At 46.2% G+C, this 72089-nt stretch overlaps 1 protein-coding gene across 1 annotated transcript; it reads right to left on the reverse strand.

Moving 5' to 3' along the window:
• Positions 1-491: 491 nt before the first annotated feature.
• On the reverse strand, positions 492-31027 carry BDH1 (3-hydroxybutyrate dehydrogenase 1). Its single transcript, XM_015541514.2, has 6 exons — positions 30879-31027; positions 23786-23858; positions 23055-23165; positions 9188-9329; positions 2249-2401; positions 492-1006 (listed from the first exon to the last, which is right to left on the reverse strand). Exons 1-6 carry the CDS (start codon positions 30959-30961, stop codon positions 537-539), a joined length of 1032 nt encoding a protein of 343 aa, XP_015397000.2. The 5' UTR covers positions 30962-31027; the 3' UTR covers positions 492-536.
• Positions 31028-72089: the final 41062 nt, after the last annotated feature.

A 72089-nucleotide genomic window follows, 5' to 3' on the forward strand; every position in this document is an offset into this window, starting at 1 on the left:
AACACAAAACATGAGGCGATTCTACAGCAGTGGCAGGAGCACACAACCCGGATCATTTACAGGCAATAAATGGGTTGCTCGTGTGTCCTCTTTGGGCCACAAATTCAGGTACCAAAGGAAAGAGTATCTGTCCTTTCTACCCATCAGGCTGGTTTAAGAATCAAATGAGATACATTTTTGAACTGATGTTTTGGCTTTAAAATGTGAAGAATTGATAATAAATCTGTTTTTAATATAAACATGTCTTCCCAAACGCTTTGTATGAAATCAGCTCCAGAGAGTTGGATGTACCGTGTTTGCCCTGAGGTTTGGGGGCCCTGCACACCACTCCATACCATGACTGCGAAGGCCCAGACCACTCGTTGTGCGCACAAGTAGGGCTGGGCTGTCCCCTCTGGCTAATGCTAAAATGAGTAGTAGGTCCTCCTGAGACTGTGTGTGGATAATGCACAAGTAGGTAGTCAAGAGCCTCCCTCCCTCCCCCCCCCTCCTTCCCTCCCACCAGGGGTCCCCAACAGAGGCCAGTGGGAAACTCTTCAGTGTATGTAGATCCTGTCGGAGACCGCTCCGGGCAAGTGGGTCATGATCTGCATTCGAAGCCACCAGTAGTAGTCCATGGGGTGGTAGCGAGTGTAGGGCGTGGCAGAGGTCAGAGCATGGGTGACGGCCTTGATGACAGGGGATGTGTCTGTGGAGCCACTGTTACAGTAGGTCTCCATCTTGGCGATCTTCTCATCAAAGTACTTCCTGCCATAGTCCTTGCGCACCACCTCAGGCAGTTCTTCCCACATCTTATTGGCAATGGCCTGGATCCGCTCAGGGCTATAGAGGCTGGTGGCAGCAATGAAGTTGCCAGGCTCCACCACACTGACCTTCACGCCCAGCGGGTACATCTCGTAGCGCAGGCAGTCAGAGAAAGCCTCCACCCCGAACTTGGTGATGCAATATGGGGAGCGGGCTGGGTTGGCCATGCGGCCCAGCATGCTGCTGATGTTGACAATGCGACCTACAGAGGGAGACGGCAAACACCTGCTCAGGAGGCACTGCCTGGTGGGGCAGAGGGCCGAGGGCCCGGCATGTTTCCAGAGGCCTGGCTGCAACTGGCTTCCTGGCCCTGACACCTGTTTTGCTGCCTGTCAGGCTGGGGCCTGGACTTCTGAACCACCCAGGGTCAAGGGGTCTTCTCATTTATAGTCAGCTCAGGCCCACATGTCAGGATGAACCTCCCTGATATTTCCCAGGCAGCTGACTGTGCCAGGCAGGACACGGGAAGAGCAAAGAGCAGGCTGCATACGAGGAAGGCACACAGAATGGGCAAATTTCTATCACCTGCCAGGGCTCCAGCTGCAAGCAGGCAGGGCCAGGGTTCTGCACCTGATTTCAGGGCTAGGCCATGTGGACAGGGTCTCCGGCACCGGAAGAGAGTGGTGACCTCAAGAGGCTTTCCCACAGACCCAGCCTTGGGTAGTGGGATACAGGTGGAGCTGATCCAAGTAAGCCCAAGCAGACCTGGGACCTGCTTGCCCTGGGTGTGCACTCAGCAAGTTAAGGCACAGCCTCATCCTAGACACTGTGGGGAGGGCAACTTTCAGAAAATTCTAAGCTGGAAGTCACTGGAGGGTTGGGGTTTTCTTCTAAAATCCTACAGCTGCTCTCTGGGTTCATCCTATCACTGCCGAAACTTTGGGATAGACCGTATGGATTATGCCCTTTTTTCCATTATTGTTTGCTATCTCGGGAGAAAATCTGAATCAGTCACTTCCTAACCAACTGACACGGTTTGAGTGTTTTGTCTGGTTCCAGATTTCTAATCCTGTTACTATCACTGTATTTTACTTACAACCACAATCATCTTATTTTTTAACTGTGGCACAGTAACTCATAGAACGGATATACCAAAATTTACTTAACCACACCTCTGTTGATAGTTGATGTGCACACTCTGTGCTCTGTGAACAAGGGTGGTTATTTCTCTAGATTAGGTCCCGAGAGTGGGATTATTGCTGTTAATTTTTCAGCCTATGAGACTGCTGACCTCTTAGCGGCCCTTCTTCCTGAGAATCACACATCCCTTTCCATCTGCCTGGCCATGGCACCTCCACTTACCACCATCCACAAGACCTGCACAGCCCCTGAGAGTCAGGTGCTCAGCCTCACCGGGGAACGGATGCTGGATCTGCTGAGACCAAGTTCCATACTAAGCAAAGAAGAAAAGGTGGGGCAAGAGGAAGATCCCTTTCCAACTCACCTTTGGCCCTTCGGATGAGGGGCAGAAAGGATTTTGTCATCCGCACCGTGCCCCAGAGATTCACTTCTGCCACCTCCTTGTAGGTCTCCATGCTGGTGAACTCCACCTCTCCGAAAGTCGAGATGCCCGCGTTGTTGACCAGGCCCCACATGCCTGGACAGGATGGGACAGAACTGCAGTCACCACCTAGCCTTGGCCTCAGACCTCACCCATCAGCCTGCAGCCCATCCCCCTCCCTGCTCCTGTCCCTTTCCCCCCAAACTTGCCACTTCCTATCCAAGGCTCTTGGGACACTTTCTAGACTCACCAAGAATAACAGGAGACCAAGAGGACGAAAGTGCTGGCTGTGACGCTCCCTTAAGTCTAAAAGGTCCAATCATCATCTTGCTTCTACCTGCATTGACTCTCTGGGCCCCACCATGACCCAGCCCTGCCAGGTGCCCTCAGTCCTGAGTCCCACATCAGCTAACTCGTTTCCACTCTGGTCCATGCAGTCACGTCCTCGCACCCTGCACCCCGCACCGAGTATTCATCCCTGCCTCTGCAACTTCACCTGAATTCACCCTCCTGCCGGAAGCCAGGAGAACCACAGGAGTCTTCCAGGTCAAGCCTTCTCTGGAGGTCAAGGGAGGGACCCAGCCTCCAAGGTCACATAGCAGTGAGAGGCTCAGCTAAGGCTTGACCTCAGGCCGAGCCCCAGTCCTACTCCACCCTGAGACCCTTCTGATCATTACTGCATTCTCTGATCTCCCTGCTGGGAACCACGCACTATTTGCTGGTTACCACTGGTAAGCCCCAGTGTATACATACACCTGATCTTTGCAGGTAGAGAACCCCCCTCAGCCTTGTGTGGTCCCAGGTGGAGTACGGAATCGGAGCAAACGTACACTCTGAGTATACTTGGGTTGACTGTTTCCGGCAAGACCAGCTAGGGGAGAGCTGGTTTCTGTAGACTCAGTGAACACTGGTGCTGGAAGGATACTTGGAGCTCTGACAACTACTTTTACAGCCAGGGAAGCAGAGGCCCTGAGGAGAAGGGACTGGCTTCAGGGTGCCCCAGAAGTCAGAGGCAGAGCTGAACTGGGGAAAGTGGCACCGAGGAGGCGGCCTTGACTTGCAGGGCCCTCTGAGTTCTGTTTTTGGGGGGCCAGGGCTGGATGGGCTGGAGCCTCAGGGCAGAGCTGTCCTTCAGGGCCTGTCCTCCTGCTGCCTGTGGGAACCCTGGCCCTGCTTCACTTTCCAAGTTAATCATGGAAATGAGTTTGTGTAAATGACAGAGTGATTGGTCTCTCGCTGCTTTTCTTCCGTGTTACCCAAATTAAAGCTTCAGCTGACCTCTGGTGCCTTCTCCTTCAATTACAGAGAATTAAGGACATTTATTAAGAGACGAAATTGCTGGTTAACAAAGTGCTCATGAAGCTGTCACTCCCACTCCCCACAGCGGCTGAGCGGACGCCTCAGGCTCTCAGGTCTCACCAGTGACCCCGCAGTGACGCAGCCACTACAACCCCCACCCTGCAGACCTCCCCGGGAAGTCTTCACCCCTCTCTTCTTCCCAGGAAGGGCAGGAGGCCTCCCGCCACCTGACAAGGCTGACACTTCACCCTCCACCTTCCAAACCATAAGCCATCACTCCTTGTCCCTTTTTTATGCAACCTCAACCCTTCCCTTGCCCCTGACTCCCTCCCTTCAGCCTTATACCCATTAGATGCTCAATAAATGTTTGTCAGATGAATGCATGTCTACAAATACCATGTCTCAACACTCTAAAGAACCTTCTCTTAACCACGCTACCTCCTCACACCGCTGTCTGCTCTCCTTCCCTCCACGGCCCATTTCTCGGCTCCCCTGGGCTCCAGCCCTGCTGCTGCTCCATGGTGTCTGCGGTGCTACCTGCTGAGGATGTCACCGTCCCCCCTCATCCCTCCCTCCCATCTTCACTCCCCTCAACCTCCCACAGTATGAGCATGACTCATGGTGCCTGACATTCACTCCTCCCTTGGCATTAATGATACCCAAGCATCTCCTCCATCCTCCCTGACACCCTTCTTCTACCTGCCCCCTAAATACAGGTGTCCACCAATGTCCTGTCCTACACCACCTTCTCTCAAATTATACTTGGTGCTCAGGCAGCCTCGTCTTCTTTACGTTCATGGACATTTCCAGCTGCTTTGTGTTTGATTCACACAGGACAGTATCACACTTAAAATGCATACAGGTTTTTTTTTTTTTTTTTCCAACTAAAAACTAATTACATCTGACACTGATATCCAAAAAAGTGTAATTGAACTTGGCCTGTGGAAGCACATTGCTCCTGGATTACAGCTCTGCTGACTTGATAAGCAATAACAGTTTACAGACCTAGGAGCTCTCTGGAGTCCTCAGCCAACATTCCAAACCCACTCACAGTGAACATTCCTGCTGTTTTCCTGTGACAGCCCCGTCACATCACCGCCTCTGCGTCAAGGGTTCCCATGTACCCCTTGCACTCATGGCTCTCTAACCCCGGTCTCCTCCTCCTGATGGGCACTTTCACCTCAATGCCCCCCAGGGCCCCAGCACCCCCGACCCACAGCAACACGTCACTCTCCAGCTGCTCCAGCCCGCACCTCCTCTTTGCTAACAGCCTCACTTTCATCTGGTTCCTCACTTCTCCCCCCATCTATGAGTACTGATCAAGAGTATCAGTTGATATTACTGATCAGTTGATACTATTGATCAAGATCAAAAGGACAGCTGCCAGCCCCTGAATAAGCACTTTGCATGCATTCATTCAGATACTAAGTTGTCCCAGGTCTGGATGAGGCAACTGAGGCTCAGGGAGGTTAAGCACCCTGCTCAATGTCATCCAGCTAACAGGTGGACAGGATAGAAAACACAGCCCTCATGCTCAACTCTGTGCTGCTGTTGGCTTCCTCTGCTGTCACAGAATCGGTGTCTTCTTTCCTCTTTCCACAGCGTTACTCTGGGTCCTGGTGGCCTCCCTCCAGTATCATTGGAGAAGACTCTCCCAGGTCTCCTTGTCACAGCCTCTGTCCTCCACCTCCATCCTGATAGGCCGGTCAGCCACACTGTCCTCTATCAGTCACTTCCCCCTCTGATAATTCCCTTCCACAGGGGGTATGTGAGGCCTCCTTTGCCAGGCTTCTTGTTTTGCCCTCTGGAAGCCTGAGCCACCTACGCTCCTGCCTCATGCTCCACCCCGCCCTGCTGCTCCCTGGCTCTGCTCAGTGCCCCGTCCCTCAGCCGGAGATGAGAGCAGCTTTTGCTGACTTTCTGCCCATGGTGCTGCGGCAGTCAGATCTAGGTGTGAGCACCGGATCACTCACAGGCACTTCTCCCACTTCACAGATGGGCAAGCTGAGGCCCACACAGAGGAACATACAAGCCTAAGGTCACACTTCTAGTAAGAGATGAAGCCCACAATAACTCCAGTCTTCTTACTCCCAGACTGAGGGAGTCCCAGATGGAGGACAGGGTCTTCCCTATCTGTGGCATAATGTCCCCGGTGCTATAACTGTTCCAAATAGGTCCTGCCATGAAGCCACCAACTTACGCTTGGCTGGTGTCGCACCACAAACTCCTCCTGCCAGGTCAAACCCTTACTGGTGCTCAGCACACTACCAAGCATACAGCAGGTACTCAATAAGTATCTATGGACTGTGAGGTTAAGTGATGGTTGCAAGATCGGGCCTGCCGGTTGGCTCACTGACTTAGCCTTTCCCTGGGGTGCAGGTGGGCAGTGCTGGTTACAGGCTCCAGGTGTCCATCCAGTCACTCAATAGTTCTGCTGGTGAGCACAGATGGCTCACCTGCCCTGATCACACAATCCCCTTCATCTCACCCCCCTGAGCCTGGCTCCCGTGGCTTTGACAGATACTGTTCCACGGAGCCAACGTGAAGGGCACCAAACTCCTCATCAAAATGTACGCTCCACTTGTCCCGGTTAGGATCCTGTCTGGGTGGTGAGTTGGAAGCAGCCACCCACTTAGGAACCGCAGGCTGATCTGAAAGCCCCAGAGGGCGCCACCTGGAGCTCAAGGACAGCATTGCCCGAGAAGGGGAGAACTGCAGGGGCTTTACCAGGAAAAAAAACGGCCCTTGGGGTGGGGTTGGGGGCCACAGGGAAGGAAGAGAGGTGGAGGGAGAAGTAGGGAGAGAGAGAGAGACCTGGACAACCACATGTCTGACAGATTTATTACCTTTTTCAGACCGAAAAATCTTCAAATCTTTTTCCAGAAAAGGCAGTATTGGTTAAGTAAGGTCATGGTGTGGTTTATCAGCCCTCATTGAAATGCGTCATGAGGGAAAATGCAGTAGGGAAAAGTTTACGCATCGAGGCGGTACTAGGCTTTGAGCTCAATGTGGCTCCGGGTCTACCCTGCCTTGCCTGTTAAGCTAAACGGCCAGACTAATACAGGGAACCGAAACAGTCCTGCCCTGGTGGCAGGGGACAAAGATCAGGATCCTGGGCAGCCCCCAGCTCTGGTGCAGCCCCACTCTGTGCTCAGGTCTACAGTGATGATTTCTTTCTGTGGGCATTTTAAATCACCACAAACCCTCAGGCTGCAATGAAGTGGCTTTATGGTGCTGAATGCAGCTGTTTTCCTGCCTAATCGCTTATGAAGGCAACATCCTGGCAGTCGGGGAAGGTGGGCATGAGGAGGATTTACCACTGGGGAGGGGTGAGGCAGGCTGTTCCTCTCAAGCTGATAATCATGCCAGTGGGACCCATATCCTGCCTTTTCTCAATGGGACAGGAGCCCTGGCTTTGCCTGCTAATTATTAAACAGATGTTCAGTGAGTTAGGGAATTCACAGGCCTCTCCTCAGAAAGCAGAGAGACCTGGCCATGGTCAGCCTTGGGATGGGGGCAGCACTGAGCTGACAAGGTGACACATCAGCGACAGGCTGGCAGGCCAAGCAACAGCTTCTCCGATAGCCACACAGCACAGGAGTCTCTGAGGCAGCTGCTGGCCGGTGACAGCATCTCCGCCTGCCTGATAAATGCTCAACAGGGCCCAGCACAGGCCCTGGTGCCCTCCCCTCCTCCCTACTAGTGCTTGAAGTCACCATTCAGGAGAGCTGCCCCCACCCCATTCTGTGGAAAAGCAGAGAACTGAATGAGGTTCTCTTTCTGCATGGTCTATCAGGAAACTCAAAGGTAAATGTCTTAGGGGCACCTGGGTGGCTCAGTCGGCTGAGCGTCCGGCTTCGGCTCAGGTCATGATCTCATAGTTCGTGAGTTCGACCCCGCATCAGGCTCTGTGTTGACAGCTCAGAGCCTGGAGCCTGCTTCCGATTCTGTGCCTCCCTCTCTCTCTGCTCCTCCCCCACTCATGCTCTGTCTCTCTCTCTCTCTCAAAAATAAATAAACATAAAAAAAAAACAAAACGGTAAATGTCTTAGATGAAGCAAGTAGCCCAGAATGCAGCACCATCACGGCTGTGTACTTCATGAATGGTGTCTCCTCTCACTTAGGTCCTCCATGAGCCGAACTGGGAGGAGAGCTAAGTCCTTATGTTACAGGAACTTTCTGTACCATGTGACCTTGTTAGCTACTGGCCCTCAAACTTTTTGTTCCTTCAGCTTCCGTGCCCAGTACCCACCTTCTCTGCCAGCTGCCTCTCCCCCTCTCGTCCCCTGACTGCTTATGTTTCCAGGAGTCCCTCTGTATCCGCACCCCCCCCCCCCCGCACCCCAGCCTCACCTCCCGGCCTGGACATCTGGTCTCCACGCGGACATTCCCCCAGGGTGTCCCATGGGCACTCCCCATCCCTCAACTTGCTCCTCCAGTGGGGGGCACCAGGTGACAGGAGAGGCCTCATGCCCCTCCCTCATCCCCACATGCATCCGTCACCAAGTCCAGCCAGGTGTGCCTTCCCGAATCTGATCCCTCCTCATCTGTAACACCCACTGCCCTCGTTCAGCACTCCTGCACTCCCTTTAAATCCACCCTCCACACTGCCGTCACAGTCCCCAGACTGACCAGGTCATTCCCCTCAGAAAATCCCCTTCAGTGGCTCCCACAGGCCTCAAGAGAGTGACCATGCTCCCTTGCCTGGACCCCAGGCCCTGGACGACCTCCCTCTTCAGCCCCATTTCCTGCTCCCGCCTCCACCAGACTTGTCCCCTGGCTCATCCCCTGGCACATGCCGTGTGCTTCTCACCATCGTTCACGCTCTCCCCTCCTCCTGGAATGCCCTCCTGCGCTCTGCCACAATTTGCTTTCAACAACCAGCTCCCCACCCCTCTGAAGACTGGGCTGTGTCCTTCTGTTGTGTGTTGCTCCCTGAGAGGGGATTTGGAAATCATCGGGGCTAGCCCCCCAATAAACTGTGAGGTCCTTGGGGACAGGAACTGTGCCTTGGTCATCTCTGTGTCCCCAGCACTTGGTCTGGCACCAGGCCCAGAGTGGGCATCCAATGAGCACTGTCTGAACGGACCTGAACCAGCACTCATCCATTCATCTCTTCTAGAGGTTTAAAAAAAAAAATTTTTTTTTAGCATCTATTTATCTTTGAGGAAGAGAGAGAGAGAGAGAGACAGAATGCAAGCAGGGGAGGAGCAGAGATAGAGGGAGACATAGGATCTGAAGCAGGCTCCAGGCTCCGAGCTGCCAGCACAGAGCCCGACACAGGGCTCGAACCCACGAACCACGAGATCATGACCTGAGGCGAAGTCGGACACTTAACCAACTGAGCCACCCAGGAGCCCCATTTCTAGAGATTTTTAAACCACCTCTGGCTTTATTTCGCATTGCCTTATTGCATGTGTGTGTTTAATTTAACCCACTGCCTCCCACTGGGCAAGAGGAAGAGCTTAAACAACAGGGAAAGTAGGCTTTTGGCAGGACACAAGTAAATGGGGCGTAGTTTTTAGGAAAGGTGCCCTTGGGACGGCTAGTGCACTACCCCTGCTGCCCCAAGGCGCCCCTTACCTTTCTCAGGGTCCTCCAGGCTCGAGCGGACAATCTCCACCACTTTGTCCACTTCCTCACTTTTGCAGACATTGAGCTGAACAGTTCTTAGTCGATCGCTCTTCAAGCTGTCCAGCTCCTTGACCCCATCATTTCCTTTGTCCTGAGGAGGAGAGAGGAGCTGCTTCAACAACTTCCTTCCTACCCTGCCTCCAGGATGAGGACCAGGGCCAAGGCCCTGCCAAAGCCTGGGCTTACTAACAACTGCAGGAAACGGTCTCTGGAGACCCACTGGGGCTGTTCAACCAGCAGGCGGTTCTATTCAACCCTAGTACTGATGACAAATCAGGCCAAACCAAATGCCCTAGCTCAAGCCCCCAGGAGAAAGACTCACTGGCAGGAGTCTTTCTCTAAGCAAAGGTTGCAGACTCAGTACCTGCCCCGGCCAGGCATGTGGGTATCAGATTAATGGGGAGGGTGGGGACTTAGGAATGAAGAATGTGCCTTCCTCTCAACCCCTGCCAGCTGCTGCCCATGTGGGTATGTATGTAACATAGAGTTGCCAGATGCTCAGATTAGGATTTCCTAATTTTTTAAGTTTATTTTGAGAGAGAGAGTGTGCAAGAGAGGGCATGTGTGCACATGAGGGAGGGGCAGAGAGAGAGGGATGAGAGAATCCCAAGCAGGCTCCTCACTGTCAGTGCACAGCCTGACACAGGGCTCAATCCCACGATCCCATGAACCATGAGATCATGACCTAAGCTGACACCAAGAGTCAGATGCTTAACTGACTGAGCCACCCAGGTGCCCAGGATTTCCTAATTTTTTAAGTGTCGGCAACTTACATTAAAAAAAAAAAAACAAAACGACATAGGCCAAAGCACATCCACAGGCCATATGTGACCAGTGGGCTGCCAGTTTGTCACCTCTGTTCTAAGACAAGGGCCTGTCACCACCAAGATGGTCAGAGGCCAAAGCAGGCTCTAATTCCAGCTCAGTCACTACTCAGGCTCAGGTACTCTGGTGCATCCTTTAACAGGTGCCCAGTTTTTCCAGCTTAGAAATAAGGACACTGCCACCTGTCCTGATTTGCTCAGGTTAACGGAATGAGGAAATCATCTTTATTTAAAGCCTGCTAAACTATAAAGCGCTATGCAAATCCAGGTATTCTTAAACATGAGAAAGCAAACATTTCTTGGGCCTCCATCATGTTCTTAGCCCTGTGCTAAGAACTGGAGACACAAAAATAAATAACTCAGCCCCTGTTGTCAAAGAGGCACCTTGTAAGGAAGGGAGCAGATGCATCAGCAAACAACACAGGCAGTATTTGCTGCATTGAAACCTTGCAAGAGGTGAGAGACTGCACAGAAGGTGGGACAGACAGGGAAGGCCTTTCAAGAACAGTGACAGCTGAGGCCATGAACCAGAGGGGCCCTGGGGATGGGACATCTCAGGCATAGGAAAGTCCTTTTCAGGCAGAGCAGATAAGGAAATGGTTGCACATGCGGCTGGGGAGGTGGGCGGCGGTCTTCTTGGGGGCAGTGGTGAGCTGCTGGAGGGTGTGGATAAAAGCAGGCATCATTTACTGAGTGTTTACCGTGCTCCCCACTGTGCTAAGCACTTGCCGTGCATTTCTCATTAGCCCTCACATCATGAGGCCGGTTGTATTACCATATTTCATCTATTCTATAATCCACATTTTTTCCACCATAGGGATCAGCTACAATGGATGTGAAAGTCAAACACTGTCCATTACAGTTTGATTGACAGTGACTTTCTTAGTGGTGCATGAAACGGTAACGCATCTTATAAGAGGACTACATAGCTGCCAGATGCTGACGTGAGGGAGCTATCCTTACTCCCAGCCAAGGGCTTGCCTGAGCTACAAGCAGTACTGAAGCAAACATCCTCAGCAAGGGCAAGAGTAGGAAGCACAAGGATGTCAGCATATGTCAGCGGTGAAAACTTCTCTACAAATTAGGCTGAGCCTCATTAAGTGGTCTGAACCACGAGGACCCTAACCCCAAGGCTGGACACTCTGCACATGCATGTCAGAGGGACAAAAGAGAGAATGGCGAAGGGACTATGTCAAATGGGGCCAAAGGTGCTGGAGATAATCACTCTGGAGAGAGACTTGGGGAGAACAGGACAGTGAGGGAGCAGACTTGTCCCACGCAGCCCACAAAACAGAAGCAGGGCCAGGAAGAAACTCAGCCCAAAACAAGAAGTGACTTTCACAGTCCACGGATGGTGTAGACTGCCCAGGAGCTCAGACAGTGAGGGTGGAGGTCATGGGGCGGAACGTGGTGCAGAGAAAACCCAGGCAGGAGACAGAAGGCCAGGCTGATCCCCCCCCACCCCCCACTAAGATCTCCTACACCCCGAAACAGTCACCCTCTACAGGGAGCCTCCCCTGAAAGAAGCAACATGTGTAGCCCTTCCTAGACAACACGACAGGTGTTCCATCTACAGGTAGAGCTTCTGCTGCCGTTCCCACAGACGGCTCCACCAGCAAAGAACTCCCTGGGACGACACCATCTTCAGGCCTGGAGGTGGGAGGGGCTGGTGCCCACAGACACCTCTCTCTTCCCCAGACAGCACGCAGGTACCACAAAAACACGTGTCTTGTGTTCATGCAGTCTTCATGTCATGCTTCCTCGAATGCCCCTCAGAGCAGAGCCCAAGTGGTCTGAGTGCCCAAGGGGTGCTGACGCCTACTTCCACCGGGAGAGGCACCCATGGGTCCTGTCTTCTTCCTGGGCTTTGTTAACCCTGCTACCACCTTTCAGCAACTCTCAGACCCCACACCAGACCTCTCCTTGAGCCTCTAGCCAGCATTGAGCCAATGTCCCTGAAATCCCCAGGGGAGACTCCTCATCCATGTCAGGGGGCCCACATGAACTTAGTTTGGTAACAGAGCAGCTAACAGCCTTCCCCCAGAGAAACTGGGGGTTAACCTCACTGCTCACAGCTTTGGGCTCAGCATTCAGGACCCCAGGAGAGAAACCCACCTCCTACCTTCACCTGACAGATGTCCCCAAGAGTTCTCATTACTCTGAGCAGCCTTCACATCCTGCTCCTGACAGCCACGTCAGCAGGGACACCACGACCGTCAGTTTACCTCCAGCTGTTTGGAGCTGTTTCAGCCCAAGGGCTGCAGACCAGGGCAGCTGGTCCTCTTCCAGATCCACCTGTCCTTAGTCCAAGGCCACACTCCCTGGCTCCAGGGTTTTTGTGTCTTCGTCTTCATCTGTCCTGCTGCTCAGGGACAAGCTTTCAGTCCTGCTGTGCTGGTGCCTATGTAACTGGTTTACTAATAAACCCACTTCTTTCACTATCCCTTTATTATTTTTTTAACGTGTATTTATTTTTGAGAGACAGAGAGAGACAGAGCACGAGCAGGGCAGGAGCAGAGACAGAGACACACAGAATCTGAAGCAGGCTCCCGGCTCTGAACTGTCAGCATAGAGCCCAACGCAGGGCTTGAACTCACCAACCGTGGGATCATGACCTGAGCCACAGTCAGACACTTAACCGACTGAGCCACCCAGGTGCCCCTTTCACTATCCCTTTAAATTCATCTGTCAGCTCTCTTTCTACCCCTGGATGAAATCTCAGGCAATTCTTGTAGCGATTCCACACACTCTCAGATAATAGAGCCTCTTTGTTTGACTTAGGGTGCCCAGCCTGGTTTGAAGACCCAAACCCTCAAACTTGTATCCAATTTAAAACCTGCCCTGACCCAGGCCTGAGGGAGTGCAGAAAACCCACGGGATGCAGGTAGGGGTGAAGATTGTCTTTCTCCCTGTTTTCTAGCTCCGCCTCACCTGTGCCTTAATCTCTGACCCTTTCTGGGGTGGGATCCAGGGGCTGGCAAATTAGGGGGCAAGACTGTAGTCTTCAGAGGCTGGTACTCCTGCTGTCTTGCTGTCCATGCCCTGGGACAGCAGGTGCACAAGAGCTGGCCCTCCCTTCTTGGGGTGCTTTTGTGGGTTCTGCAGGGATCCCTCCCCTGGACATCTCCTGTGCCTCTTCTCCCTCAGCCTCGGCTTCAGTGAGGCAGCCCTTTGGCTGGGGCCACATGGGTGCTCCTAGGAGTCTCACTGGATGGGCACCCTTATGATGACTCGGGGGAGCCCTCCCCCTTGTCCACATCAGGTCCAGGCAAGCGTGTCCTTCCGGGCAGAAGGACGACCCTTTCCTGGTACAGCGTTCTTTGCTCTGCCTCCAGATGAGCCACTCTGGCCTCATTATTGGGGCTCTAGACTTCGGTTGGTAAATAATAAGGTACCATTCTGTGGCCTCAGACTCCAGAGCATAAATGGTAAGCTCTCCAGGTAGCTTTTAAGTTTGTTTTTGTTTTTGTTTTTTTAATGTTTATTTTTGAGAGACCGTGAGCGGGGAGGAGTAGAGAGAGGGGGGACAGAGGATCCAAAGCGGGCTCTGTGCCCAGTGTGGGTCTTGAACTCACAAACTATAAGATCATGACCTGAGCCAAAGTTGGACACTCAACTGACTGAGCCACCCAGGCTCCCCGCTTTTTTTAATTTTAATTCCAATTAGTTAACATACAATGTTCTACTAGTTTCAGGTGTATATTACAGTGATTCAACACTTCCATACATCACCTGCTGGTCATCACAAGGGCACTCCTGAATCCCCATCACTTGTCCCCCCACCCCCAGCCCCGCCCCACTCCCTACTCCCCACCCTGGTAACCATCAGTTTGTTCTCCATGGTTAAGAGTCTGTTTTTCCTAGTACTTTTCTTGAAGTCCACCTCATTTTACTGGAGACCAGAAGGAAAATATCACAGCACATTAACAACTCTGTCCAACCTCTCCACCTCTTCCACCTCCACTTATTACCATCTTGAGGCAGGTGACGGACTAATCGTGGCAGGAAGGTTTTACAGACTCTCTAGCACCTCAAGGCAGGAGTGAGGACACTCAGCATGTTAAATGGGAGCAGTTAACGCACATATTAGAAACACTGAAGAGGAGCAAGCCTGGGGCATTGTAATAATCACAGGATGGGTAGCAAGAGCAGCTCGCAAGGGAAATGGAAGAAAAACCAAGAGAGCAGGTGTCCAAAAGGCAAGAAACAATGTGTAACAAACAAGAGTGGTTTGTTAGGTCAAAGCTGCTAATGGGTTGAGTATGATACGATCCGAGAAGTGGCCAATGGATCCAGCAAAATGAGGGCTGCCGGCATCCTTGATAAAAGCTGTTCAGAGGCATCCAGGGGCCTTCCTGGTTCCCTGCCTTCTTTTCCCAGCTGGTCTCCTCTCCCTCCAGGAGGGTTCTGGGCTTCACCTACCTCAAACTACTGACAGTGTCTAAGTATGCAAACTCCATCACAGGAACTCCTGTTTGTCCTTCCAGATGGCAATGAGATGCCACCTTGGCCTATCAAGCCTTCTCCCACTCCCAGAGAGAGGCAATCTGTCCCTTCTCTGATACAAGATCCACCCCCAATTCCATTTTCACCTCACACCACTCCCCCTCCCTCCCTCACTGCAGCCACAGAGGCCTCCTGCTGTTGTCTAATACACACAGGCACACACCCTGCTTGGGCTTTGGCTTGGCCATCCCTTCTTCCCCCTCAAACCTGCAAGCCTTGCTCCCTTACCCCTTACCTCCTTCCAATGTCACTTTCTCGGTAAGGACTTTCTTCCCTCTTTAAACTCAACACCCGCTCTACCAAATTCACCATCCATCTTCTTTCCTGTTTTATTTTTCTCCACAGCTTCAATATCCCATAGAAAAGCAATTTACATTTTTGTCTTCTCTATCTCCCTGTGCATCTCCCCTCCTCCACATAAGCTCCACAAGGGAGCATACCCTCCCTGAATTGGTATATGCTGTATCTCAAAAGGAGAACATTGTTAGCTCATAGTAGGTACTCAATAAATATTTGTCGGGTGAAAGAACAAATAAACAGAGTGGTGGGGCCCAAAGTCTAATCTAGATGGGTTGGAAATAAAATGGGAAGTAAACAGGCGAAAATATCTATTACAAACAACCCTCTGGGGATGCAGAGAAATAAGGTAGTAGCAGACACAGGATATGGGGTTGTGTCAGAGAGAGAGAGTGGGTGTGTGTGTGTATGTGTGTGCATGCACATGCAACCAAATGATTCAGTAGAGAGCGAGGAGTTAATGATGTAGGAGAGGAGAAACATCTCTGGAGCCAAGTCCTTGAGTTGGCCCAGGGACTGAGATAAGAGCATGTGGAGTGTTTGGGCACAGATGTAGTCAGAATCCACCATGTGGCTTAACATCGCAGAAGCAGGCTGGAAGACCGACCTCCTGTTTTCAATTCCTATAGCACTTCATCCCTGGTCTCTGGTGGCCCTGACTGCTTTCTGCTGTGCATAATTAATTCAAACCTCTAGTGACTTCTGTCTCCTCTAGCTTTTGACCAGAAAAGACAGACCATGACATCAAAATAGTCAAGAAGTAGCTCCAACAGACATAATCTGGCAATGACCTTGTCTGGTATTTTGAAGAAAATACCAGTCACTATATCAGAATCACTGCCGTGGGGGTGGACGGAATAAGAGCACCCAGTCCAACCCCCTTATTACAAGTAAGGGGCTCGGGGAGGGGAAGTGCCTAGTCCCGGGCTAGTGGCTGATACGGCACTAGAATCCAAGGTCATGACTCTCTCTCAAAAGCTCCTCTTCAGCACTCAGCAGCTTCTGTCCTGCAATGTGGAGTCAGGGTGCAGCCCCTGGGTCACTGGGTAAGCCACCATAATGGCACAGGTGTTTAAGACATGGAGAAGGAACTTCAAAGGCACAAAACATTCTGTGGCATCACAGCTCCTGCCAGGACCTGTTGAAGCAGGTCCACGTTATGCAGAGAACCCAGCTCCAAATATGCCCCACCCATCATCCCCAAATCCATTCTGAAACAGGTTTTTGCATGCACTATCACAGGGAGTAGGCATTGGTATGGCTTTTGGAGGCAGCAGTTTGGCAGATTTGAATGAAACCTAAAATCTGTACACCTTTTTCTACCCAATATTTTCATATCTAGAAATTTTTCCTAAGAATGACTAATGAAAATCATGCAAAGATATGTGTAAGACGATTCACTGTGGCTTTGATTTTAATAGCAAAAGTCACAAATAATGTGCACACATACGTTTTAGTTATTCTGGGGCAAGAGACTGCAGTAAAAACACTTGCCTTTTTTATATCATCCACTTCTGTCTGGTTTGAATCTATTATAAATATGTATTACTTTCATAATTCAAAAGAAGGAAAAATTAAAAAGACAAATAAACCCTCTCTGATTTGTGCCAGCACCATACTGTCTTGACGATTACAGCTTTGTAATACAGCTTTAAGTCCAGAAACCCTCTCTGATTTCGAAATATGTTCAAACCATGGCCATGCAAATTACTGTATTATTTGTGTTTGTTTATCTTATTGAACATGTACATTGGACAGGTATTGTTTTCACAGTATTAAACCTACTATAAAAAAATGCCTTCTCTGGATTCTTACTGCCTTCAAAATAAAGAAAAATATCTCATCTACTGAGAAGAGGCAGCAAATTATTCTAAATACCCATTCTTCCCTTCTTCTATAGCAGTAGAACTCCTAACTTTAAGCAGGGTACATACTATCTCCGAATATGGACTACATTTCCCAGCCTCCCTAGCAGCTAGGTAAGGCCATGTGACTAAGTTCTGGTCAACAGTGAGCGTGAAGGTTGCTAAATGGCAACTTCTGGGTCACTCATGCCTTTAAATACCAGGGCAGAACTCACAACAGAAGAAATGCAAATTAAAACTGTACTGGGATATATTTCTCACCTATCAGATTGGCAAAAATCAACAGCTTAAAGTACATGGGGTGCCTGGGTGGCTCAGTTGGTTGAGAGTCCAATTCTTGATTTCGGCTGGGGTCATGATCTGATTTGAGCCCCGTGTCGGGCTCTGCACCGACAGTGAGGAGCCTGTTCGGGATCCCTCTCTCTCTGCCCCTCCCTTGCTTGCACTCTCTCTCTCTCTCTCTCAAAATAAATAAAAGAAACTTCAAGTACACTGTTGGTGAAATTGTGTGGAAACAGACCCTCTCATACATTACTGGTGGGAATGTAAAGTTACACGGCCCCTATGATGACAAATGTGGAGATATCTTTAAAAAATGATGACATATTTTATTAACTCTTGACATACGGGTAATCTCATTCCTAAGAATTTACCCTAAGATAAACCCCCAACAAATACAAAAATACACATGCACGAAGTTATTCATTGTGGCATTATTTACAATTGCAAGATATTGAAAAATATTCTAAATGTTCATATATAGGAGATTGGTGGGGTAAACTATGGTCCAACCACACAATGGAGTACTACAATGTTGTTAAAAAAAAAAAAGTTAGGAAGATCTCTGTGAACTCACATGGAGTGATTTCTGGTATATTATAAAGGTTTTTTTTCTAAAAAAAAAAACTCAAAAAGGTCCATGCAGGATACAAACATTTGTGTGGGAAGGGGAAAATGAAAGAATGGGGTGGGAAAGATAGGAGGTAGAAGACTAACACTACTTTGAATGTATTTTTAATATAATTTGATGTTAGAACCTTAATGTTTTACATATTCCAACATTAAATTAACAAGAATGAAAGGAACAAAATACAAATAAATGAATCAAACTGTATTTAAAATAAAATAATGACAAAGAAAATAAAAAATTAATCCAAGTAACATTCATTCATTTTTTTTTTTAATGTTTATTCCTTCTTTGAGAGAGAGAGAGAGAGAGAATGACCAGGGGAGGGGCAGAGAGAGGGAGACACAGAATCCAAAGTAGGTTCCAGGCTCTGAGCTGTCAGCACAGAGCCTGGCATGGGGCTTGAACCCATGAACCACGAGATCATGACCTGAGCCCAAGTTGGATGCTTAACCGGCTGAGCCACCCAGGAGCCCCTCATTCACTCATTTATAATGAAGATCCTAATAGTTCCCATTAGGGCTCTACTGTCATTTAGTTTCCGATTTCTCTGTTGTTGGTCATTCAGGTTATTCCCAAGTTTTTATTATTACAAATAGTACTTCGATTATGGTCTTCATAGATAAATCTTTGGCTATATTTCTTATCATTTCTTTATGACTGTTTTCTTGGATGCTGTCCAAGTAACTTTTTTTTTTCCTGGTCCACGTTAACTTCTAAACACAGTTAATACATAAAAACACTTCAAAGAAATCTTAAGCTCTACTGCAGTAGACCTCCCTTCAAGACAATCTGCTGCAGGAGCAGTTGACTGAAGGTCTCTGGCTGCCTCATCTTCAGATCCACTGTAGCATGAATGCCATGGCCACGGCCATGCTGGCCTGAGCTGCTCTCAGCCAGTGGCCCAGCATGGCAGGAATACTGGGCCATTCCTGGTATACTTTACTTGGAGATGCCTAATCGTCCCAAATGAGACTCTCGGACTGGACCGCAGTCAGAAATTCTGCCTACCTAACCCTCCTTCCTTCCCACTGTTTTTCACAGAATGGCACCACAATCTAAAGGATTTTCCTGCCTTTTCCTGCCCTATTCCCCTTTAGCCATTACAGGCACTTCCCATATCAATCTCTTGCACATCTTATCCTATGGCGGCATCTGCTTCTTGGAGGAACTGAGCTGACACAACTTAGTAGGTTTTTGTTTGTAATGGTATGAATGTAGTATTCTGAAGCAATTGTGTGTGTATTATAGTATTAACCAAATGAGTAAATATATTGATATAGTTGGGGATCAATGTTCAAACTGCAGGAAAAGGAAGACAGAAATATGGGGGGCACCTGGGTGGCTCAGTCAGTTAAGCATCCGACTTTGCTTCAGGTCATGATCTCACGGTTCATGGGTTTGAGCCCTGAGCTGGGCTCTGTGCTGACAGCTCAGAGCCTGGAGCTTGCTTCAGATTCTGTGTCTCCCTCTCTCTCTGCCCCTTCCCTGCTCGTGCTCTCTCTCTCTCAAAAATAGATAAACATTTTTAAAAATTAAAAAAAAAGAAATATGGAATGAGGGAAGCAAAGAAGAATGCTGTAGTGTTGAACTGGAATAGAAGGTCAGTATAACCTCATGAATTATACGTGCATGAATGTGTGTGTGTGCGTGCATGTGTGTGTGTGTGATATTTATAGGAAATGTAGATAGGGGATAGTTATAAATATATACAGTGTGTGCATATGTATGTATATGTGTGTGTGATTATTTATACATCTTCTAGTTCTGTCCACTGAGAGAGACAAAGAGCACAGCTGTTGGTTTCTAAATTCTGTTAAAAGGAATCTGGTAAAAACATTTCTACACAGAGAGATGTATATGAATGTTTATAGCTGCATAATTCATAATGGCCAAAAAATCCAAACATACCACCCAAATATCCATCAACTAGTGAATTAATTTTTTTTAATGTGGTACATCCATACAATAGAATACTATCCAGCAATAAGAAGAAGTAAACTGCTGATACATTCTACAACAAGGAGAACCTCAAAAACATTATGCTGAGTGAAAGAAGCCTGGCATAAAAGCCCATGCACTGTATGATTCCATACATGAGCAGTCCAGAAAGGGCAAATCTAAAGAGACAGAAATCAGTGCTGTCTAGGACTAGAGAAAGGTGTGGGAATTAAGTGAAAATGGACAGGAGGGAAATGTCTAAGTGATGGAAATGTTCTAAAAGTGGATTGTGATGAGGTTGTACAACTTTACAAATCAGGAGAACTGTCCCTGATTACTTTTGCAGCTTCATGTCCCAATGCTTCCCTTCATACGCCCCCAAATTCCACTTGAGGAATTTCAAAGGATCCTCAGTTTCTATCCAGAACTCCCAGTCTCCACCTGGGACAGCATTATTCATTCTCCATAGCCCAGAACAAATGTCACCTCTGCCGTGATGCCAGAATCAATCCCTTCCTTCCATGCAATCTCATGAAACACTCTTTGCACAACCCTGAGAGCCCTCTTTGCTCTAACTCTTCCAGCTGTGTCTGTGCATGGCTGTCCCCTTACCACTGGACAGTGAGCTCCTCAGATGCAGGGACCAGGTCTTATTCCTCTAGAGAACCTATCAAGGTGTCAGGCACATCATTGGCATTTGGCAAATGAATGAATAAATGAATGAATGAACAAAGCCATGAAGAACAAGTGAGAATGAAGTGAATAGAAAAGGTATGGTCTGTTTTAAGCAACAGATGAACCAGTTGTTAGGAAAGCAATTAAAAAACAACTACAAATCTTGGCCCATAGTACTGGTATGAAATATTCAGCTTGAAGGAGGATTCTGGGAAGATGGTAGAGTAGGAAGCACCAGGAATCTCTCCCCGCCCCCCTGCCCCAGACAAGTGTACTGGCAGAATCTGTCTGAAGTAACTATTTTGGAACTCTGGAGTCTGTCAAAGAAATGAAAGGCATCCAAGTTGGAAAGGAAGAAGTAAAATTGTTTTCAGATAACATGGTCTTATACATAGAAAACCCTATAGATTCCCTGAAGAACTTACTGGAACTAAAAAACGAATTTTTTTTTTTAACGTTTATTTATTTTTGAGACAGAGAGAGACAGAGCATGAACGGAGGAGGGTCAGAGAGAGGGAGACACAGAATCTGAAACAGGCTCCAGGCTCTGAGCTGTCAGCCCAGAGCCCGACGCGGGGCTCGAACTCACGGGCTGTGAGATCGTGACCTGAGCCTAAGTCGGCCGCTTAACCAACTGAGCCACCCAGGCGCCCCTAAAAAACGAATTTAGCAAAGTAGCAGGATACAAAGTCAACACACAAAAATCAGTTGCATTTCTGTACACAATGAACGATCTGAAAAGGAAATCACAAAAACAATTCCATTTACAACAGCATCAAAAAGAATAACATATTTAGGAATTAACTTAACCAAGGAGGTGAGAGATTTGGACAACGAAAACTGTGAAACATTTCTGAAAGAAACTAAAGAAGGTATAAATAAATGGAAACGCATCCCACATTCATGGATCAGAAGACTTAATATTGTTAAACTGTAGATACTACCGAAAGCAATCTCCAGATTTAATCCAATACCTGTAAAAATCTTAGTGATGTTTTTTGCAGAAAAACACAACTTAAAATTCACATGAAGTCTCAAGGGACCCCAAAAAGCTAAAACAATCTTGAAAAAGAAGAACAAAACTGGATGATACAGACTTACTGATGTCAAAACTTACTACAAAGCTACATTAGTCAAAACAGTCTAGTACTGGCATAAAGACAGACATATGAAACAACAGAATAGAAGAAAGAGCCCAGAAAGAAATCTTCACGTGTACGGTCAAATGACTTTTGCAAGGGTGCCAAGACCATTCAATGAAAAAAAAAATGGTATTTTCAACAAATGGTGCTGGAAAACTGGAAATGCACATGCAAAAGAAATAAGTTGGATCCTTATCTAATACCATATACAAAAATTAATTCAAAATAGACCAAAGATCTAAATGTAACACCCCCCCCACCAAAGTAAAAGGCTTAGAGAAAAACAAGACAAAACCACCCTAACTTTGGGTTTGGCTATGATTTCTTGGATATGACATCAAAGGCACAGGTAACAGAAGAAAAAATTGGCATAAAAATTTTTTAATCATGTATATTAAGAGACACTACCCATGGAGTAAAAAAACAACTCACAGAATAGGAGACAATATTTGTAAATCATTTATATGATAAGGATTCAATATCTAGAATATGTAAGTCCTAAAATTCAACAGTAACAAAAAATAAATGACCCAGTTTAAAACCGGGTGAAGGACTGGAATAGACATTTCTCCACAGAAGATAATGAATGGCCAATAAACACATGAAAAGAGGCTCATCAGGGAAATGCAAATCGAAACTACAATGAGATATCACCTCACAGGCATTAAGGTGGCCACTATAAAACATCAGCAACAGAAAACAAATATCAGTGAGGCTGTGGAAAAATTGGAACTGTTGTACACCATTGGTGAGAACGTAAAATAGTGTAGCCACTGTGGAAAGCAGTTCATTTAAAATGGAACTTCCTCACTTAACAATAGAACTACCATATGGGGCGCCCGGGTAGCTCTGTCAGTTAAGCATCCAGCTGGGGCTCAGGTCATGATCTCACGGTTCCTGAGGTTGAGCCCCACACCAGGCTGCTTTCAGCACAGAGCCTAGTTCGGATCCTCTGTCTCCCTCTCTCTCTGCCCCTCCCCTGCTCTCTCTCTTTTTCTCTCCCTCATACGTAAATAAACACTTAAAAATAAATAGAACTACCATATGGTCTAGCAATTCTACTTCTGGTATACACGGACAAGAATTGAAAGCAGGGTCTCAAAGAGACATGTGTACACCCATGTTCACAATAGCTAAAACTTGGAAGCAACACAAGTAAGTGTTCAACAGCAGACGAATGGATAAGCGAAATGTGACACATACATACAATGGCATATTATTCAGCCTTAAAAAGGAAAGATATTCTGTAACATGCTACAATACGGACAAACTTTGAGGGCATTATGCCAGGTGAAATAAGCCAGTCGCCAAAAGACAAATACTGTAAAAGTCCACTTATATGAGGTACTTACAGTAGCCAAATTCATAAAGACAGAAATTGTAATGACGATTGCCAGGGGGCGGAGTGGGGAAACGGGGATGGACAGTTATTGTTATTGGGTATAGAGTTTCAGTTTTACAAGATGAAAAGTGTTATGGGGATGGATGGGGGTAATTTCTGTACAACAATGTGAATATATTTAATACCACTGAAGAAGAGTACACTTAAAAGTGGTTAAGACAGTAAATTTTATGCATATTTTACTACAATTTTAAAAACACTACAAAACAATAAGTATGTGTAAAGGACAATGGTGACAAAGATGACCCATCTCTTACCTTCATCAAGCAGCCAGCAAACACAAGGAAGCCTCTTGAATGCAGATGTTTGGCCAACGAGAACCCAAATCCCGAGTCACAGCCTGTGACCAGGACAGCTTTGCTGCCAACCTGTTTTAGAAGGTCATACCCCACATTAGGAACCCAAGATCCTATGAGCATAGTGATCAAGCCTCCTCTGGGCAGTAACGATTAGTGCTTCCTGAGTGAGCCAGTCCTGGCCCTGCCCACCCGCCTCTAGCTTTCTAGAGAAGCACCATAGTATAGTGGGAAATGCTTAGACTCAGAATCAGACCAGGTTCTAACCTTTCTGGCATCAGTTCCCTAATCTATAATCCCCAACACCACCATCCCCATCATTATGGTATATTGATCGTTTCTTACCATACACAAGGCACTGTGCATGCATTTTTCTTATTTAATCCCCATAGTAACTCCATACTGTATGATTATTATACTACGTTGCAAGTGAGGAAATAGATATTTTCTAAATACCCAAGGTAGTTAGTCAGTGGTAGAGCTGGAACTGAAACCAGGAATGAGAGATTCCAGAGTCTAAACTCAACCCCTAACTTGATTTGATGGGGGTAAAGGGGGCAGTTAAGAGAGTGGAAAGTGGTTCCAGATGTCTCAGAAGCACTGAGGCCCTGCTCTGAGGGTGGCCCGGGGCCGGGGGTCGGAAGGGAAGGGCTCTGACCACCTGGCTGGTTTTCAGCTGGGCTGCCACTCACCGGGTTCACCTCATCAGAGTAAGTGCGCAGGCTGACAGGGACAGGGGAGGCGGAGTAAAGCAGCTGCATGCGTCTGCAAGAGAGAAGGAAACCATGAGTAAAGTCTGTGGTCACACCTGGCCCTGTTCCTGGGTACCAGTGAGCACCCCACTGCTCCCCACTCCAAGCCCCTGAGGACAATCTGCTGGTACTAGTGAGGAAGAGGACCTTTTTCCTCTGGGGTTGCAAGGCTGGGACAAAGTAAGCCAGCAGTTTGCAGTGGCCATTCTTGCCACTGTGTAAGGAATGGAATCGTCCTCCAGTGATACAGCTTTGTTAACAAAGCCTTTTGCAAATTCAATGTCTTAACCCTTAGGTTTTACGCTGCTTCCTGATAGCTATTTTTCAATTAAACTTTTGTTTTTGAAATAATTGTAGATTCATATGCAGTTAAAAAATAACACAGAGAGATGTCCTGTAACCCTTTACCCAATTTCCCCCAATGGCAACATTTTGCAAAACTATATAGCACAATATCACAATCAGGATATTGACATACAGTGAAAATACAGAAGATTTCCATCACCACAAGGATCCCTCATGTTACCCTTTTATTGCCACACCCACTTCTCTCCCACCTCATAGCCTCTTTAACCACTAATCTGCTCTCCATCGCTACAATTTTGTCATTTCAAGAATGTTATATAAATGGAGTCACACAGTATATATAACCTTTTAGGATTGCTTTTTTCACTGAACATAATTCTCTGGAGATTCATCCAGATTGTTGCATGTATCAATATTCTTTTTTTACTGCTACATTGTATTTCATGGCATGGGTATACCACAGTTTAACCATTCAACTATTTTTGTTTGTTTTTAAGTAGGCTCCACATCCAACATGGGGCTGGAAATCACCACCCTGAGATCAAGAGTTGCATGCTCTACTGACTGACCCAGCCAAGTGCCCCTAACCATTCAACTATTAAAGGGCATCCAGAATGTTTCCAGTTTGGAGTTATTACAAATAAAGCTGCTATGAACATTCCTGTACAAGTTTTTGTGCAAATCTATTTTTCTCTTGGGTAAATGCCCAGGAGAGCAATTGCTGGGTCATATGGTAGTTGCATGTTTAGTTTTTAAGAAACCTTCACACTGTTTTGCAAAGTGGCTGAAGCCTTCTACGTTACAGCAGCAACGGATGAGTGATCCAGTTTCTCCATATCCTCGCCAGCATTTGGTGGTCTCACCACTTTTATTTTAGCCATACTGATGACTAAAAAAGATAATCTCACCGTTTCTAATTTGCATTTCTCAAATGGCTAATGATGTTGAACATCTTTTCATGTACTTATTTGCCATCTGTATATGTTCTTTGGTAAGATGTCTCTTCATGTCTTTTGTCTATATTCTTTTTTTTAAGATTTTATTTATTTTTTTTATTAAAAATTTTTTAACGTTTATTTTTGAGAGACAGAGAGAGAATACAAGCTGGGGTTGGGGGAGCAGAGAGAGAGAGGGAGACACAGAATCTGAAGCAGGCTCCAGGCTCTGGGCTGTCAGCACAGAGCCCGATACAGGGCTTGAACTCACCAACCGTGAGATCATGACCTGAGCTGAAGTCAGTGCTTGACTGACTGAGCCACCCAGGCACCCCAAGATTTTATTTTTAAGTTACCTCCACACCCAACATGGGGCTTGAACTCACAACCCCGAGATCAAGAGTCGCACGCTCCTCTGATTCAGCCAGCTAACTGCCCCTCACTATTGAGTTTTGAGAGTTTGTTACATGTTTTAGATGCTAGTTCTCTGTCACATATATAGTATGCAAATATTTTCTCCTATCCTGGAAGTTGTCTCTTCATCCTCTTCACAGGCTCTTTCGCAGAGGGAACGTGTTTCATTTTGATGAGGTCTGACATCAATTTTTCCTTTTATGGGCAATGCTTTTGGTGTCAAGTTTCGAACTCTGTCTACCCCAGAACCCAAAGATTTTCTCCTGTTTTTTTTCTAAGAGTGTGATAGTTTTGTGTTTTACATTTTAAGTCCATGATCCATTTTGAGTTAACTTTTGTATACAATGTGAGACTTAGGTCAAAGTGCATTTTTTTTTTTTTTTTTTTTTGGCCTAAGCATGTCCAATTGCTCCAGAACCATTTTTTGAAAATGTTGTCTTTTCTGCATTTCATTGCTTTTGCACCTTTGTCAAATATCAGTTTGGCATATTTGGGTGGGTCTATTTCTGGATTCTCTCTTCTGTTTCATTGAGCTATGTGCTCCCATCTTTTCTTTTTCAAAACTGTTTTTGCTATCCTATTTTCCTTGCCTGTTCGTACAACTTCTAGAACAATCTTATCCTTATCTACAAAAATCTGGCCGGGATTTTTATACAAATTGTGCTAAGCTTGTATATCAATTTGAGGGAAATTGACATTTTTACTTTTTTTGAGTTCTTCGATCCCTGAACATAGTATGGGATTTATTTAGATCGTTGATTTCTTTCATCAGCACTGTATAGTTTCCTGCATACAAAATCCTGTACATGGTTACTGTATTTATGCTTCAGTAGCTCATTTTTTTGAGTTTTTTAAATGGTATTGTTTTAAATTTTGATATCCACAGTTCATTGCTAGGATATAAAAATACACTTTATTTATATTCTTTTATTTTGTGTGCTATCATGATTCCTGAAAGAAACCTATTTTTTCATGATTTATATTTTTGTGTATTACTGAATTCTATTTGCTAATATTTTAAGAATTTTTGCATCTGTATGCATGAGGGATATTGGTCTGTGGTTCTTTTTTTTTTTAATGTTTATTTATTTTGAGAGACACAGGGACGGGGGAGGGGCAGAGAGAGCGGAGAGAGAGAGAATCCCAAGCAGGCTCCGCACTGTCAGTGTGGAGCCCGACGCAGGGCTCGATCTCACACACTCTGAGATCATGACCTCGGCCAAAATCAAGAGTCAGATGCTCAACCAACTGAGCTACCCAGGCATCCCCTCTTTTTCTGTACAGTATTTATCGAGTTTGGAATCAGGGTAATACTACCTTCATAAAGTGCAAAGTGTTTGCCCTGGGTAGGGATTGAGTTCCGGCTCCCTACGAGGTCTCCACTCATATTCCCTGCCTGGGAGGGGTCGGGATGTCTCACTACTGCTCCCCACATGCACGGGAGTGTGGTCTCACTACTGCTGAGAGGTTGGCAAAGTCCTGATTCTCCCTGACTCCCACCCACACAGGCAGGATGCCTGATTACTGCTGGGTGAGAACAAAAGTCCTGGCCCCTCGTTGGCTTTCTCTGACACTACCCCTGATGGAGGGAGTGCAGTACCTCACTACAGCCTGGTGAAGGTGGAGGTGCAGGTTCAACACCTCACCATCTGGGGGAGGCCACAGCTTTTTTCTGTGGTGGCTGCCTAGAGCGCAGTAATTATTGTCCACAGTTTTCTGTCTTGCTAGGCTGGTCTTTTGGCTAAAGAGAGCAAGCTTTTGCTGGGGCTTTTTGTGCCTAGGCTGACTGGCATTTTTGGGTCACCAGCCTCTTCAGCTCCAAGTGTGGGATAGATGAAGGGGAAAGAAAACCTAGAGAGCTCATCACTGTGTTGTTTCTTAGTCCCCGAGGTCCCTAGCTGATCTGCCTTCTTCTCTCCATCTTCTAGAATCTTGCTATGCTTGCTTTACATAATACCCGGGGGGTTTAGTCGTACCTTTTAGAAGCCAATAGAGAAAAGTACATCTACTCCATCTTTCCAGAAGGAGAAATGCAGTTAGTTTTTAAACGAATATTAAACCAGAAATGATAAATGGAGGTGGTGGAGGCAAGTGAGCAGCTGGTAACAGGGGAGAGAAGGTAGGAGATAGACTTGTACTGTTTTTCTACCATTTGAATTTTGTACTCTGTTAATATATTATCTACTCAAAACAAAGTTTTTTTAGATATTCATAAAAATGTGTTATCCAACATTCTTCAAGAACAATGGGTTCACTAGCCAGAAACGAGGGTCCAGTAGAAAATCTGCCAGAGTAAACTCCTGTCCGTTTGAACTGTCATAGAAGAGTCTCTTTGGACTTTAAATCCTAGTACATGCTGGTCTCGTGAGCAGAATGGTACAGTTAGAATGTTCAAAGGTAGTTAAATGATTTTATCCAAAGAGAATCGCTGTTTTTCCAAGACCCCAGAGGTTAATCTGCAAAAAAAGAACAAGGTGTCCGTCTGGACCAGATTATATGTGTTCCTCCCCCTGCAAGTTCCTTTGTACTACTTGATACTTTGAGAAGTAACAGAAAGGTCACAGCAGAAGAAAGAACTTATTTCAAACGGACTTGCCGCCAGATTTTTTCTCATCTACTTCCCCATTCTCAAATATATTCGGACCCAGACTTGACTCTCTCTGGGTGTACTGTAGCAGGCTGTACTGCCCAGACCCAGCTGTCAGTGGTGTATTTCTTCTTCTCTACCCAGCACAAGGCTCCATCCCTCCACACTCACCTCCCAAGAGGCACAACCTTGACAAGGTGGGGGAGTGGGGCCAAGATTAGCATGCGGAAGCTCCAGCAACATGAGGGTACCCTCCTGGGGACTGCGTGGCTTCTCACCTTTCCCCCTTGGCCATTGCTGGGATCGCCTCGTCCTGCTCCTATTCTCTCACTGGGAGGCTCCTATAGCTGCTGTGGGTCCCTAGCTTGGGGCTACTGCTCAATTTGAGGGTTCTTGGGCCTGGAAAGGCCTTAACACCTCAATTCTCTAACTTTAGTTGACAAGCACCTGGGGAGCTTGTTACAATGCAGACTCCCAGGCCCCTCCCATTGACCTTCTGATTCAGCAGGAAGGGGCGGCAGCAAACTGAGGGTCACCCAAACCCCTTACTCCATCAGCTATGCCAGTCTCACAGGCGGTTCTAGTTCAACTCGGGACAGTCAGTAAACTTTCTGAGGGGTAGAATCCCAAAGAGGTAGCAGCCAGATTCAGAGGAGAAGAGCTGGCTGGCTGCTGTCCTAACCTACCAGTGCCATTAGATGGGGCAGGAACTTCCCCGAGGGCCTGTGGGAGAAGCCCCTGGTCCCCAGAGCACTGTCATCTGGGAACTTGCCAGGCCACATTTGAGATGCCACCCCATGCTGGCCAGGGCATTAATCCTGGCTTCTTTTCCATCTTACCAGTCTGTGTCTCTATCCCTTTTGTTCCTCCATCATGAATCAGCCACAATGACCGGTAACCCAGCTTTCTGCTGAGAGGAGTCATGACTAAGTGATTTGACAGGCTGATCATAACAAGATGGAGTCTAGGAGGGACAAATGTCAGGGACACAATGCAGCTTGGGAGAAATATGGCCTCACACAGCAGCATATGTGAAAACATAGTAGTCCGCTCAACCATGAATCACAAGTGATGTGACTGCCAAAAGAATCTAACGTGAGCCAAGGCTGGAAAGGATAAAGAAGCCCTTCTCCACTCTGCCTGGGTCAGGCTATCCTGGAGTATTACACATCATGCCCAGGCAGGCAGTGCTGAGCACTGGAGTTAAGCCAACCGGTATGTATAACCAGGATCCAGGAGGTGGTGTCCAGGAGGTGGGGAACGCACCAGTAAGTCACCTCTCCTGGGGCAGGGCAGGTCATCAGGTCATTGTCCTTCAAAAGAGCCAGGCTCCATTCTCTCTTCAATGGGATGCTGCCTTTGTGGGAAGGGCCATTTTATACTCCTCCTCCTCCTTCTCCTCCCCCCCTTCTTCCTCCTCCTCCTCTTCCTCCTCCTCCTTCTCCTCCTCCTCCTCCTCCTCCTTCTTTCAGAGACAGCACGTGTGCATGAGCAGGGGAAGGGGCAGAGGGAGCAAGAGAGACTCTTAAGCAGGCTCCACACTCGGCATGAAGTGCAACGTGGGGCTCAATCCTACGACCCTGGGATCATGACCTGGGCCGAAATCAAGAGGCAGATGCTCAGCCAACTGTGCCACCCAGATGCCCCTATACTCTTCTTATATGAGGTCTTCTGCTAGTTGAAGCCCATCTCCAACCAAGCTTCTGTAGCCCAAGGAAATGCCTTTAAGAAAATGGTGCTAAAAGCCTAAATGCATGTTCTTCTAGACAGACATATTAATCAGTATAGAAAATATCCATCAATTTTCTAGCTGCTGAGACTTTGAATTTAACCTGACACCTAATTTCTCTCCTTTCAAATATAAAGGAACAGAACGTATTATTTTTTCCTTGCCTCTGTGCTGCAAAAGACAAAAATGAGGTAACAGAGCACTCTGAACCCCCTTGGAAAAGGCAATTCCAGAAGTTCTCAAAGAAGAGCTGCTTGTTTAATTTGTACTTAATGCTTTCTCTAAATCACACAAACAGTTCAGTGAAGCCTCAGGACATTTTAGTTAACTGGTTCCATGTGTGAGATTTAAAAAGAGCAATTATCCAGGAGATCAAAGTATTGGGACACATCAACGTTCTATGTCTTCATAGACATAGAACATTCTATGTTCCAAGAGGGGCATCACCTCATTTAGGTAGGACTCTTCCAGACATACAGATCTGAGTGTAAATATGACAAAACATCACACAAACGCAAACTGACAGGCATTATTCCAAAGTGTCAAGGTCATGAACAACAAAAACTCAGGAACTATCCCCAGTAGGAAGAGACTGAGGAGACATGACAACTAAATGCACTGTGGGACCCTGGTTTGTACCTGGAACCAGGAAAAGGTCCGTTTGTAGGCTATTTGGTAAAATTTGAATCAGGTCTCTAGATCAGTCCATCATATCACATCAGTGGTAATTTCCTGGTTTTGCTGATTGCACAATGCAAGGGAAGTTAGGTGAAAGACACAGGAACCCTTTGTACTAATTTTGCAACCTTTGTATAAGGGTAGTTATTTCAAAATAAAAAGTTGAAGAGAATAAAGCAGTGTTGAAAGATATTCTTCTGTGCCCTGTGAAAGTCTTTGTCTGTTGCAGGCACCTTTGGGTTTCCTTTGCTGGTAGAGAGCAGGGGCTGGCAGACATCTTTGAGGGTCAGGCCTTAACACCTCCTGCATCATCCGTGTGTGAAGAGCTCTGTTTCGCCTAGAAGGTGTGACCCTCGAGGGCACCTCCATCTTTTAGTTTCTTACCTTGTTCCCTTTTCTCTATCACACAAACTCAGGGTTTTCCCTGGGAGCTGTGACAGGGGTCTGAAGAGGCGGGCAGTCAGCATTATGGCCACAAGAGGTAGAATGGTCAGCCTCCTCCCGGGGGGGGGTTCTGAAATGCAAAATGTATACTCAGCATTGCCTTGTTGCCTTCCCGCGTTTACCTTTCAGGGGCTTAGACGGGAGTGGCCATTTTCACTCCAGGTTGTGAGAGTCCCAACTGGACCTGTCTGTCTGGCCCAGGTCTGCTCATGGCACCAGACAGTGTCCTCCTGCACCGCCTACATCAAGCTGCAGCTTCATAGGATAGAAAGAGTCAGGAGGCTGGGTTCTGGTTCTGGTTCCGGCTGTGCCACCAACTCCTTGGGCAACCCTGGGCAAGCCATCACCCATTTGTAACATGAGAAAGATGGACCAGGCCAGTGATCCTAAAACCAAGCTAAGTAGCAACCGCAGGAAGGACCTGGGGACCTACCCCCTTGGGGATTCCAACTCCATGAGTCCCATTCTCATGTCTGTGTTCCCCACAACCTGCAGATCACCAATCTGTGGTGACTCAGGACACCAGCCTGCACTCTGTTTGGTCCCGTGCTTCCACAGGCAGCTCTTCCAGCCCATGGCACGTATCACCGGACTCAACTCTCCACCTCTCTCCCCCACCCCACCAAAAACAGGGTCTGGCTCTGAGCCTCAATTCGTCAGTAGCTCTCAGCGCATGGAGACTGGAGCTAGAAAATGAGACACACTTCCATCGACCTAAATTAAAACACATGCACACCCAGTCTCTCCCACCACCTTCTTCTGAAGTCAAATCAACCTTATTGCAACAAGGCCATGTACCACGTGGTGTCACCTTAAGACTACTCGTCGACAAAACATCATACGCACGTCATGCACATCATGACCAGTTGTGCGTTATTAACAGTTGACTGGTGTGTGCATTAGTTGCCCTCCCGTTCTGGCTAACAGTGAGCCCTCCTGGCCCAAAGGAAGGAAGGGAGGCTAGGAGGGAGCTGAGCAAGGCAACGACAGCTGGAGGAGCTGTGGGTCTTTTCCTGGTGAACCTCTCTAGCCCCTCCTTTGCACACCTGCCTGGGGTTAGACCATTCTTATCAGGAATGAGGTTCTGCCTAGGAGGCAGCTCCTCCCTGCCCTTTTGCTGCCACCCAAACCTGAGTACCAGCCACCTGGGTCACTAGGTCTGTAATAAATTCACTACCTGGCCAGCCACTGCGCTGTTCACTGCCACAGCAGGTAGAGGTATCTAATCTGCTTAACCCTCGAGAATAGAAAACACGTAGGGATCCCTTGGCTTGTGTGATCTTTCCCGGACACTGCAGCAGACTCTTGCTCCCACTCTGGCCCCTGCTCACCGCACTCTATTCTCAGCACTGCAGCCAGAAAGATCTTTGTAACACAGTCAAGTTATGTGACTCCTTTGCCTAAAAGCTTCTCCATGCCTGTTGGAGTAGGCCTCTGCCTCCCTTCCCAACCTTGTCTGGTACCACCCTCCCCTCTGCTCACTGCTCTGTAGCCACACTGGCCTTCTGAAAGTTTCTCATGTGTGCCAAGCTCCTTCCTGCCTCAGGACCCTGGCCTTTGCTCCTCCCTCACTCTAGATGGCTGAGTCCTTCTGACCCTTGGGACATCAGAGAGGCTGTTTGTGATCCCCTATGCAGTACACAGAGGTTGCTCTCTGTAAGATCACTCTTTAATCCAAAATCACCTGTTTCTTTACTTTATCCTCTTCAGTGGGACGAGGGGCCTTGTCCGTTTTGTTCACCACTGACTCCCTCATGCCTCAAAGAAGCCTGGCACAAAGGAGGCACTCGGTGAGTCTCTGCTGAGTGGGGATGAGCTGTGTGTAGAAGGTCAGCCTGTAGCCCAAAAGCAGATTCCATGGCAAGTACTTGGCAGGCAACAGCAAAATGGAGCCCAAACTAGCCCTTCATAGAAGGCACAAGCCCATGTGGCTCATATTCTTTACCTGGGTGCCTCCCTCCCCCACCCAAGTGGCTGAGCTGGCTGAGCACACACATCTCCACCTCTCCCGTCAGGACTAGAGTCTGAGGTCACCACCACTGGGTGACTCCAAATCCAGTTGTCTATAATTAAAACACTTCCATGCCTTCTGCTCAGTGCCTGTGGTAGAGACGACTTCAATATTATCTCCAAACAGAGGGCTGCTTTCAATTTTATTTTCCCTCGAGTCAGCAATATGGAAAAGGATTGGAGTCAAAAATAGCTTAAAGAACGTGAAAACTCAGCCCCTTGAATAAGGCACTAGTCACAATGTAGTCTCTTACACACAGAATGGTAGAATTTTAGATCTCTTCTTTTTTAAGTTTTTTTTTTTTAATCTTTATTTTCAAAAGAAGAGAGATGAAGTGTGAGCGGGGGAGGGGTTGAGGGAGAGGGAGACACAGAATCCGAAGCAGGCTCCAGGCTCCGAGCTGTCAGCACAGAGCCCAAGACAGGGCTCGAACTCACGAGCTGTGAGATCGTAACCTGAGCCGAAGTCAGACACTTCACCGACTAAGTCATCCAGGTGCCCCTCTTTTTTAAGTTTCTTAAACAAGTTGCTTTTTTCACCCAAACACAGTGCTATAGGCAGTGGCATTCCCACGTAGTCTTTGGGGACGTTTGCCATCTTAATGCTTTGTGCTGGTCTTTCCTCTCTGTAAATATGGAGTTCTCAACCTTGAAGAGCCCTCACTTGTCTTTTGGTTTGGAAGCAGAGGTGGCTGTGACAGGCGGGTGCTACAAGAAGGCAGAGTACCAGTGGCGGTGGGGACAGTCTCCTGAACCTTGAGCTCAGTCAGCTGCCCCAGGGCAACTTGGCACAGGCAGCTTGACCGCCAGTGACCAAATTTCTAAGATACTGTCACAAAATCAAGATGCTCACGTGTCAATCTGTAATCTGGGAGAATCTTTCCTCATGCTGAAAACACCTGAGTCTACTCTCAAGGACACCTCCTTTCCATTTTCAATGTATAACCCGCGGAATGTACCTCCTCTCCAAAAAAAAAACAGTGTGTGAATCCTTGCCCCGATGCTGGGCTCCCTTGTCACATTCTGACAGGATTATCTTGCAGAGGACACAGCTGGTTGCATTCCTGTGGGTCAGGATCAAGGTCTCCCTTGTAAGGGACAGACATTCCCTATAATGACATCCTTGAAAAAGGTGAGGAATCAGCAGGAAACAGGAACACAGGAGGCAGGGCTTAGGCAGGAAAAAGAACATATGTGATTCGAGATATGAAGTCTGGATGGGCCGTGGCAATACCAAGTGGGAAAGGAAGGCCCTGTCCTACTGAGGAGGGCAAACTGGGTTTAGGCAGGAATCTTCCTAGGAGGGGACCCCACACTGAGCAGCTTTAAGACCAGTGAGCTTCTGTGTGAGATTCCAGTTGTGACAATTGGCAGGTTGCCTCCAATGTGTCCTACCTGGCTGTTTTGTTTGGCCAGCCTCGTGTTTTAAAAAGCAATGCAACTAGGGCAATGCAACTAGGCCGCTAAGTTATGCTTGAACTCAATACAAAATTTACACTTACTATCTTAAGCCTACCTACAGTCACCTTTGTTAACTTCCTGGACTCCATGGGCGTTGGAGTTTGAAATCCCTATGCAGATAGAGACGTATTATCCTTTGGCTATTTCCCTTCTGATTACTTAGTATATATGGCCTTGCCTAAAGTTCCAGCCCAGCTCAGCTACACATGCTAACTACATAGTTAACAGGGACTTCCTTAAGGCCATACAATTGGGAAACCTGACAAGGTTTAAAGCCCTAATTTGAAAAAGATGCCTGTTATTCCTTAGAGATAGGACTATTCTGGAACCAAAGTCTAAAAGCATTATATGGAACATTAAATGATATGGTAGACAATGGTCTCACCATTTTATCATAAATGCAGGGGTGACTCATATGGCTATGTGTGACAGAGCCCTTCGGTACAAGCCAAGGATTTAACTTCATAGCCCAGTACAGCGAAGGCAAACCTAATACAGGCACTTTAGTTAGTCTGAGAGACATTCCAGGCACCTGATTAAACTGAGATGATGCCAACTCTCCTCTGATAATAAAGCACCACCACTCTCTGAAGTCGTCATCTTTTGGGGTATCTGTCCTGCTCACCTGATCCCTGTCCTCTCAGACCCACACAGGATTTGGCCTCTGCAGCTGCAGCCCAACAGTGAGACCTCACCTCTGGCCGCAGAGGACTGGGTCCAGGAGAAAACCCATCCTTCTGTCCCCAGGCACTGGGAAAGAATGCAAATCAGCCTCTGTGGGGCAGGGACAAGTGAGCTAGCTGCAGCAATGGGGAGGGGGACAGCCAAGCTACACGGGGCCTGAAGCCAGAGAGGCACAGGGAGAAAGCCAGTCTGCAGAGAGAAGAGCCAGGCCCACATGCAGGAAGGAGGAGAAATGGATGTGGAGAAAAAAGAGAAACACAACAGAACCACCTCAGGACAGGCCTATTTCTGAGACTCATTTGCCCTCCAGTCCTCCAGCTCTGTAAGGCATACAAGATGCTTATTCTCCATGTTATTTAAATATGGTTATAGTCCCTGTTCCTTGGAGCCGAAACAATACTAGCTAAAATACACTGAAAGCAGGTTCTTTCTGTACAGCGTTATTACTAATTCTTTAAAAAAATTTTTTTTAACATATATTCATTTTTGAGAGACAGAGCAAGATGGAGCATGAGCCGGGAAGGGGCAAAGAGACAGGGGTGACACAGAATCTGATGCAGCCTCCAGGTTCTGACCTGTCAGCACAGAGCCCGATGCGGGGCTTGAACCCATGGACCATGAGATCAAGACCTGAGCCAAAGTCAGACATCCAACCAACTGAACCACCCAGACGCCCCTGAGCATTATTAATTCTTAAGCCTGCCCCATATTCTGAGACTGCCACCCTGTAGATCTTGCAATGACAACAGCAACACGTGTCTCCTCCTCTCTAGTTCTCATCTGTCCTTCCCTGAGAGAAAGTGTTACCAGGGCTGTCAAAATTGCCATAATCACAAATGCCAGATTAAGCAGGTGTTCCATCCCTAGGAGAATAGGACTTGCCTATCAAGTTCAAGTCAGACCGCTAAACGACAGGAGGCTCAGGGCTCCATTTGTGGGCTCTTTGCACCACCATGATGAGCTCTCGTAGCTTTAAATTTGATTTACAGGGGTGCCTGGGTGACTCAGTCGATTAAGCATCCAACTCTAGACTGCGGCTCAGGTCATGACCTCATGATTTGGGAGATCAAGCCCCACATCGGGCTCTGCACTGTCAGCGCAGAACCTGCTAGGGGTTCTCTCTCTCCCTCTCTCTCTGCCCCTCCCCCGTTCTCTCTCTCACTTAATTAATTTAAAATAAATAAATAAGAAATACATGCTATCAACTCCTAAATGTTTATCTCCACCCAGCCTTCTCCTCCAAACTCCAGACTTATGTATCTACCTGCCCAACCGACATCCCCACTGGAATGTTTAACATGTATCTAATTTATTATTATAAATTTTAATAGGCATATACTATACTCGAACTTAATTTATATTAGTATATATTATATATTATGAACTTAATTTATTATTATAAATTATAATAGGTATATTTTATACTTGAGCCTGTCCAAAACTGAGCTTGTGCTATGGCATTGAATATCTGCCTCTCTACATCTTCCTCATTCTTGATCCCTCTCTTTTTTGCACACTCCACAGCTAAGCTGTCAGCACATCCTGACTCCACCTTCACAATATATCTAGGACCCTCGGATAACATCTTTGTCTAAGCCTTCATCACTTTTTGCCTGGATTATTGCAACTGCTTCCCAACCAGGCTTCCTGCTTTCACCCTTTCCCCTCTTCAGACACGGCTCAACACAGGTCTACATGACCTTGTGAAATACAAACTTGATCATGTCACTCCTGCACCAAACTCTTGCTCGGACTAAAAGCCAAAATCACTACAAATTGCCCCCACGACCGTCCGTGATTTGGGTTCTCATGACCTCTCTGGCCTCATCCCTCTCGTTCACTGCCCTTAGTCACAGTGGCTTTCTGGCTATACTTAGAACATGACAAGCAAGCTCCTGCTTTGGAAACTCTGCCCTTCCTTTTCCCTCTACCTAGAACATTCTTCCCCCTCACCGTCCACAAGCTCATTCTCTCACTTCAGTCTTTTACTCAAATGTTTACTCAGTAAAACATTCCCTGGCCACCCCACCAATCCCACCCCATCCTGACATTTTCTATCCCTTTCCCTGCTTCTATTTTTCCCCCTCCTTGGCTTACCACATTAGAACGTTATACACATTGCACTTATTTATCTTGTTGGCTCTCAGTCCCATTAGAATGTAAACTCTGAGGGCAGGAGTTTTGGTCTGCTTTTGTCACTGTCATATCTCTAACACCTAACAGTGCCCTGTATACAGTAGGCACATAATATGCAAATTACTTAAAAGGGTTTTCAGCAGAGGAATACTATGATCAGACTTAATACAATAATACAGTAAGTCTCACTGGGTTAACAATAAACTGAGGATGAACCAAAGCAGAAGCAGGGAGACCATGTAGATGCTATGGCAGTAATCAAGGGCCACAATTTATAGCCACAAAGGTCGTGCACTGCACAGCTCCAGTGAAATGTGGAAAGGTATTCTCTGGAGATACATAAAAGGGAAACCACGAAGGTGATTAGAAGTGGTCAGAGTCTGGCTACATCTTGAAAAGCCCAATATGATTTAACAGACAAATTTAATGGAGGATGTGCAAGAATGAAAAATAAAAATATTCCCAAGGTTTTGGTGCAGATATTAAAAAAATAATAGTACCACAACTGACAGATTAAAGAGCCATTCTATTCATAAGCGCTTAAGACATTTCAAATCAGGGTATACAATCTGGGCCTCACCTGGCCGCTCCAAATCATGTTTCTAGTCATCCTTTTCCATCTACTCATTACCATTTGCGATACCATCATTCGGCAAGCCCTGAACTCTCCAATTTCTGCATCTTGCTCATCCTATACCACGTGTGCCTTCTTCATATGACCAAGTCCTGATTCAAATAACACTCCACCAGGATGCCTTTCTGGTGCCTTAACTAAAAAAATCAATCTCTCGCCTACATTCGCATTTCGTCGCTTCCTTCTGTGCCTCTGTAATAGCACTTAGAATAGCACTTACCTAAACGAGTAGGAATAGAGGTATTGAAGCATTCAAGCCCCTGTCTTAACTACTAATTCCCACCTGGACTGTGAGCGCCCCTCAGATAGGATCCACGTGTTCTATCATTCACTTCTGTGTTCAAAATACCTACGCTGGTGTCCGGTAGGAAACAGACACTATACAAATGTGTATGGAGAGAGTATGAGAGTTGCACAAACTCCAAAGGTCAGCTTCCTCGCCGGCCTGGGGGTGTATATAAACCCGTGCAGGGCCAGGCTCCCAACGCTCAGGGAGAAAATAGGACAAATGCTGCATCATAAAGGACCCCGGCAGCAGGAGGCCGGCAGGCGGCCCTCCGTAATTATATACGTGCCCCTGCAACTAACTCCTCGCAAGGTTAGCTGATGACTCCGCATCAGCTGACTCTAAGCCAATTTTGGCCGACTGGCTGGAAAAAAACGCGCGGAGCTCAACGACGCGGGCAGCACCGAACCCTCCCCGAAATGGCCTAGGGCGAACAGCCAGCCTCACGCCTTCTCCCGCTCGCTCCAGCACTTAAGCAGAGCGCGGGACGCCTGAGACGCGCAGGCGCAGCCTCCCCTCGCTCGACACACCGCGGAGTCAGCGCAGCCAATGGCAGCGCCACACTTCTTACCCGCCGGCCGGAGGCTGCAGCCACAGGGGCTCGGCTCGAGCCACGCTCCCATTGGCTAAGACGGCACCGCCCAGACAGAGCCCGGCGGTCCACGCCAGCGGCTCAGCGTGCTCCGGGGCCCGCCACCACCTCAACATCCCCAAACTGCCCCCCATGGCGCCTCCACCGTGCTCCCTTCTCCTCCTCCAGTCCTGCTGCCTGTCAGGTCCTCCAGCAACCACAGTCTCAGCTCGTGCTCAAGGCAGCAGGACCGGCAGCCTAACCACTGTCCACCATCCTTCCTGAGGGCGAAGCGGGGGGAGAGGGGGAGGAGTACTCCCCAAGTCCTGAGAACAGGGCCTCATGGAGGACGCGATGCGGGGCAAGATGAGGGAGATGCGGTGAAGAAGGGGACACGGCCGAGCCTAGAAGACCGAACTACTGGCTTTTGGTCCTAGCTCGACCTCTGACTACGATATGACCTTGGGCCGCTTCCTTCCCTTTTGGGAGCCAAGGTGGTCTTCTGTAAAATTCAGCGGCGGGGAAGGATGAGCGCCAAGGGTTTCCCCTGGGAGCCTCGGGGTGGCATGTTCAACCCGGGCCTCTTCCTGCTGAGCAAATTATTCCAAATAATAAATGCCAGGCAGGCTCCCAGAGCGCGGACAGAAAGCCCGGTAGGGCGACTGGGATTGAGACGGGTCTGGGCACGGCAAGTCCACCTTCCCATCTAGACTCTGGCCGCAGCTGCAGGGCCAGACCTACAGGAACCTGTGGCGCCTTCCGCACCCGCATCCTGGCGACTCGACTACTTGGCCGCGCAAGGCCAAACCAAAGTGAGCAAGGCGCAGGCGCATCCCGCCAGAGCTGCAGAGTTGCGGACCCCTCCTCTTACCCGAAACCAAATGGGCGGAGGGGCTCTGGCTGCGGAGGGGCTCTGGCTGCGAAGGGCCAAGCTGGCGCGTTCCCCAGAGACCGCGCTCCTGGCTTGAACCGCCGAGTGGGGGCGCTGTCGCCGTCTCCTTCTCGAAGCCCCTCTACCTACTCCTGCTACCGCGGCTTCCTACTAGGGCTACCGGATGCAGACAAGTCTAGACACTGGGTGCGCGCGTTAGGGCTGCGCGGGGCGGGGCGGATGGCGGGCGTAGCCGGGGCGGGGAGTGCTCCTGCGTTTCCTCCTTCGTCCTCCTTCGTCCTCCTTCGTCCTCCTTCATCCTCCCTAGTCTTCCCTTGTCCCGCCTGGCCGTCCTCATGCGTTGCGTACCCCCTACCGAGCTCCCAGCCAGAGATTAACCCTCTGCCGGGCGCTGATCTCCACCGCCAGCCCCCTTCTGGAGCGGCTGGGGGGCTGGGGGGGCGGGGCTTGGGCTGAGAGGAGAAGGTGCCGCACCTGGAACTGAGGAACTCTGGTGAGGAATGAGGCTCCTTCCAGGTTCTGTGTATGTTTTCTGTCCTTAGAACTCATCCGGGTTGGTTGGATGATTTGTCAGTTTGCCTTTCGATCAGATGTCATGCATTTAAAGAATTACTCCTACGGATCTTTAAAAGTAATTTAAGAATAGCACAGCCCCCCGAGTTTCAACAATCGAACATGAGGGGCCAATTGGCCACAGATCAGGATGCCCTCGCCAAGTTTCCAGGATGAAAAACCGGCTGAGGAGAGAAGGAAGCGATCAGGACAAATCCGTGGCAGAATTATGTTTAGGTCAAATTACAGAGAAGCACGGATGGAAATGGATGAGGCAGATGAAAACCGGGGGAAGTACTGGCCTGGTGGGGCTTAAAAAAAAAAAAAAAAACTTGTCAGCTCAGTTCCATGAGCTTCTCGAGAGTTGCTGTTTCTTCCCTCTTTATCCCCAGCTCCTGACACATAGAGTTTTGAAGATCCTACCTTTGGATCACAAAGGTAGGATGCACTTGATTCTCTGCACCCAATTTTCGGACAAACTCAAGCAAGCATACTTTCTTCAGTATTGTGTTTCAGAATAGACAGTCTGTACATCTTGCCACAGCCAAAACATAAATCATTATATTGGGTCACTGGTTACACTTTGGGAGTTATGCCTTGCTAGATAAGCAGTTAACTAAAGGATGAATTAATATTTCCACCTAGGCCCTGATTTTGGACTCAATTAAATGGAAATGTAGTTCTATTTATGGAAAACAGGGAAAGGATATTTGACCAGAAGTTATATCGGACTGCACCTGTGACTGACCTCACATCTTCCCAGGCTGTCTTTTTAATGCAGCTTTGCTATGGCAAACAGCTGCACCTGGTGTTTTCCTGCCTCAGATCTCTATCACAGCAGCTAGGGACCCCTGCAGAAACCACTGCCCACTCTGACATATGCGTATACCTGCAAGTGCAAAAGAACTAACACCCCGTGGGACAACCTTTGAGGCAGAAATGAGCTGGTAGAGAAATACTCCACTCTTCCGTCCTCCGGGTGGGCAGTTCTGAGGTGCATTCTTGGTAACTCCTAAAATGATAGGGCTCTGGTGGCCCATGGTGGTGCCCAACTTGCAGTTCAGTACTGCACTCTTGGATTGCTTTTCTCTGTTCTTTCTTGATTGCCTGATTTTCCAGTCCTCCTTTCCTGTTCCTTGGGATTTGTTCCCAAAAAAGCTACCCGTACCAAAATTCTTGCTCAGAGTCTATTTTGCAGGAGAACCCAGACTAAGCCAGTCGTGAACCCAAAAGAGGCATCTCTGCCCACCTTTCACGGCCATTCTCAACAGACCTTTCCCAAGTCTGCTAACAAGGAATCAATTTGTTCGGCCTGAGCTTTTGCTCCTTTTATTTCCCAGTTGCCCTGTCCTCTAAGGCATCACTAGTAAGCTCTCAGAGACAGGCAAGTATCAGGGATTCCTAAGAGGTAGGGCCAGTTGAAGGGCTGAGGCTAAGTGAGAGTCTGACAAAGCCATTCTCAGACCACTTAAACCTTTCCCCTGTTTCCAAGGTCCTTGCTGTGGACTTTGAAACTGTTGAAACTCTCAGTTGAACATGGAGGCAAGACCATGTGAGACCCAGTTCACTCTCCACACAGCGTGTGCTGAGATTCTGTCTCTTTTCTGCCCTCCTCTTCCCCTTACTCCCTTGTGAAAGCAGTTCCTCTACCCAGATACAAGGTCTCAGGCCAGGGTGTTTGGCACCTAGTACATATCATCTCATTTCAACACCAACGGTGCTGTTGCAAATTGCGAAGCTAGCCTTGGGAGGGAAACAGCCCTTCGTCTCTGCCTTCAAGGAGGGAAATGAGACATGTACCTAAGCTAAATGAATCATTGGAAGTCCTGGAGATCTTCTAAAAGAAGGACATGGAAGTATAGTGGGAGTACTGGTAGGGCTTCAGGGTGGGCTTTGTAGAAGAGCATCCTGAAAGACTCTCGGGTTGGAACGAAGTCCCCTAAGAGATCCCACTGCCCAGAAAGCCACAGTGTTTTCTCCTGTCCATATCAGTTCCTAATTGCCTCCTGGGTCACACCCTTCCAGAATCATGCTAATCATTCCCTCATTTTCCTAGACCCAAGCCCTCCCTTTGTAGATCTGGCTGCGTCCCATCTCTGAATGCCCTTGGTCTTCTCTGCCCTCAGTGGTAAGTGTTGAATGCCAAATGGTGCAGGTTTAATCCTGCCCTTGGCCAGCCACCTTGAACTCCTCCGGAAGCCCACATGTGCAGCCCTCTATGCTGAATTCCGCTGGAGAAGAGAGAAGAATAACATCGTTTACTATTCCAAACCCTGAAGGTCTTCTATTTGTTTTGATACAATTGAATTTTCTTAATAAAAAAAAATATTGGCGGGGGGAGGGGGCGGGGGGGGCTGGGCGGTGGTGGTGCTAGATATGCCCTTAATTCCGAATTTTAAAAGTATCAAGCAGCTTTTTTCTATAATTGATAGTGAAACCAAGAAAAAGCCCAATGGGTTATTCTAAAAGCTGTGGTGCTCAGAATCTAATGGGCTGCAAAGAACCCTTGATCCTGACGTGACTGTAATACTGATTTCTGCCCATGAATGAGAACTGGAGGTCCAGCCTTTTTCCCTGCCATGAATGAGCAAGTAAAACAAGAGCTTGGACCTTTCTGGAAAAAGAAGGGTGGTATCAGGCACCCATATCTGCACCTTCTTTCTGTCTCTTGACTCCTATGTATTTAATTAAATCTTTGGTTTTTTAAACACAGTTTGGTGTGGGGAGTAGTTTGGTTGTTGTTGTTTTTAAATTTTTTTTTAAATTTTTTAATTTTATTTTTGAGAGAGAGAGACAGAACACAAGTGGGGGAGGGGCAGAAAGAGAGCGAGACACAGAATCAGAAGCAGGCTCCAGGCTCTGAGCTATCAGCGCAGAGCCCGATGTGGGGCTGGAACCCACGAACCGTGAGATCATGACCTGAGCCGAAGTCAGTTGCTTAATTGTCTGAGCCACCCAGGCGCCCTGTTGTTGTTGTTTTTAATGTAGGCTCCACAGGCAACATGGGGCCTGAACTCAGGACCCTGAGATCAAGAGTCACATGCTGTGCCAACTGATCCAGCCAGTTTCTCCAGTAGTTTGGAAATTTAAGCAAAGTTTCTTTCAGGTAATTGGGATCTTCAAAGAGGGAAAGTATGAGAAGATAAAAACCCTGTCCCTACCTCTGCCCATTCACCTCACGCTATAAAACTCCTTCCTTCCTTCTTTCAGTTTACATCTAGCCCTTATATCTCAGGCATTGTGCTTTGTTCTGGGAATGCAACGATAACCAAATGCTGGGTCCCTGCCTTCAGCAACACAATTTAGCAGCTAATCACTATGTACCAGATACTATGTCAAGTGCTTTGTGTGTTATTTCACTTAATCTCTGCAACAATCTTAAAAGTGACCTAAGATTATTCCCATTTCTCATCTAAGGAAGTTGAGGCCTAGAGAGGTCAAATAATTAGTCCCAGCAGCACAACTAGCAAGAGGCAGAGTCAGGTCCCACACAAGTCTGCCCTGTTCCAAAGACTTTCTTTAAGCATACCACCAATTGTTCTAATATTCTTGCTTCATAAAAGAAAGAAGAAAGAAAGAAAGAAAGAAAGAAAGAAAGAAAGAAAGAAAGAAAGAAAGAAAGAAAGAGAAAAAAGGAAAAAAAGGATGAGGGGTGCCCTGGTGGTTCAGTCGGCTAAGTGTCCAACTCTTGATTTCCACTTAGGTCATGATTTCACAGTTTGTGGGATCAAGACCCTCATCGGGCTTGGTTTGTGGGATCGAGACCCTCGTCAGGCTCCATGCTGATAGTGCAGAGCCTGCTTTGGATTCTCTCTCTCTCTCTCTGTCAAAATAAATAAACTTAAAAAAAAAAAGAATGAAAATCCCAGTTTATAAGGCTATGTGGAGTACAGAATTTTTTGTAACCTGTTGGGCATTGCTTCTGTGATCTAATAGAAGCTCAAATTGCCTTATTACATGGAAATTTCTGTCAACAAATACAATACAGATGCCAAGATCTGATGCCCTCAACTAGGAAAAGTTATTATAGGTTCTTTTTTTAAAAAAAAAAATTTAATGTTTATTTATTATTTTTGAGAGAGAGACAGAGTGTGAGCAGGGAGGGGCAGAGAGAGAGAGGGAGACACAGAATCTGAAGCAGGCTCCAGGTTCTGAGCTGTCAGCACAAAGCCCAATGCAGGGCTCGAACTCACCAACTGTGAGATCATGACCAGAGCCGAAGTGGGACACTTAACCAACTGAGTCACCCAGGTGCCCCTGAAAAGTAATTATAGGTTCTAATTGACTGAACTTTGAAATACAAGAGTATGGGACAAGATTCTAAACCCTTAAATCTGATTTTCTGACCTTCAAATTCTATTTTTTTTAAAGAATATTTGTTACAGTAAACTCTTAAAAATCAGGATACAAAACCATATGCTTCTTTTTATTGATATCTTTTCAACTTTTTTCCAATGAATGTGTGTGTGTGTATGTATGTATATATATATATATATATATATATATATATATATATATATATATATATATATATTTTCTGCTTCTTGCTACCAAAGACAGAGCCTACTATTTCAAAAGGAAAATCAAATTGCCAAGTTGCTGCCTCTCTGTTTTGGGTTGCCAGCACCTCTTTCCCAAGGCGTATCAGCTCCTCTGCAACTCGCTCCCCTCAACCAGTCTTTTCCCAAGACCTGAAGTTTTTACCCCCCTAGATAGTTCTCACATTCAGTGTTCACTCACCTTAGCTGGTGGTGGGGTAACAATGCCCCCTCAGCACTGTCCACATGCAGGGTACTCTCCAGGTAAGTTACAAGGCAGATACACCTGGAATCCTCTTCATGCTCAGTTAATAGGGTATAATACACACCCCTGGAAACGTCTCCCAAAATGTATGTGTATTATTTCAATGCCTGCCTTTAGCTGGGAAGGGAAATTCTCACACCCGTATGATAAAGCCAGCTAATGACAAAATACAGTATTTAGAGTTCTGGATGTTTGTGTGTTTGTCATTAAAAAGGCAAAGTCCAGCTTTGTAAATGTTTGTTTTAGGCTTAAAATGTCTGCGAGTTTGGCTCTCTGACAAGCAGAGGATCAGGAGTAAATGCCATTGCTTAGGGACACGTAAGAAAAAAAATGAGGCAAAAGGGCAACTCCAACTGCCTCCATCTTGAGCTCTCGCTGCCAGGTATATGTGGACGTAAATGAACACAGGAACTGGCTTGAACAGAAAGACAGATGCGGAGAATGTCCTGAACATGACCCCAAATCAGGACTTGAGAAAGATTTCAAGATGAACAAGTAGCTTTGGGCAGATTAGCTACAAGAAGATGGGGCTAAAACATACCCCTTGAACATCACAATGGGGGTAAGGAAGAGTATGTCTGCAATATAGGAGATCCCTTAAGGGTGTTTCTTAGTACTACCATACCCTGTGATTAAAGTCAGTGGAAAATTACAACAATCAAATTCAGGCAGGACTGCTAATGACCTTGATCCTTCATGAGTGAAGGTTTGGGGCACCCTACCGGGTAAGGAAGAACAACCAGCCAAGGACAAAGGGAATATGGAATGGGCAGTGGGAAAAGGTAATTACAAATACCAGCTACAACTGTGTGACCAGTTTCAGAAAACAAGGACTGTGATTGTCATGAGTATTTCTTCCTTATTTTGTTATGTGTGTGTGTTTCATATTTTTGTTTTCTTTCCTCTGTTACTCCCTTTAAGTAATATAAGATGCTTTGACTTTATATCATATATATCATACATAGTATTAAGTTTATTATTTTTTTAAGTTTTATTTTTATTTATTTTCAGAGAGACAAAGAGAGCGCCAGCAGGGGAGGGGCAGAGGGAAAGGGAGACAGAGAATTCCCAAGCAGGTTTTGCACACGGCTCAGCGTGCAGAGCCCAAGGCAGGGCTCGAACCCACAAAACCGTGAGATCATAACCTGAGTCAGAATCAAGAGTTGGTCGCTTAACCAACTGAAGCCACCCAGCCACCCCAGTATTGTTAACTTTACATCATAGTATTTAAGTTATGGGGTATCAAGGAGAAGAGTAAATATCACCCAAGGACTTTGCATCCTCTTCCAGGGAAAAAGTTCATGAATTTTCAGTTGTATACAGGATAGTCATATCATGTTAGGTAGAATTATGACCTTATTATTGTCTTTATTTGCAGATTAAGTATGGTTTAAGCAGATGTATACAGGTGCCAAGTTGACAAGGAATGGGTGTTGATGTTTAATTTTATATGTCAACCTGGCTAGGCCATAGTGCCCACGTATTTGGTCAAACATTATTCTGAATGTTTTTGTGAAGGTGATTTGGATGAAATTACTATTTAAATCGGGGCGCCTGGGTGGCTCAGTCGGTTGAGCGGCCGACTTCAGCTCAGGTCATGATCTCGCAGTCCGTGAGGGCTGTGAGTTCGAGCCCCGCGTCGGGCTCTGTGCTGACAGCTCAGAGCCTGGAGCCTGTTTCAGATTCTGTGTCTCCCTCTCTCTGACCCTCCCCTGTTCATGCTCTGTCTCTCTGTGTCTCAAAAATAAATAAATGTTAAAAAAAAAAAAAAAGAAATTACTATTTAAATCAGTGGACTTTGAGTAAAGCACACTACCCTTCATAATGCAGATGGGACTCGTCCAACTAACTGAAGGCCTTACTAGAAAAAGACTGACCTCCTCAGGAGAGAAAATTCTGCCAGTAGACCACCTTTGGACCCTTCTCTGCAGCTCTTCCCTGGGAAGAGCCTATGCTGCTGGACTATGCTGCTGATTTTGAACTTGCCAAGCCTCTATAAACATATGAGCCAATTCCTTAAAATCTCTCTCTCTCATTCTCTCCCCTTCTCTCTCTCCCCACCCCCCACCCTTGCTCTTCCCACCCCTCCTTTCATATACATCCTGTTCCTTCTGTTCCTCAGGAGAACCCTAACCCTAATACACCCACTCGGAGTGGTCTCTTCCCTAATTGGACCCTGATACAACATTGAAATAGATCCCTCTACTCTGGAATTGGTCTGTGTCTGGGAGGGCAGGACCCCAAAGGAGCAGGAAGGGCCATTACTTAGGGGGGTGCTCGCAGGACAAGCTGGGACGTGGCAAGCCTTGCTTTTCACCCTCTCCATCCCCTGAGGCCCCTTCAGCCCCTGCCCTCCAGGTGCTCACACCCCAAGAAGGACACAGGCATAACTGCAGCTTACCCATTCCAGGGCAGCTTGGGCTCCATGATATAACAGGCAAAACCCTGGGCTCTGGGACCATGGTAGAGAGAGCTGTTCCTAAAGATCGGGGCCGAGAAGCAGGCTTCCTAAAGGAGGTGACTGCCTTGGATCGCAGATTCAAAGGCAGGAGATTTTTCCTCCAAATTTTTATCTTGAAAAAGTTTAAAATTACAGAAAAGATGAAGAGTATAACGAACACCCATACGGCCATAATCTAGAGTCACAATTGGTAACAGCTGGTCACATTTGCTCTCCCTATGTACACATGCAGTTACATTTATAACTTTGCTGAGTCATTGGAGAGTATGTTGCAGACATCATCACAGACCACTCCCAAATATTTCAGAATCTTTTACAAAAGAAGAAGGAAATAAGGCAATTCTTCTACATAATCATGGCACTATTGTCACATTCAAGAAATTTAACATCTGGGGTGCCTGGGTGGCTCCGTCGGTTAAGTGGCTGACTTCAACTCTGGCCGTGATCTCATGGTTTGTGAGTTCAAGTCCCACGTCAGGCTCTCTGCTGTCAGCACAGAGCCCACTTCGGATCCTCTGTCTCCCTCTCTCTCTGCCCCTCCCCTGCTTACACTGTCTCTTTCAAAATAAATAAACTTAAAAAAAAAAATTTAACATCAATGATAATAGTATGATCCTGTTAACCCAGACTCAGATTATTTCAGTTGTCCCAATTATGTCCTTCTGTAGTTTTAGGTTTTTTTTTTTTTTTTCTCTCAGTTAAGATTCCAACTGAGGAAAATGATTTCTATTTAGTTATCATGTCTCTTTAGTTTCTCTTAATCTAGAACAGGACCCTGCCTTTTCTTCTGAGGGGACAGGGTCTTTCATGATATTGACAGTTTGATGAGTCCAGACTAGTTGTTTTGTAAAATGTCCCCAAATCTAAATTTGTCTGATCATTTCCTCGTGATTGGATCCAGGCTAAACACTTTCAGTAGGAATACTAAATAGGTGATGTTTAGGTAGAATTTGGACAAGTTGCATTCGGGAGGGGTACACCAGACATAGGGAAAAGCAAGACTTATGTCCCTTAGGTGTGGGAAAGCCCAGCATGTCTGGGAATACCCTTGGTCCCAAGGAGTCGCACTGGGATGGCCTGGGGCATGTGGGCAGAGGACAGGAGAAGGGTAAGTGATGGGAGACAAAGATGGCTAGGGAAGTTTGGTCTTTGTTCACTGGCATTTGTTCAGAGGGCAGTGGGGAATCATAGCCTCTAGAGGCATATTAGCTTTTCATAAAAGAGCTTCAAGGACCAAAAAGCCCTCAAGACCCAAAGAAATGAGTCTCAAAGGGTGGAGTCCCAGCCCCTAGAAGAGATATTTTGAATAATGGGACCTTACCAACCATTCACCAGTACACAACATATTATTAATTGGAAAAAAGAGCAAATCTCAAATGGAAGGGAGCATAATTACCTTTAGTGTCATTCCTCTTTCTTTCACAATTATCTCCCAGCTCTGTCATATGCCATTTTCCTCAGAGATGTTTCCTTCAGCCCCATCCTTTCCCTTCCCTTCTCTCTCCTTCCTAGTCACCCAAGCTGAAAACCTGGGATTCCCCCAGTGCCTTCCCCTTGTCCCTCACTTCCAGCCTGCTTGGCCCAAGTCTCTGTGCCTGGTTCTGCAGGGGAGGATGAGGGAAGGTAGGTGAGGACCAGGTCACCTGGTACTGGCTGTCAGGACTGCCCTCTAGGGCAGCTCCACTTGAGGGCCTTGAGCTATGCCCAAAGGCCCTGACTTAGGAGGGAGAGGCCAACCATAAATGGGAAGCTATGGGCCAAGCCAGTGGCCAAACTGGAAGGAAGAGCTTGTAGAAATGAAGAGAGTCTAAAGAGATGGGGTGATGTGGAGAGCTAGGAAGCCTGGATTTCCTGATGTTTGCAGTGTCCCTCCGACTCCTGGCAGATTCACTAGGTGATGATAGGTGTGGTCTTTTTTAATTTTTTAATTTTATTTGAGAGAGAGAGAGAGAGAGAGAGAGAGAGCATGAATAGGGGAGGGGGCAAAGGGAGAGAGAAACTTAAGCAGGCTCCATGCTCAGCACAGAGCCTGACAACGGGGCTCAGTTCCACGGCCCTGGGAACATGACCTGAGCCAAAATCATGGGTTGGATGCTCAACCCACTGAGCCACCCAAGCACCCCTGATAATGGGTGCGTTTTTTAAGGTTATACAACTACCCCGACAACATGTCTTTTTTTTAAGGGATCATGGTCACATGGGGTATCTCTTGGTTACCCTAGCACAATGTTTCCTCATAGCTGGAGACTACTTCAGGCAGACCAAGAGTTATGGAACCTCTCCTTGCTTCTCCATCCCTCCCATTTGCCCAGGCTCTGCAGCCAGCCTCCAGTGCATCTGTGCCAGCATTCTCTGTCCGATGCCCGGCTCAGGTCCGCGGTAGCAGAGGATGGACACATAAATGGGTGTCCTCATGGGTCAATGAGAGTTGAGTAAAGAGAGCATAGACATGAGGAGATGCCCAAAGGGGAAGAGGGAAAGCTGGAAACAAAGGATACCAGACTGACCAACCCAGTCTTCCAGTACTGAGCGAGCTAGAAGCAAAGGCAGAGCCGGCAGCATGAAGGGAAGTGAGCTGTGATGGGGCCCAGACGTTTGCTGGCATTCAGGGTGTAGCAGGTCGTCTTTAGAGGTGTTTCCTCAAATGGCTGCTCATTTTCTTGTACAATGTGAGGCTGCAGCAGCCACAGATGAGAAGGGTGAGAGCCATGCTTGCAGGGAGGGTGTGTTCTGATAAGTAGAGGCTGGTTCAGGGTATGCCCCCCCCACCACACACACATACAAAATAGTAATAGAGTTTCACCCATGGTTGAAGGACTTGCAGTAGGAAGGCAGAGTCCCAGTGTCATGGCCCGAAGGAGTGCCAAAGAGAGACACCGTGCCCAGACTCCCAATGGCAAGGCCAAAAGGCAAAAAAAGGAAATGGAGTATAAGTAAAAGGAATCAAAGCTACCATTACTACAAGCACTATAATTATTAATCTAGACTATTTTGGATAGTTAACATAAAAGCTATTAGAATAATAATGGAGTTCAGTAAATTGGTTGAATATAAGACAAATAGAGAAAATTAAAAGCTTTCCCACTTAGAAAATGTAACGGTAAAAACTCATGATAATCACATTGCAATAAAAAGTAAAGTACCTGGAGATAACAAGAAATTGCAAAGTCTTTGTTAAAAAGAAAAAGAAAAAAGCTGTGTGTCTGTATTAAAAGATATGAAAGATGAGCTGAAAATTGAGGGGCCATATCATGTTTCCAGATAGGAAGGTGACATTATAAAAGATGGGGTTTCCCCACATTTATCTAGAATTCATTGCAGTTTAGGGGGAGAGAGGGACTTGATTCTAAATTGATTATAAATGGGTAAATATGTAAAATTAAGCAGGATCATTTTGAAAAATGCTGCATGAGATGAACACATACTACAAAGCTAAGCTAATTACAAAGTATGATGCTGGTGCATGAGTAGAAAAGGCAGATCAATGGAACAGATGGGCAGTCCAGAAACAAAACCACAAGTTAATGAAAATTTAATATACCATAAGAGTGGCATTTCCAATCAAAACAGATGAATTATCTAATGACATGGGGACAATTACCTATGTATATACCATACACAAAAATAAATTCTAAGTAGATTAAAGATCCAAATATGAAAACTAAAACTATAAAAATATTAGAAGAAAATATGAGACCAATTCAATAATCATGAGGTTGGAAAAGGATTTCCTAACCCTATCACAATGCCCAGGAGACAAAAAGGAAAAAAAACTGAAAGCTTAGACCACTTAAAAACTTAAACGTTTCTACAAGGAGAGCCACCATTCATGTGACTGGCTGAGAGAAAACATTTACAACATATGTAACAGATAAGGGCTAAAAATCTGCAGCATGTAAAGAGCTCCTACATATGAACAAGAAAAAGATAAACAATCTAATCGAAAAAATGGACAAAGGTAGATAAATCACAAAAAAGAAAACTGAATGGCCATTATACATAAAAAGTTGTGCTCAATTATGATGATGTATCAACATTTAAATGCAAGTCAGAAATATATTTTTGTCAATCACATTGGTGAAAATTAAAATATGGGAGAGAAATGAGGAAGCAGCACCCTCATACACTACTGACAGGAGTGAAAATTGCAATCTTTTAAAAAATAATGTGGCAGCATGCATGATACCCATTGACTCAGCAATTCCATTCTAGGACTCCAGCCTACAAAAATACTTGCACACTTCACAAAGATGTGTGTATGTGGATATTTGATGCGACATTATTTGTAACAGAAAAAAATAAAAGATAATCTAATAATGGAATGTTTAAATAAATCATGGTCCACCTATACCAAAAACATTGTCTGCCCAGATTGGCTACTTTTCTGAATCCCTCTTCCTCGTGACCTGCCCTCTCTATTCCCTGAAACACAATTCTTGTTAGAACAAGTCAGCCTTGGGGCACCTGGGTGGCTCAGTCAGTTAAGCCTACACTTCAGCTCATGTCAGGATCTCATGGTCCGTGGGTTCAAGCCCCGTTTTGGGCTCTGTGCTGCAGTTCGTGACCTGCAGCCTGTTTCAGATTCTGGGTCTCCCCAACTCTCCGCCACTCCCCTACTCTGCCTTCCTCTCTCTTTCTCTCAAAAATAAATAAACATTAAAAAAAATTTTTAAACAAATCAACCTTCCTGGCCACAGCTGATTGATTTATGGCGTTCACTCGATCCACAGGCCAATCAGACACATTCCCTGAAATTTTGGAACTGAAAGTAAGAAAGAGAGACAGTCTAAAGATGTAAAATATTAACTTCAGGGGGTAGCTGGGGAGTTTTCTCAAGCCACATTTCTGACACCTCGAACCTGACAAATACAGCTGGCCTGGGCATGGGGAGTGTGAACACAGTAGTGAAGCTGAGATGCAGAGAAGACCTGGACGTTGAGAAGCTGAGAGAGGCCTGCCCTGGCTGCTGGTGTCCCTCTTTCTCATGAGTTCCACGAGACATCCTTCTCGCTGAAGCTAGTTCGCACCTGCATTCAGTCATATGTACATACAACCAAAGTAGTACTAACTACCGTGATTTCCCACCACGGAACACTGTGTGGCCAATAAAACGATTGGAGTCCAACATATGTTAAGATAAGGAAAGATATCCAGGACATATAATGTGAAAAAAAAATCAAGGTACAAAACAACATGATACCATGATTCCATTGAAAGTGTTTTTATATTTGCAACTACATGGATGGAACTAGAGGGTATTATGCTAAGCGAGATTAGTCAGAGAAAGACAAATATCATATGACTTCACTCATATGAGGACTTTAAGACACAGAACAGATGAACACAAGGGAAGGGAAGCAAAAATAATACAAAAACTGGGAGGGGGACAAAACATAAGAGACCCTTCAATATGGAGAACAGAGGATTACTGGAGGGGTTGTGGGATGGGGGATGGGCTTAAAGGGTAAGGGGCATTAAGGAATCTACTCCTGAAATCATTGTTGCACTATATTCTAACTTGGATGTAAATTTTAAAAAATAAATTGAATTAAAAATAAAATAAATAGATAGATAGAAAGTGTTTTTACGATATATCCTTTTTTAAAAATTCCAGTTAGTTAACATATATTGTTATATTAGTTCCAGGCGTAAAATCCAGTGATTCAACAATCCCATACATCACCCAGTGCTCATCACAACAAGTGCACTCCTTAATCCCCATCACATATCTCACCCATCCCCTCTGCCCACCTCCTCTCTGGTAACCATCAATTTGTTCTCTATAGGTTTTTGTTTTGTTTGTTTGTTTGTTTTAATTTTAAGAGAACTCTTTGTGCAATATACAAAATTACAAACTTTTAGGCATGGAGAAAGATGTGGAATATTAGATACCGAACGCCCAATAGTTATTATTTCTAAAGGATTAGGATGGCAGAGGGATGAGGACCTTTTATTTTTGCTTCACTTCCAAATTGCTTGAATTTTATCTAGTGAGAATATATTGCTTCTTTTGTGTTTTAATAAGCTTTTATTTTGAATAATTTTAGAGGTACAGAAAAGTTTCAAAGATAGCATAGAGAGTTCCCATGTACTCTTCACCCAACTTCCCCTAATTTGAATATTTTACATGACCATAGTATATTTGTCAAAACCAAGAAACTAACATTGGCACATCACAATTAACTAAACTCCAGGCTTTCTTTATTTGGATTTCACCCGTCTTTTTCATTAATGTCCTTTTTCTGTCCCAGGATCTAATCTAAAATACCACATCACATTTACATGTCATGTCTCCTAGCTTCCTCTAATTTTTGATAGCTTCTCAGTCTTGCTTTGACTTTCTGGACCTTGATCATTTTAAATAGTACCAGTCATGGGATGCCCGGGTGGCTCTGTTACTTAAGCGTCTGACTTCGGCTCAGGTCATAAACTCGTGGTTTATGGCTTCAAGCCTTGCGTTGGGCTCTGTGCTGACAGCTCAGAGCCTGGACCCTGCTTTGAAGTCTGTGTCTCCCTCTCTCTCTGCCCCTTCCCTCCTCATTCTCTCTCTCTTTCTCTCTCTCTCAAAAATACATAAATGTTAAAAAATATTTTTAATATAATAAAAAAATAAGGAGTACCAGTCAGGTGTTCTGTGGATTACTCCTCAATGTTTAATGTTTTCCTCATGGTTAGACTGGGATTTCGTTTTGGGGGGAGAATTCCAGAGGTGAAGTGCCTTCCTCATCATGTCATATCAAGGATACATATTATCAACATAACTTAACACTGATGACATTAACCTTGATTACCTGGTTAAGGAAATGTCTGCCAGATTTCTTCTACCCTGTAAAGTTTCTGCCTTTTCTTTTCCAGATTCATTCATTGGAGGCAAGTCACTATGTTATCTTATGCTCAAGGGGGGGAAATTAATCTCCTAGTCCTGGTGTACTACTTTTGAAATTAAAGAGACTTCTGAGAATAGAGGTTCTGCCCTATACATTTTTTTTAAATTGCTCCAATATTAACTTATTTATTGTGTAAATATGCATTGAGCCCCTGCTATGTGGGTTGCTAGCCCCTGATGCAGACATTGGATACAGCAAGTTCTCACTCTTATGGAACATACGTTGTAGACTAATACTGAATGTACAGTAGATTGAAAAACAACAGAGGGCTGCCTGACTGGCTCAGTCAGAAAAGCATGCATCTCTTGATTTCAGGGTTGTGAGTTTGAGCCACATGTTGGATGTAGAGATTACTTAAATAAATATTTTAAAAAACAGACAAAGCTTACAGGATCCAAGGAACTAAGATATGGAACCAAAAGTGGAGGTGGGCAAGACACAGTCCCAAAAGCAGATAAGTGGAGGTAGGGGAAAGGGACAGAGAAGAGCAACCCTAGAGATGTGGCCAATGCACATGGCGGCACACTGCAGTATGCGGTGCCTATCACGTACTAGGTTTAGTTGAAGGGCTAAGCCAACTGGAGGGAATAGGAGGGGATATTATATGCAGTTCTGGACACATAATAGGTACTTCATAGAAATTTGTTACATAAATAAGTGAAGGAATAACTACATTGAGTAGGCCTGTTTACCCTTACTTGCTTCCACACTAAAAATTCCAATAAGACGTTCCAAGGTAATCAGAGAAGGGAGAATCTCAACATTCTGGAGGGCAGCTGCTCCTCACAGCCCCGTCTCCTGCCTCCAAGCTTCCTTTCTTGGGTATCCTCAAAGCTACTCCCCTTTACCCTACCACCTGGGCATGAGCACAGGCTTTTCCCCTAATTCCAATGGGGGCCAAGAGGGCAGAGTTGTTCTGAAACCAGGTTGAAATGTTTGCTCAGTCTTAGCCAGAGGCAGAGAGTAAACTGAAGGGAACTTCCCCCATGAGATGTCAGGCAGCCTGATTCCTGAGGTGATAGAAGTGGAATCACCCAAGTGACGCTATGATGACAGCTAATATGGAGAGGTCCCTGGGGACAGCCACTCACATCTGTGTCCATATTTACTTCATCTTCTGAGTTCTCTCTAGTGTTTCTCCTTCCTGAGTTTTGGTGGAACAAAAAGCAGGGTTTTCTGCTTTTATTTGCCATTTTACCTTTGTCCTGAGAGCAGAGAGCCAAAGGAGAGCCCTGAAAAACAGACGCCCACTTTTGTTCTGGTTTTCTCCATTTTTAAAGTGCTCTTAGAGATAGGATTTTCAAAGGCAGCCTGTGTCAAAATGACAAAGCTGGGAAGAACCCTTCCTCTACAGTCTAATTAGAAATTAGCAATTCAGCAAGTCACTTCTCAATGGTCAAAAAACCAGCATCCAGTTTCTTCTACTATTTTGTCATGTACCTTAAAACCTCTCCCACCTAGGAACAAGACAAGGATGTCCATTCTCACCACTTTTATTTAATGTAGTCCTGGAAGTCCTAGCCACAGCAATCAAATATGAAAAAGGAATAAAACGCATCCAAATTGGTAAGAAAGAAGTAAAACTTTCACTATTTGCAGATGAAATGGTACTAAATATAGAAAATCCTAAAGACTCCACACATACACAAACAAAAAGCCTACTAAAACTAATAAATGAATTCAGTAAGATTGTAGGATATAAAATCAACGTACAGAAATCCATTGCATTTCTATATACTAATAATGAAGCAAAAGAAAGAAATAATAGAGCGAACCCATTTACAATTGCACCAAAAATAATAAAATACCTAGGAATAAACTTAATCAAGGAGGTAAAACAGCTGAACTCTGAAAACTATAAAACATTGATGAAAGAAATTAAAGATGGCACAAACAAGTGGAAAGACATTCCATTATCATGGATTAGAAGAACAAATATTGTTAAGATGTCTATACTATCTAAAGCAATCTACAGATTTAATGCAATGCCTATCAAAATATCACCAGCATTTTTCACAGAACTAGATCAAATAATTCGAAGATTTGTATGGGACCACAAAAGACCCCAAATAGCCAAAGCAATCTTGAAAAAGAAAAACAAACTTGGTAGTATCACAATTCCAGATTTCAAGTTATATTACAAAGCTGTCATAATCAAAACAGTGTGGTACTGGCACAAAAATAGACAGATCAATGAAACGGGAGAGGAAGCACAGAAACACACCCACAATTATATGGTTGATTAATCTTTGACAAAAGAGGCAAGAAGATGCAGTGGGAAAGAGACAGTCTCTTCAACAAATGCTGTTGGGAAAATTGGACAACTACATGCAAAGGAATGAAATTGGACCACTTCCTTACACCATACACAAAAATAAACTCAAAATGGATTAAAGACCTAATGTGAGACCTGAAACCGTAAAAATCCTAGAAAAGAGCACAGGCAGTAATCTCTCTGACATTCTTCATAGCAACATTTTTCTAGATGAGTCTCCTGAGGCAAGGGAACTAAAAGTAAAAGTAAACTATTGGGACTACATGAACATAAAAAGCTTCTGCACAGCAAAGGAAACAATCAGCAAAACTAAAAGACAACCCATGGAATGTGCAAAGATATCTGCAAATGACATATCCAATGAAAGGTTAGAATCCGAAATATAAAAAGAACTAATATAACTCAATACCCAAAAACCAAATAATTCAATTTAAAAATAGGCAGAAGACATGAACAGACATTTGTCCAAAGAAGACATACAGATGGCCAACAGACACATGAAAAGATTCCCAATATCACTCAGCATCAGGGAAATGTGAATCAAAACTACAATGAGATTTTACCTTATACCTGTCAGAATGGCTAAAATAAAAAACACAAGAAACAACAAGTGTTGGCAAGGGTGTGGAGAGAAAGGAACATTCATGTACTATTGGTAGGAATGCAAACTGGTAGAGTCACTGTGGAGGCTCCTCAAAAAGTTAAAAAGAGACCTACCCTATGATCCAGTAATTGCACTAATGGGTATCTATCCAAAAAATACAAAAACTTTAATTCAGAAGGATGCCTGTACCCCTATATTTATATTTATTGTAGCATTATTTACCATAGCCAAATTATGGAAACAGCCCAAGTGTCCATCGATAGATGAATAAAGAAGATGTGAGATACGTATATACGTGTGTGTGTGTGTGTGTGTGTGTGTGTGTGTGTGTGTGTATAACAGAGAAATAAGTCAGTCAGAGGAAGACAAATACCATTTGATTTCACTCATGTGGAATTTAAGGAACAAAACAAATGAACAAAGGAAAAAAGAGTGGAAAGAGAGAAACCAAGGAACAGACTCTTAACTATAGAGAACAAAGTAATGGTTACCAGAGGGGGAGGGGAGGATGGGTAAAATGGTGGTGGGGCTTAAAGAGTACACTTATCATGATGATCACTGAATAATGTATAGAATTGTTGAATCATGGGGCGCCTGGATGGCTCAGTCGGTTGGGCGTCTGGCTTCAGCTCGGGTCATGATTTCATGGTTCGTGGATTCAGGCGCCATGTCGGTCTCTGGGCTGACAGCTTGGAGCCTGGAACCTGGTTTGGATTCTGTGTCTCCCCCTTCTCTCTGTGCCCACCCCCACACCCTGTCTCTTTCTGTCTCTCAAACATGAATAAATGTTAAAAAAGAAAAAAACCTCTCCTGCCTGAACTTTCATTTTTGCATACGTAGAATGACAAGGCAGGATTGGGTAATGCTGAAGATTGCTAAGAGTCCTGGTGTTCCATTATTTTTATCCAGTGTGATGCTTTCCTGACTCCTCCATGAACTTCGCTGCTCTTTCAAGTTCAGAGCTGTGATCCAGGGCACACAAGCAGGAGACAGGGTGGAGAGCCAGTAAGAGCCCAACATCTCTTCCCTACATTGGTACCATCACTTGTGAAAAACTGCAGTGAATCAAACCGCCTAGAGGTGGAGCTCTCCATTTAGTGGAGAAAGAATTAAACTGTGTGTTGAGTTAAAGGTCTAATTAAATATTATCATCCAACAGTGTATCACTGAACATTTTAGGTAAATAATACTCAAATATCAATCAATAGCCTCTGCCAGTGATGAGTGATTTACCATGTCTACGATCCTAGTTGCCTTCTTCTCTTCTAGGAGTAATTAACCTGAGTGCGACAACTTAGTTTAGGCCAGAACACTAAGACATTCAATCTAATGGACTTAAATTAATTAAAATAAGATTTCGACTCATCATCAGAGAAATACAAATCAAAACCACAATGAGATATCACCTTACACCTGTCAGAATGGCTAACATTAACAACTCAGGCAACAATAGATGTGGGCAAGGATGCAGAGAAAGAGGATCTCTTTTGCATTGTTGGTGGGAATGCAAGCTGGTGCAGCCACTCTGGAAAACAGTATGGAGGTTCCTCAAAAAACTAAAAATAGAACCACCCTATGACCCAGCAATTGCACTACTAGGCATTTATCCAAGGGATCTAGGTGTGCTGTTTCGAAGGGACCCATGCACCCCCATATTTATAGCAGCACTATCAACAATAGCCAAAGTATGGAAAGAGCCCAAATGTCCATCGATGGATGAATGGATGAAGAAGATGTGCTATATATATATACAATGGAGTATTACTCGGCAATCAAAAAGAATGAAATCTTGCCATTTGCAACAACGTGGATGGGACTGGAGGGTATTAGCTAAGTGAAATTAGTCAGAGAAAGACAAAAATATGACTTCACTCATATGAGGACTTTAAGAGACAAAACAGATGACCATAAGGGAAGGGAAACAAAAATAATATGAAAACAGGGAGGGGGACAAAACAGAAGAGACTCATAAACATGGAGAACAAACTGAGGGTTGCTGGAGGGGTTGTGGGAAGGGGGGATGGGCTAAATGGGTAAGGGGCATTAAGGATTATCTACTCCTGAAATCATTGTTGCACTATATGCTAACTAACTTGGATGTAAATTAAAAAAAATAAAAAGTAAAACAAGTTAAGAAAAAATAAATTAATTAATTAAAATAAAAGATTTTGGAAGATCCCTCTCAAATCTAGTGCTGAACATTTTGTGTACCATGAAGTTGCACATATTTATTCTCTTAATAAAACTACTACATAAAAAATGCATCCTTTTGTTCCCAAATGCTCAATGGCATTTAAAGCAGTAGCAACCTCAGTCCTTAGAGCAAGGAAACTTGCCTTCCTGCCTATTGCTCTGTCTCTCAAGTCCTTTGGATGCTCCAAGCTGGATACAGGTCTTTGAGACCCAGGCCAAATGACTGCCCTGGAAAGGCAGTGACTCTGTCAAAGATCCAGGTCAGCTGATGATAGGTTCCTGGTGGCAGGGACAGCTAGCAAGAGATTTAGGTCTTAGCAGCTCCTTCTGCAAGAAGCACCTGTGCTTCTAGCTGCCACCAAGCCACTTGGCCCCTGAACCACACAGCTCATACCACTTCCTGCTGAGCCTGGAGAACTCTTGCATGTTCGTGGCATTTGTTCAGAACCAGGAATCTTGGCCCATCTCCAAGTGCACCCTGACCTGTCCTAGACTTCCCTACTGTGCCTTTTTTCCCCCTTGTATTTGGATTAATCTGCCTCCCTTATAAATCTAATGCAGACACTCTCTTATCTTTGTTTTCATTCTACCCTCGTTCTTTTTAGGTGTTCAGTGGTCCTAGCATGTGTCATGGAGCATTACTTGGGAACAGGGGCTTCCTATCATGGAAGAAGCAGAGGGACTTCAGGGACACTGCTCAGAAGTGGGGCATCCTTCCACAGGGAGGTGCCTTAGACAATAGAGAAGGAATAGGTCCTCAATCCTGCTCCTGCTTCTGGGCATTTGCCCCTTATGGAACATCCCTATGCTACTGGTCTACACTTCCAGACCAAACACCAGCCTAGGAGTGTTGTCAGGGGGACTTGGGCGTCCAGCCCTTGGTGATCACAAAGCTACCTGTCTTTTCCATTCCTCCTACTTCTGCCCTCCTCCCAAGGTCCTGCTGCCTTTCTTTCGGAGTCTAGAAATGCAAACTATCTTATTCCACCCTTTCACTTCAAAAGTAAAACTTCAGGGGTGCCTGGGTGGCTCAGTCAGTTAAGCGTCCGACTTCAGCTCAGGTCATAATCTCACGGTTCATGGGTTTGAGCCTGCATCAGGCTCTGGGCTGACAGCTGGGAGCCTGGAGCCTGGTTCGAATTGTGTCTCCCTCTCTCTCTGCCCCTCCCCCACTTGTGCTCATTCGCGCGCGCTCTCTCTCTCTCTCTCTCTCCCACTCTCTCTCTCTCAAAAATAAATAGACATTAAAAATTTTTTTTAAAAAGTAGAACTTTATTCTATTTTCAAGGAAAATTTATTGATCACTCACTATTTGCTTTAGGTACTGGGGATATATCTAAAAACAAAACACATAAAAATCCTGCTCTCACTAAAATCTAGTGAGGGACACAAGAAAGAAGACAAACATTAGTATTACCAATGATGATAAGTGCGAAGTAGGAAAAGGATATACACAAAGTAGGAAAAGAGGATGCGAAATTGCCAGAGATGAAGGGATGGTGGTACAATTTAAAATAGTTTTGCATGGAAAATGATTTTTTTAAGAGTTTGTGTTTTTTGGGGCGCCTGGGTGGCTCAGTCGGTTAAGCGTCCGACTTCAGCTCAGGTCATGATCTCATGGTCCGTGAGTTCGAGCCCCGCACCGGGCTCTGTGCTGGCAGGTCGGAGCCTGGAGCCCGTTTCAGATTCTGTGTCTCCCTCTCTCTCTGCCCCTCCCCTGTTCATGCTCTGTCTCTCTCTGTCTCAAAAGTAAATAAACATGGGGCGCCTGGGTGGCGCAGTCAGTTAAGCGTCCGACTTCAGCTCAGGTCACGATCTCACGGTTCGTGAGTTCGAGCGCCGCGTCAGGCTCTGGGCTGATGGCTCGGAGCCTGGAGCCTGTTTCCGATTCTGTGTCTCCCTCTCTCTCTGCCCCTCCCCCATTCATGCTCTGTCTCTCTCTGTCCCAAAAATAAATAAAAAACGTTGAAAAAAATTTTTAAAATAAAAATAAAAAATAAATAAATAAATAAACGTTAAAAAAATTAAAAAAAAAAGAGTTTGCGTTTTTTAAGTAAGCTCTGGGCCCACCGTGGGGCTTGAACTCACAACCCCAAGAGCAAGAGTCTCATGCTCCCCTGACTCAGCCAGCCAGTTGCCCCTGAAGGTGATATTTGAACAAGGATATGAAGGATGTGAAGCAGCACACCATGCAGATATCTGGGGGACAGAAGTTGATCTAAGATTTGTGGGACCTGATTGTTATATAATTTGGAGATCTTCCTTAAGAAAGAGAATATAGGGGCTACTGGGCGGCTCAGTCCATTGAGCGTCCAGCTCTTAATTGAGACTGGGGGTCCTGATCTCATGGTCATAGGATAGAGCCCTACCTTGTGCTCTGTGGTGAGTATGGAGCCTTCTTAGAATTCTCTCTCCCTCTCTCCCCCGCTCTCTTCCCCACCCTGCCCCTCTCCCTTGCTAGTGCTCTCTTTCCCTAAAAAGAAAAGAAAGAAAAAGAATATAAAATCACCAATATAAAATTAGGTGCAGAACCTTAGATAGGCCCATGCAAGCAAAGGGCCGGAAGCCTAAGCTCCCTAGCACTGGAGTAATTCTGTCTAGCTCTGGGACTAGCATCCATGCAGGGGAAATGGCAGGTGCAAAGGGAGGCGCGAGCATGCGCAGTTAGGCATGGACAGAGAGGCTGGGGGTAGCTGGAGCAGAGCCAATGAGAGGAAGAGCAGGAGGGGGTGTTGTCTGAGTGAGCTGGAAGCAAATTAGAGGGATTTTGGCTTTATTGGTTGGGATGGGAGCCGCTGGAGGGTTTTGAGAAAAGGAGTAACATGACTGGGCTTCGATTTTGAAAGAATTTCTCTGATAGCTATTTTGAGAGTAGACAATATTTTGAAGCAGGTCAAAGATGGAAACAGAGACCAGTTAGGAGTCAGTTGGAATAATTCAGGAGAGAGATTGTGGTGGCTCAGACTGGGTCTCTAGCGGAGATGTGAGATATGGTTGATTCTGAACGTACTTTGAAGAGCAAATCCACAGGATTTGCTACAAGATCAGAGGTCAGAGAGAGAGAGAGAGAGAGAGAGAGAGAGCGAGAGAGAGAGAGAGAGATTGCAAAGATGATTCCGGGATTTGGTGAGCAAGTTTTATGTGGAAGGTTAGAGTTCAGTTTCAAACGTGTTAATTTTGGGATACCTCTACACTCAAAGGGAGAGGTGGGAGTCTGGAATCCAGCCTGGAAGAGATCTGGGCTGGACATAATAACTTCTTGAACCTGGATTAGACACAAAGGGAGGGACTATGGATAGAGAAAAGAAGTGGTCCTAGATTTGAGTCCCGAGGCCCTCTGATATTTAAAAGTCAGGGAAGAAAGGAGGAGGTAGCAAAGGAGACAGAGAAGGAGCAGGCAGGGGGTAGAAGAGGCTAGGAAGAGTGATCCCCCGTTAGCCAGGGAAACAAAAGGTGTCAAAGAGGTTGACGTGATCAAGCACCTCAAAGGCTGCTGATAGGTCAAACCTGAGGACTGAGAACTGACCACTGACTCGAAATCACTGGTGATCTTGACAAGAGCAGGGGGCATATCTGTGCAGATACAGACCTCATCAGAGTGAAAATTAAACCACAGGGAAACCTTCGGTCTGGCATATCTGGCTGTGCTGCCTTTACCCATGGTCCGTACCAGCTGGTCTGGTCCCTGGGACCTTCCTCCTTCACCCCAACACCTGGACCAACGCTTTCCCTACTGGAAGCGCTGGGATTCTGTGATCCCCGTGTGCCTCGACCAACGACAGCGACTGAGAACCTACCAAGTGCAGGCAGTGTGCTGGGCACTGGGTGACACAACCATGAGTCCCAGAATCTCCTTTTCAGTCCAGTGGAATTTTGTACAGCCATTTGCTGCCAGTTATTTCTCCTCTATTTCCAAAGTGACAGGAAACCCAGGAGAAAATAGGTCACACACTGAAGTGTTTTCTTCCTGGATTTCTGTAAAGGGCGGCCGGCGTGGACAGTGGGTCAGTGGCCCATCTGACTGCTGGTTCGCACACAGCTGGCTCCCTGCAGGCTCCGGGAGGAGCTCTGACCTTGACCTGGTGGACTAGTCTCAACAATGTGGGCAGTAGATCAAAGGATGTTTCCTTTACTAGAAAAACAACTCAAAGGTGACCCTTCCCAGCAGTGAGTAAATATCAACATCCCCAATTCTAAGAGAGGCCCAAATTGATGATCTCTACTCAGTCATGAAGTCCTCTGTGGCTGGTTTTTGATTATTGGCCTGGGACCTCCTGGACCTCAGGGACCAGATTGTGTTGATCTCTATATCCCTGATGCCTGGCACAGTATCTGACACACAGGTGATGCCACACAAATGGTTGCTGACTTGGCATCAGAGCCTGTCCCCTCCCCCTGCCACGTCACACCTCTGCAAAGAGTTGACTACTCCTGGATTTCATTCCTTTGGGTTTGGAACACTCACCTCCCTGAAGTTGGTCCATCCTCTTGCAGAATCTGCAGTATGCATCCACGAAGACTCACCCAATGAGAACTCTTGCTGACTTACTTGCTTTGCTACTGACAGCTTATCCTAGAAAATTTAGAAATTAAAGATTACTTAGTCAAAAAGGATACAAATTATATTTCTCTCTACCCTCTTGCTCCAACGGAACCGGCCGTGGAAAGTACTCTCCTGGTGGATCTTCTGGCCTCATATGACATATTGATTCCAGCATGCCCCCTTTCCTGAGGCTTTTTATCCCTTCACATTCATCTGCCAAGGCAAACCAGGCATTTCCACTTGAGCACTCAGCACTGGATGTCTCTCCAGGCTTCTAGGAGCTGCCTGGAGTTTGCGTCATCCCCTGGGCTCCTTGCCAGGGTGTTAAATCCATCATTCTGAGAAGGTGCCCCCAAGTCAGCTCTTACTTAACCAGTCTTATATCCCAGCCCCAGGATCAAGTACCCGTTGCCCGAGCAACCAGCAGCGTTGAAGATGCTATGGCCAGTTTGGTAATGAGCTGCCTAGTATTCACTTTATCTCCTCACTTGCATTTTCCCCTCACTCTGACTCATCCTCTCCCCACAGTAAGGATTTAGCATGCAAGCTTTGCCTCAGGCTTCATTTTCAGGGGAAACTGGGCTAAGGCAGGGACCTTGATTTAACCTGCTCTGAGAAGGGAAGACACATTCTTCCTGGCCTTTGGACTGGGGAGTGCCCAGAGTAAGTCCTTCCAGGCTAGGGATGGAAATAGAAAACGCAGCTTTTCCTTATGGAAAGAGGTAAAAGGTTAGGAAGGGTAACAGAAAAGCCAAATAGACATTTAACAGCTTTAAAATATAGTTCCTCCCTGAAACGACACAGCACTTTTTTCTTTCAAAACAGCTTGGTGATATTGCTATGTGAGGCATCCTCAGGCAGCAGAGGGGAGTAAAGGAGAAGGGCGAGAACATCCTGCACACTTTTTTGGTTTACAACCTGTGGTGTATTTCTGCTGTTTTCATGGTCCGTGATGCTCTAGATCCTGCCAAGAGTATGGTGAATTGGGGGGTGAGGAGGGAGTAGGGGAACCTTTTCAAAATTTTTAAAAGGTTTTAGTGCTTGGAAGAGCTGCATGGCAAGGAGGGGAGTGCTCATTAGGCAAAAGCTGGTGACCAGCACACCCAAGTTCCTTGAGACTTGAAAATCACGGGTTTGTTTGTACATACAAGTTCCACCCAAGACCCCTTCCAAGAATGGCTTTGTAGTCAGTAGGAGAGGAGGGGCCTTTTTTTTTTTAATGTTTATTTATTTTTGATAGAGAGAGAGAGAAACATGAGTGGGGGGCTGGAAGAGAGAGGGGGAGACAGAGGATCTGAAGCAGGCTCTGCACTGCCAGCAGGGAGCCTGCTTCAAGGGTTGAACTCACGAACTGCAAGATCGTGACCTGAGCTGAAGCCGGACACTCAACCAACTGAGCCACGCAGGCACCCCAAGGTGGAACCTTTTATTTTTTTTTCTTTTTTTTGTTGGAGCCTTTTAAAGAAGACGAGAACTCAGCATGCCCAGCAGGAGAGACAAAGATCTTGTGGTCTTAAGTAGACAAACATTAAAATGACTGTTTGAAAGGGGCCCTGGTGACATACATCTGAAAGGCGTCACTGTATTTGTCAGTAAAACATTGAGTCTATCCTATTGTTGAGACTCTTCTTTGACTACTGCCATGAAGCAACCCTCTCATGGAGAGGCTCATTTGTTCATCACACTCAACCAGAAGTGACCAGGAAGCTTCAAATCCAAATGATAGGTCTTTGTATCTCATTATTGAATAATAAAGCCAATTAGTTCTTCTGGGACTCCAACTCAATGTTTGATAAAGATACAAAGGTCCAACAGGTCCAACAGGAAGTAGGGGATCATGAGCAAAAGAAGTTCTGATTAAATTTTCACTTAGTGTAAGATTCCCCCGATTCTACATCATGGTCCCCAAAGGCTAGAAGGACAAAGAAAATACAAGCCAAGACAAATGAGAAGGGGCCATGCCCTGATGCATGGTTTTCCTGAAAGAAGGTAGGAAAACAGTTGCTGGAGGAAGTGAATGCTGGAAAGATGGTTCTTAATCCTGGCTGCATATTAGAAACACCCAGGGAGCTTTTAAAAAAATGCTGATGCCTAGGGGCACCTAGGTTGCTCAGTCAGTTAAGCATCCAGCTTTGGCTCAGGTCATGATCTCACAGTTCATGAGTTCAAGCCCCATATAGGGCTTTCTGCTGTCAGCACAGAGCCCTCTTCAGCTCCTCTGTCCCCCACTCTCTCTGCTCCTCCCCGCTCATGTGCACCTGCGTGCTCTCTTTTTGTCTCTATCAAAAATAAATAAAACATTGGGGCGCCTGGGTGGCTCAGTCGGTCAAAGCGTCTGACTTCGGCTCAGGTCATGATCTCGCGGTTCGTGAGTTCAAGCCCCTCTGTGCTGCCAGCTCAGAGACTGGAGCCTATTTCAGATTCTGTGCCTCCTTCTCTCTCTCTGACCCTCCCCCATTCATGCTCTGTCTCTCTCTGTCTCAAAAATAAATGAATGTTAAAAAAACGTTAAAAAAATAAATAAATAAAACATTAAAAAATTGTTAATGTTTTATTTATTTTTGAGAGGTGGGGGGGAAGGGGCAGAGAGAGAGGGAGACACAGAATCCAAAGCTGGCTCCAGGCTCTGAGCTGTCAGCACAGAGCCGGATGTGGGGCTCCAACCCATGAACTGTGAGATCATGACCTGAGCCGAAGTTGGTCGCTTAACCGACTGAGCCACCCAGGCGCCCCTGCAAAAAAACTTTTTTTTTTTTTTTTATGCTGATGCCTGGGTACCACTCCCAGAGATTCTGACTTAATTGGTCTAAGGGAGGTCCTGGTTGTTAGTCATTTTAAAAGCTCTGCAGGTGATTCAAATGGGTAACTGAAGGCTGAGAACCGTGTTCTAGAGGAAAGATACTTCTATTCTTGATTCTTTTTGCCTCCAGCTGTTAGTTTTCTCCTCGTTTTTAAATCTTTTCCTCCTCACTGTTGGCCAAGACAGCTTGCTCCAGAGCTCAGATGGGTTATGCTGACTGGTCGAGTTGGGGAGTCAGGTCAGCTCTCAGGGCATGCTTTCCTGCTCACCTATATAAGAATTCAGCCCTGGCCTCCCAAGCTTCAGCTTCCCCTCTGCTGCACAGAGTAGAATAAATTCCCACTCTCCTGGCAGCACGTTGCCTACAAAATAAATCTTGTGGAAGAATGCCTTGAGTGGTTCAGGAAGCTCCACTGAGAAGAAAGACCGAAAAGGGCAATTAATTGAGGTCCATACAGCCAGAATTCTCATTTCCTTTTTAGTTTACATCTGGTCAAGAAAAATCCGCAGCAGGGAGGGTTGAGGGTTCTTTCCCTATTGATAAGCCTGCACCCACACCACCGGTCTATCGCAATGGCAGGGTGAGCAGGTGACACTGTTAGGCTCATTATGCTTCGAAAAGTGAATCAATACTCTTTCAGGCTCAGATCAACGATTTCTACCGAAACCCGTTTGGAAATGTGAAAGCTCTTTGTAGAAGGGAATAGCAGTTTCTACAGAATTCTATGCTCTGGACTGCTCTGGCTTTTACTTCCTGGAGACCTGATTGCCTCAAAAAAATAAATGGGATCATTTTTAGTTTCTTTCACCTGGAAATGAGCCATAGACATAAGAGGCTGAAGAGAAAAATGTCTTTTCTTTAAGACAAACCTAATTTGCACCATCAGACTGCAGTGCTCTTGAATCTCGTAAACCGTCACACCGAGGCCATGCTACTTCTGCATTTTTTGAAGCACGTCCAGCGTGATGGCCGCACCTAAAAAGGCAATAGTTACTGGGAGTTTGGAAAGGACAGCCCGCCTAGGGGGTAGAGTGAGCATCAAGGGAAAGACTGCTACGGGTTTGCTTCTCTTCCCTCTCTGAAGCAGCACAGGCCTTAAGAATGGCCGAGAGCGGCGGTTCTCAAACCGTACCAGCCTGATTCAGCAGGTCTGGGTGAGGCCTGAGAACCTGCACATCCAACACGTTTCTGGGTGATGCTGATGCTGCTGGTCCGAGACCACACTTGAGACCCAATGGCCTGGAGAAGGGGAAGCTGAAAAGAACGCTGTGCTATAGTGCCCACTGCCGGAACTAGCCACACCCCCCCAATGGCTGTGTCCTCGGAGACCAGAATGAGAACAGTCTTTTCTTAACTTGCAGAAAAACAGATGCCGTGTTCTTTTTAGGCAGAAGTAATTCAGAGAAACACCACGAGGAACTTTTTATTCTGCTAAAAGAAAATTAGGTTAATAGCATCTTTTTATGGTGACGGCTTGAAACACCATTTCTAGCCTCTGCATTTGGGCCACTACACCCACTGTGGTCCAAGGCCTCTGAGCTCCTCTCTGAATCGGCTTCCCGCCCAGCCCCCCACTGGTGGCCTGTTGGTAGCTCAGTACTGTCTTGGTGAGCAGCGATATAAGGTTTTATTAGCATTTAGAGTGAAACAGGAGTCTTAGCCCCAGTTTTGCCACTAACTAATCACTTCCTCCTGCTCTGGGCCTTCCCATCAATAAAAGGGGAATTTTGGACAAGTTAATAAGAACGAAAGTTTTGATTTTTATAGTCTAGTTGGTACTTGCATACATATTATCTCAGTTAAGCCCTGTGAAAGAATTTTTAGTTCCTCCCCGAGAGGACTCTTTCTCACGGAGGAAGAGACTTAGAAAACCACAGTCATTCTGAGGACCAATATAAACAATAGCCACACAGAAACTTCTGCAAAAACTACCACTGAAGACACGGTCCCTTATGTTATTCCGTGGCCCTTATATAATAATTTATGCTTAAAATTCCTCCTAAAATGTAGGGCCTGATAAGCGTGTCCGTTCAGAAGACATAATATGCATCATTTTACAAGACAGAATCAACTTCCCAGCCCTTCATTCATGTTTTTCTTTCACTCCAGCTGCTGAGAAGCTTAGAGCAAATTATGCCAAGATTGTAATAACCAATTTACATCTCGAATTCCAGGGAACCTTATCTCTCACATCCTCTCAATCCTAATGCCTTAATGTTTTCTTACAGAGATTACCTGTGATTAGGGTGACCGTGTCATTTACCATCTAAATGGGACCCTCTTCAGAGTGGAAGGGAATAACATTAATAACTACGCCAGGGAGACAGATGTAAACCAGGGCAGTCCCAGGCAGACTGGGATGGGTGGTCACCTTATGATTAGAAATAGAATTGGCGAAAATTATACACAAAGAACACTCAATTTTACCTTGTAGGTGCAGGTGTTTTGGGTCTCATTAAATTCAGTAAAGTCACATCGTGTTGGAGATCGATTATAATTCATAGGAAACAACAGCAGCAAAAAAAAAAAAAAAAAAAAAAAAGTCTCTGAATGTATTTCCAAGACTGAGAAGGGAGCAGGGGTAGTGTGGACGGTGCCTTCCCCCTTCGACCTTGGTTGTACCACTTCTTTTCCAAAAGCCTCTGCCTCCTAAGCGCATGGAAATCAGGGCCTGTGGCGGGCGGCCCCTCTCAAATTCCTTACAGGGTGGGGCTTAGGCAAGGCAGTCTGTTTAGAAGGGAAGGGGGGTTTTAATCCGAATTGTGTAGCTCTTTACATGGGAAAAAATGCGGACTGTCCATCTCAAAGAATGGGGTAGTGTTGATGAAGAGAGTGGGACCTGGAAAAGTCACAGTCACCAGGCAGTCCTGCTGCGTCACGGGGTTTGCCACCCGACATTGGTCTGCTCACACATGGATAAGCTCCCCACCCCCCCGCCGCCCCCAACCCGTGCTGAAGATAGGACTGACCGACCAGCCACTGCAGGTCGACAGAGGCACAGGTGGAGACCACCTGAGGGTCGGTGCTTTCAAGAGACAACCAGGTGCCCTCGTTCGTACCCAGACGCACTGCTTGATGCCTTTCCCACCTTCCCCTTCTCAGTCACGGGCAGGTGAGCCTGTTGCATCCGGGTGAATTACAGGTGAGGGGTGAGCTGCTCCAACACCTGAATCTCTGGTGTTACGAGACAGGAGAATCAGAGATAGATGTGCTCGTGCCCAAGAGCAGGCCTGACAAGCCATTTGTGAAAGGTCAAGCTTCCTTGGAATTCAAGAGTCCGCGCTGTCGGTCCTCCCCAACTCTCTCAGCCGCCCCGAGGTAAACTCTACCCCTCTCACTCCCAGGCAGGATTGATCTCAGCGGGCCTCCCCCAGGCGGGAGGAAGCCGTCGCTTCTCTTCCAAGAACTACACTAGAGGTCGCTCTTCTCCAACATCAGACAAAGCGCAGGGGAAGGAAGCGCTCCAGCTCCCGCTTAAATTGCACTGGAAGGCGGACCAACCAGCCCCTAGCAGAGGTGCAGCCTCAGGCCGGCCCTCCTCCCAGGGGGCACGGCTCAGCTTGGAGGCAGAAACTAAACAATTCTGAGGCTGGCCCAAGGAGGTGAGGCAGCACTGTGCTGGAGGCAGGGGTGAGATGTGGATGGATGAGGGAAACGGCCCATCTTCACAGTCTTTCCCCCGGTTCAGCCCGTTCCCTTGTGGAGAGATTGCTGTGCTCTTTGCGGCTGTGAGGAGCTATCTGGTGGCAGGGCTGGGAAACACCACATCCAGGTGGAAGGACTTTGTGCAAGAGAGGAAACTTCCAGGAGCAGTCTGCCGAGCACACTAGCTAATGTGTGTGAATTGTAAAGTGCTAGGCATTCCGAGGTATCCACACCCATTTAAAAAAAATTTTTTTAACGTTTATTTTATTATTTTTTTTTTTTTGAGACAGAGACAGAGCATGAACGGGGGAGGGTCAGAGAGAGGGAGACACAGAATCTGAAACAGGCTCCAGGCTCTGAGCTGTCAGCACAGAGCCCGAGGCGGGGCTCGAACTCACGGAGCGTGAGATCATGACCTGAGCCGAAGTCGGACGCTTAACCTACTGAGCCACCCAGGCGCCCCCCACACCCATTTTTAAAGGGCCTGTTATTCTCTGCAGATACCAACTCTGTGAAAGGGAAGCTCAGGCATCCCATAAGAGCCACCTTGGGCCAGGGCTCACTGGCTTGTCTGTGGTTCCCTCTCCTTGTGCTCTTCTTTTCCAAGGTTTTTTCACGGAGGGCTGGCTTTCTGTGTAAGAGGGGTGGCTTCCAAAAGGCAATTCTACAATGGTTAGTTTTCTGATCATAACCCAGTGCCGGCTGGAAGCCAGAGGGATTATTCTGCACACACATAGAGACACTGAGGCTTGAGAAGGTTAAAAACCTTGCTGAAGTTGATAAAGAGATGGAGCTGGAACCTAGGCTGGCTCATTCCCAAGGCAGTGCTCCCACATGCAGGGGACTGCCTCCCCTCACATGAGAGCTACTTACCTTCCTCAGCAAGAGACACAATGCTGATGACAAAACTGCCTGGGATGAAAAGTTTCAAACCAGGCAAGGGCCTCAAAACGAAAAACAAACAGAAGCGAACATTACCTCTAAGCCCTATAAGCAGTCACTGAGGCAATGCCAAGCTAGCATCCATGAGCCCTCTGACCTGGGCCTTCCGATGGTAAACAGGTCATCTGCTTGCCTCTGTCAGCCCAAGCTTTTCCTTCGTCTCTCCCTCCCTTCCTTCTTACCTTCTTTCCTCCTTTCCTTCCTCCCTTCCTCCCTTCCTTCCTTCTTTCCTCCCTTCTTTCCTTCCTCCCTTCCTTCTTTCCTCCCTCCCTTGCTTCTTACCTTCTTTCCTCCTTCCTCCCTTCGTTCCTCCCTTCTTTCCTCCCTTCTTTCCTCCCTTCTTTCCTCCCTTCTTTCCTCCCTTCTTTCCTTCTTTCCTCCTTTCCTTCCTCCCTTCCTTCCTCCCTTCCTCCCTTCTTTCCTTCCTTCCTCCCTTCCTTCCTTCTTTCCTCCCTTCCTTCCTTCCTTCTCACCTTCCTTCCTCCCTCCCTCCCTTCCTTCCCACCTTCTTTCCTCCCTTCCTTCCTTCCTCCCTTCCTTCCTTCCTTCTTTCCTCCCTTCTTTCCTTCCTTCCTCCCTTCCTTCCTTCCTTCTTTCCTCCCTTCTCTCCTTTAAAACACATGGATTGTTTTATTTTCAGGATTTGTTTTTAACTCCACAAAGCCCTTTGACTTGATTTTATAGCTGTTCCATGGTCGAAATATACATCCTGAAGGAATAATTAACTTTTCTTAAAATAAAGACTGCAGTATACTAGCTGATTCTTATATT

This window comes from Panthera tigris, chromosome C2 (assembly GCF_018350195.1).
Source record: "Panthera tigris isolate Pti1 chromosome C2, P.tigris_Pti1_mat1.1, whole genome shotgun sequence".
Lineage (NCBI taxonomy): Eukaryota > Metazoa > Chordata > Mammalia > Carnivora > Felidae > Panthera > Panthera tigris.

Excerpts from the sequence above, each read along its gene's own strand:
- BDH1 (XM_015541514.2), bottom strand. The coding sequence starts at position 30,961 with ATGCTGACTGCCCGCCTCTTCAGACCCCTGTCACAGCTCCCAGGGAAA. Across the intron at positions 23,859-30,878 it reads GATAGAGAAAAGGGAACAAG|ACGCATGCAGCTGCTTTACT; the intron begins GTAAGAAACTAA and ends TCTCTCTTGCAG. Across the intron at positions 9,330-23,054 it reads TTGCTGGCTGCTTGATGAAG|GACAAAGGAAATGATGGGGT; the intron begins GTAAGAGATGGG and ends TCTCCTCCTCAG.